This window comes from Dipodomys spectabilis, unplaced genomic scaffold (genome assembly GCF_019054845.1).
Source record: "Dipodomys spectabilis isolate Male_0828 unplaced genomic scaffold, ASM1905484v1 ptg000477l, whole genome shotgun sequence".
NCBI classification, from domain to species: Eukaryota; Metazoa; Chordata; class Mammalia; order Rodentia; family Heteromyidae; genus Dipodomys; species Dipodomys spectabilis.
In genome coordinates, this window is record NW_024871154.1 from 297,179 (window position 1) to 357,660 (window position 60,482).

Genomic DNA, 60,482 nt, shown 5'->3' on the forward strand with positions numbered 1-60,482 from the left:
TCTATTGGATTCAAATGAGCAAGTTGTATAGTAGTATAACTTATTCTAATAAGACTGTTGGGGGAGGGGATTGCCCCCCAGCAGAAACCTGGAAGAGTAATTACAACTGTGAGGATTGTAATGAAGGTGATGGCATAGAGTATCATGAGGAACAGAACTGAGGCTCTCACTTGAATCGTGGGCCTCCAGTAGGAGGAGCAGGTGACAGGCAGGACTGAATTCTAAAAGTTAGCAGGGATATGAAGGGGAAAGAAACTCAATATGGAGATCAACAGCCAGGAGTCTGCCTGGAACCTGCCCAGGATCTCCCATCAGGAGCAGGAGCCAGCTAAGGCCCTGGCTGATTACTATCTCACAGCTCTAGAAATGACAGGGACAGTGTGGCCTAGAGACAGGCAGACACAGAGATTCCAGGAGGGCTGGCCATCTTTGTCCCACAGACAACTACCTGATGTTCAGGAAAGAACCCACTTAAGTGGGTAAAGATTCATTCCCTCCCTGAAGGGGCACCGGGCCTGACAACTGTCAATCATTTTGAGACTTGAGTTCTGCAGCACCCTGGCCCTAGTGATCATCTGCTAGGGAAGAGAGAATGTCTGGGACCATCACTATTACTCATCCCAGAAGGGGTGTGGCTGCTCAGATCTGGACACAAACTCAGAGGCCTGAACACGCCCTCTCCTAGGTCCACAGAGCCCCCTGCAGCCTCAGTTCAGTCCCACGGTAGCCCATTCTCCCTTCTCCGCCACTGAGCGATGACTCAGGTAGGGTAGGGCAAAAGTGCCTCCTGGTGGTGGCCCTGTTGGTAGCCCTCATGCCATACAACTCAGTCAAATATTGTATGGTAGATCCAGTCTGGGGAATAGAGAAGTCACCACTTGAGAGGCCAAACTTGGAGCCTTTAATGGACTGCTAGTGGGCCTCAGGGAGACTCCTGTCACAAAGGCTACCTGAGGGTCCTCACTGAGACACTTCCAAGCTTCCTGAATGGGGAGAGGAGTGTCTACACAAAGCCAGAACTTTCATGCACCAAGTTTCACCCCAACCTCTCACAGAGCACCCCAGCTAGGACAGGACTGGAATAGCCAAAAGAGGCTTGGGGAGGGTGAAGGACTCAGCATGGAGCTCTGTCTCTTCAGAAAGTGCCCTGAGCCCCTGTCCTTCCTCCCTGACATGACTTCCCTGCTCCAGTGGCCCCTCCCAGGCACTTCTGCCCCTCCAAGGGACCTTCCTTTCCCAGTCACTTCCTGGTCCCAGGCCCACAGCCCACCAATTGCTGTCTCTCCCCAGCAAGGGCTCCCCAGAGTGCAGAAAGATTGTTGGTAGGGATTAAGGTTGAGGACAATGGCTTTGGGAATGAGACTGTGAGCAGAGGTGGAGACCCAGGTCACTGAATCTGATGGCAATAACAGGCTGCCCTGGCCGGCCACTGGTAGCTCATACTTGTAATCCTAGCTACTCATGAGGCTGAGATCTGAAGATCATAGGTGGATAAACCCAAGAGACTTTTGTCTCCACTTAACCAGCAAAAAAGCCAGAAGTAGAGGTAGAGCTCAAGTGGTAGAGTGCCAACCTTAAGTGAAAAACTAAGGGACAGTGCCTAGGTTCTGTGTTCAAGCTCAATAATGAGAGAAGAAGAAGAAGGAGAAGAAGGAAGAGGAAGGAGAAAGAAGATTCTTGTTGCCAGTCATCTCAGCATACACGAACACATGATGAAGGTTTGTGGAGGTGAACAGCTGTATTGTGGACAACCTGAAAAACTCATCCTTCCTGGAGGAGGGGCCACTCAACAAGAGGGACCCTTGGGGACACTTTACTTCCCCCTCTGGAGGCCTTTGGAACCTGAATAATGCTTTCCCTACCACAGTTTGACAGGGCAGAGAGGCGAGTTGCTGGTTAGGATGGACTCAGCCTTCCTGCCTGCCCTGCCCAGTCTCTGCTGCTAGGGGACTTCCAGCATGCTTTCCCAGCAGGGGCAAGTCCAAGCCTGAGAGCTGCCCTGGCCAGTGTCCTGTTCTAGCATAAACTCATCTTCAGGCTGAACAGAAGCAATTTGCAGAAGGCAGCTTGCAACAGCATGTGGGGTTTCCCTGCTACTCCTCTTCCCACACACCCACACGCCCAGACACAGAGCACCCAGGCTTCTCGGACAGCCAGAAATGGGGTTTCCCTCCCCTCCTGTTCAGCCTGTCTCTTCCTCCCTCTGCACAGATAGCATCATGATGACCCAGCAATTAGGGCATGGTAACAACTCAGAGGAGTGCGGCAGTGGCGGTGGCAGGGCGTGCAAAGCCAGCAGATCTCAGGGATTACGCTTAGGCTGACTGAAGACAGCAAGACAAACTGGCAGCAGCCAGACCTCCAGCCCAGAATTGCCAGGGCAACTCCTCCCCCTCACCCCACCCTCCACCCCTTAGTAAGTGGCTGTCCTGCATCGTCTGGCAAAATCATGTCTCAGAACTATAAAGTGCTGATGGTGACACAGTTATGCATGACTGCTCCCAATCACCCTCCACCCGCCAAGCCTACTCAGAGACCAAGGAAACCCAGATTTGGGAGAGCCTGGGAATGCCTAATGGAGAAATTGGTGTCTCAGCCATGGAAGCAGGAGGGGGATGAGGGATAGGATGAGATCAGGCAGGGTTGCTCAAAAGTGAAGGAAGAATGGAGAAAAGAAAGGTAAGAGCACAGAACAACTACCAGGCTCCACACACTGCACATCCCTGAGCACATCACATCGAATAACTCCACGTCACATGTAAGGAAACCGAGGCTCAGAGAGGTTCAGTGGTTCCCCAGAGATCACTGGTATGCCACGGGGCAGGGTAGTATTTGTCTACTGAAGTTATTTAGAATGGTCAGGCTGTGGTGAGAATTAGAAGCAGATAGGGGTGAGGGGGACATCTCAAGTGGTAGGACACTTGCCCAGCAAGCATAAAGTCCTGACTTCAAACAAAACTCAGTATTGCCCCCAAATAATATGGTTGAATGGTCAAAGGACACTGAGCACAGTAACTCACACCTGGAATTCTAGCTCTTTGGGAGGTCAAGATGGAAAGTATCATGGTTTTAGCCTAGGCCAGGCAAAAAGTTGGCAAGACCCAATTTCAATCAGTAAGATGAGCATGGTGAGTCACACGCATTATCCCAGTTACCTAGAAGGCAGATCATGGGCTGAGGTCTGTCTCAGGGAAAAATAGGAGCTGCTAGGTGAAAAATAACTAAAGCAAAAAAGAGTTGGGGCATGACACTGTGGTATAGTGCTTGCCTAGTCAGCCTTGGGTTCAAGCCCCAGTACTGCTCCCTCCCCCAAATCAGAGTACTAGTTGATTGTGTGTCGGTCTTTAAAGCTTTCTCCAGCCATGCCTCCTTATTGCCTGGATCCATAAGGAGCAGAACACTCTCCCTACCTGACCTTCAGTGTGGCACTGTCCAAGGTCATCCTGCAGGAGGTGGTCAATTGTGATCAAACGCAGGTCTCGCTGTACCAAGTCTTCTGTCCTCAATGGTGCCTTCTCTGCCACCTCTCCCCTCCCCTTTCACCCCCAGCAGGGATTCTCTGGTGCCCCTCTTGGTCTCCAGGAGCCCTTTGTCTGCCCTCATAGAAGTGGGGTACATTTCTCCAAACAGACAGACCTGATTGTTTCCCCTGCAAGCTCTTGAGTTTTCGCACCTGCGGTGTCAGACAGGCAGTGTATGGGGCTGGGAGCTTCTAGAGGAGCTAAAAAGATGACCTGTGAACAAAGGGTGGAAGAGTTGAGAGACCTAGCCAAGAAACAATTTGAGGCAAATGTGGCAGGCATTGAAAACAGCAAGTGGGAAGTGTCTGCCTGCTTGGTGGACAAGTAGAAGGCCGGGGCCACTCACTGGAGGGAAGTGGGGAGGCACACAGAAGGGAGGATCTTCAGCACAGAAATGACATGATCTAATAAAGCTGGATTGTTGTTGTTGTTGTTGTTGTGCCAGTATTAGAGCTTGAACTCAGGGCTAGGGTGTTTAGCATTTTCATTCAAGGCTAGCACCTTACTACATGAGCCACAGCTCTACTTCTGGCTTTTTTGGTGGTTAATTGGAAATAAGAGTCTCATGGACTTAGCTCTGCTCAGGGTGGCTTCAAACCACAATCCTCAGATCTCGGCACCCAGTTCGAATAGGTTTTCTTTTGTTTTATTTTTAGCAATTTCCCCCCTTTTTTTTTTTTTAAAGAATTCCCTATCTGTAGTATTGGAAGAATCTGGTGACTCAGTGGACTGAATGAGGAAGGATAGGTTTAATTCAGTACGGTACCAGTGGGGATGGCAGAAAGTAACTGGGTCAAGATAGGTAGGTAGTTTTTGAAGGTAGGTTTGCTAATAAATGAGAGATATGGACAATGTGGAGGTGGGGGTGGGGATGACTCCAAGATTTTTGACCTGAACTATTGTAAGAGTACAGTACTGTAAGTACTGTAAGAATAAGGTTAGCATGTGGACAATATTAGTTAGGAACAATTAAGGGAACATTTTGGAATGTGTTAGGTTTTTATGCCTATTTGATACCCAGTGGCAATACTGATTAAATATCAAGGCCAGGCATGTACCCATGCCAGGTTTGAAATCTAGCTAATTAGAAGACACACTGTGAGTATAGACTAGGTACTCGATAATGATGGAGTGAATGAATTTCCTTTGCGTGTCTCAAATCAGAAGTGTGTCTACACTAGTCCAGATGACTTTTGCTATAGATTCGACTCTTATGTAAACAACCAAACCAGCTCATGGAGGCTATATAAAATACTGCAAAGTCCTTTCAGCTTATATCTACAATAAGCTACAGTCTCTCCATGGCATTTTTTAAAACTTGGAACTTAGAAGATCCCATCTCTCCTCTGCACACCTCCTTATCTTTTCAACCTGCACAGATGCATTGCTTGTGAACCTCTGTCTGGAACTGTCACCATCCTAACTTTCTAGTGGTTAGCCACATTTGCAATGAATTGAAGAGGAAAAAAAAAGAAAAGCTTTGGATTTATAGGCAAAGCAAATTAATGTCCCCATAGTGGGAATTGTGGTGGACTTATGGGGGAAATATAGGACTATAATATCGATGTGTTTATGTGTTTTTAATGTTTATAGGTTTGATGGTACAGTCCTCATCCTGATGAGAATAGGTGTGTCTAGTTAGCTCATTGTGAAGGAGGTTATAGGCATGAAGAGTTTCTGCTAACTACCCAAGCTCATAAATGCCTTCAAATGGATTTTTTTCATTTTTATGGGGCTAATCCTCAGGTCCACACACACATAAAAGGGGTGAGAAGGATCCACTAGTCTCAAAGGGACTCCCAGCTCTAGCTTGCTCTACTGTGCAACTGCTCCTCAGCTCTCACCCAGAAAAGCTACCATGTCTTGTCGCTCCTACAGAGTTCGCTCTGGCCACCGGGTGGGCAACTTCAGCTCTTACTCAGCGATGACCCCCCAGAACCTGAACCACTTCCGGACGAGCTCTGTCTCCTGCAGCAGTGGGTCTGGCTTCCGGGGCCTTGGCAGCTTTGGTAGTCGAAGCGTTATCAGCTTTGGATCGTGCTCACCTAGAATGGCAGCTGTAGGGCCTCGTCCCATTCGCTGTGGAGCCGGTTTTGGAGCTGGCAGTGGGATGGCCTTTGGCTTTGGGGATGGACATGGTATTGGTCTGGGCATTAGAGCCAGCAATAATGTGGGTCTGGGGTTTGGAGCTGGCAGTGGCCTTGGCTATGGTTTCGGTGGCCCTGGCTTTGGCTACAGACTTGGAGGAGTTGGAGGCCCAGCGGCTCCATCTATCACAGCTGTGACTGTGAACCAGAGTCTGCTGACACCTCTCAACCTGGAGATTGATCCGAATGTCCAGAGGGTGAAGAAGGATGAGAAGGAGCAAATCAAGACCCTCAACAACAAGTTTGCCTCCTTCATCGACAAGGTACCGATGCCAGCTGAACCTCTGGATTGGGGATGCTGAGAAGTAAATGGGATTTTCCCCCTGGATAAGAGTAGATCTAGGTTTGGGACATAGCTTCTGAGCTAAATTCTGCAGGCTTTTAGCAGAAGCACTGAGGGATGATTCCCCAGATGCTCTGCTGCAGAGCAAGAACAAGCCAGGGGAGATGCTGCATGGTGAGATAGATTGACACTGGTCATGTCTTCCAGAGGAAAGATGGACATCCAGACAAATCTGAAGGCATTTGGGCCAACTGAAACCCATGAGTTGTTCACTTAGAAATGTCTCCCACACAAGCCTATGCTTCTCCTTTGAGATCATTATGCCCTTTATGAGAGTCTCGGAGTTTCTGAGGCTGGTGGCCTGGTCTGTTCAGGCTTAGGAAAGTAAAGAATGCAGTTGAGTAATTTTCATATAAAAAGCAAAGGATTCAGACAGATGCTGTGGCTCACAGCTGTCATCATAGCTCCACAGGAAGCTGAACACAAGAGCATCCTGGCCCAAGGACAGTCTGAAAAGAAATGTCCATAGATTCCCTTCTCAACTGGGCACAGCAGCACATATCCAAGCTTCATGGGAGCTAAGATTGGGAAGGATCCAAGTACCAGTCCAACTGAAGCAGAAAAGTCAGTGAGACTCTATCTTTACAGAGGGAAGCCAGATATAGCAGTACATAACTGTGATCCCAGTGAAAGAGAAAACCTAAAAGTAGGCAGATCATGGTTTAGCCATGCACTTACTTAGGAAGTAAGACTTTAGTTAAAAAAATAAAATAACCAAATGGGGCTAAGGGGTGTTGCTTAACAGAAAGCTCAAAGACCTGAGTTTGAGCTCAAGTACTGCCTAAAAAATAATTTATACCCTAATTCCCATGGGCTACTAAGATATGGCCCAAATTGGGAATAGCCTCTGATGGTCACTGATCTTCAGAATGCTACAGGAGAATATGGGCACAGTCACTTGTATTCTCGGTCTTCAGATGAACAGAGTGTTCAGATGAACAGAGGGGTGGTTCATCCCCCCAGGCCACATCCATAGGCATATGGGAGGTAGGCTGTGTCTATAGCTGGTGAGGAACGCCGGTGAGCTAGCTTGGTTCTCTCAAACATAAAGTTGGAGCAAAGGAGCTGTAGATTCTCTTCCACTGTACCTATCACCACTGATGGAATATCTGAGATGGTAGGTATGGCTGGATTATGATTCCAGAATCCTACCTCCTAGTACCATAGCTCACCCCAAATGTTCTTCCCTCTATTCCTTATTCTCTGTTAGAGGTGGCTGCCACTCATCCTCAGATATAGAAATATGAGGGCACAAGCAGCATCCATCTTCCCAACTACCCTATGACCTGGTTTATACCTTGTTTGGGGGTAGGGGATGGAAATGGTACTGACAGGTATCTTAACAGTAGCAAAGCCTGGATGATCACAGGGAGGTCACAGACCTAACTTAGAGTCCACAGAGGGGACACATGGTGGAGGAAGTGACACTTCAAATGCCATTGCTTTGTTCCTACTTATTTAGGTGCGGTTCCTGGAGCAACAGAACAAGCTCTTAGAGACCAAGTGGAGCTTCCTCCAAGAGCAAAAATGTGCCCGGAGCAACCTGGATCCTCTCTTTGAGAACTACATCACCTCACTCCGGAGGCAGCTGGAAGCACTAGTCAGTGACCAGGCACGGCTGCAGGCAGAGAGGAACCACATGCAGGATGTCCTGGAGGGCTTCAAGAAGAAGTGAGTGGCATCTGGGCTGTACGCATCAAGGACAGTCATGGGCTTGTCCTCAGAGCAGCAGCCCCAGGCAAAGGAGAGAAGCTAGAAGGATTGGGATCACATGTTGGTTATAAACCCCAGCCTGGGAACACCTGGAGAGGGTGGGGGGTAGGAACGTGTGAAGGGGGAGGAAGAGGAAGACCTGGAATTGGGCAGTGTATCCCTAATACTGTTGATGAGTGAATTGACCCCAGAAACAGGAGCCCTTCTCTGGTCCTGAAAACAATGCCCACATTCAGCACTGAGTTAGGTCCTACCTCCCGTTGGGGTCAAACACAATGACCCTAAGTTGTTTCTTGACAGAGAAGCATAGCAATGGTCATGTTTTCAGATTCCAAAGCCAAGCTGAGAATGTGGAGGAACTCGAGGACCACAGACTCAGGGAAGGTTTTCAAGATGGGACTGAGACAAAGATTAGCATGTGGGTGGTAACAGAGACCCACACGCAGAAAACCAAGTGTCTTCTCAGAGGTTCTCTGGGGACTTGGAGAAGACTGGCTATAACTCAGAGTGAGGACTCACCCTCCTCATCATTACCATTCCAGGTATGAAGAGGAGGTAGGATGCCGAGCCAGTGCTGAGAACGAGTTTGTGGCCCTGAAGAAGGTAAGGGAGACCAAAGGTCCAGACAAACATCTCCTCTAGGCATGCACAAGTTCTCTACTTATCCCCATCACCCACCCCCCCCCCCAATAAAAAAAACAACTTCCTGACTCTGGGGGGCCTAGAAATACTCAGAATGGTAGAACCATCACATTAGGTCCCCTCTGAAGTTCTGATTCAGCTTTGATTATTTAAGATTTGGTTCTGCAAGAGCAGAGGTCAGAAAAACATGATCTTTTCTGTCTTGAATTATCTAGTTTCTTTCCTTTTAAAGAAGGACAGGAAAATGTCCAGCAGCCACTAGGGGAGTTTCCATGTTGTACCAGGCTTCATTTCCACCCAATGGCTTCCTACCTGTCTCCAGATCCTGCCTAGGTAGGAAAGGTAACAGCATACAACTAATGAGCATCTGATATCTCTCTCTCTCTCCCTCTCCCTCCCCCCCCCCCCACTCTCTCGTGCAGGACGTGGATACTGCTTTCGTGAATAAATCTAATCTAGAAGCCAACGCAGATACTCTCAGTCAGGAAATCGAGTTCCTGAAGGTCCTGTACTTGGAGGTAAGACTCAGCTTCTCTAGGCAGGCAAGGAAATAAGCACTTAGTCTGCACTCCCTGAGGGCTTAGTCAGGCTGGGGTGATTTTAAACACTGGCATCACATGTCTTGCTCCCACTCAAACCTATATGCTGTCTATGTGGATGTATCTACATCTGGAGAAGGTCAGGGAAGCTGGCTTCTCTGACTCAGGCCTTGTATCTATGGTTCAAATCTTCCTCAGTCCTTAGATTGAAGGACTAAGGCCTAGTCCTTAGGCCTTCCTACTTCGGGATAAGGAACACTGGAAGTTTGGCTTTCTGTATCTGAGAAGAATTGTGTTTGATCTCATTGGCCAGACTAACTGGCTCTCTTTTGCTTTGTCGGTGATCTGTTTCATCTGGAGTAGACCTCGCTGGAGCATGGTTTTTAAGGCCAAAAACGCCTACCAGAGCCTTCACTTTACCCCTATTCTGGTTCCATGAAGGACTTGGGATATAGGAATCCCGAGATTATCGTATTCTAAAATATTGTCAGCTCTCTGTGGACTGTAAATAGCACAGCCACTTTCCAGATAAGCCAAAAAGAAGCTAAAGCTTCCCACAGTCCCCATTCCTCCCCACTAAGCCCCAAGGTCTCTATGGTTTGATGCTCACCTATGCCAGGTAGAGTGGTAGAGAGATGTCTCTAAGGTTATGACCAAGGGTTTCAGACTTTTCTGTTTTTCTTTCCCTCTGTTTGAATGGTCTTTCCTTGTCATAACCTCTCTGCCCCTGGCCTCTCAATCTGGAGACCCATTGGCAGAGTCCCAGCCACTGATGGCACTCTTAGCCATCTGCCTACTGGTTCTCCATCACAGGAAATCCAGCTGCTCCAGTCACACATCTCAGAAACCTCAGTCATTGTGAAGATGGACAACAGCCGGGACTTGAACCTAGATGGGATCATTGCTGATGTCAAGGCCCAATATGAGGAGGTGGCCAGGCGTAGCCGTGCTGATGCTGAGACCTGGTACCAGACCAAGGTGGGCAAGAAGAAGCCTTGGGGGAAGACTAGGGAGGGCTGAGGTTCCCCAATCCAATAGGGCCTGTGGCCTTGAACCACAGGTCTTGGAGTCCTCAAAATCCCCCTTTTCTCCCCTCCCGGCTCCCCCAGTATGAGGAGATGCGGGTGACGGCCGGTCAGCACTGTGACAACCTCCGCCACACACGGGACGAGATCAACGAACTGACCCGGCTGATCCAGAGACTGAAGGCAGAGTTGGAGCACACCAAGGCTCAGGTGGGCAAAGGAAGTAAGAGGAAGCCACAGAGGGAGGAGGCAAGGCAGGGCCCCTAGTTAGGGGGAGCTCTGAGTTTGATGATGGAGGATTTGCTCAGGAAGGATTCCTGTGAGGAAAAAAAAAAATACAGAATGGAGGGAGAATTTTCCATGCAGAAGGAAAGGCTCAGGGCTGACTCAGAGAACAGAGGAGGCAGAAAGAGCAGGTGACTATACTCCATGGGTCTCAGGACAGCAGAGATCAGGAAGGGTAAAATTAGAAAGGATGAAAACTAAGAATAGTGTTCCCCTGCAGTAAACTATGGGGTTCCTACCCCTGAGAAAACAGCCACAGGAGGCTCCATCTCTGGCATGGCACTGATTTCCCTCCCTTCCTCCACCAGGAAGGGTAGCGTTTCTAACCCCACATGGGAGCCTCCCCCCTACCAAAATGCATGAAGACCCCCCCCCCACTCTCCCTGCAGTGTGCCAAGCTGGAAGCAGCAGTAGCTGAGGCAGAGCAGCAGGGTGAAGCAGCCCTCAATGATGCCAAGTGCAAGCTGGCAAATCTGGAGGGCGCCCTGCAGCAGGCCAAGCAGGACATGGCAAGGCAGCTGCGGGAGTACCAGGAGCTCATGAACGCCAAGCTGGGCCTAGACATCGAGATCGCCACCTACCGGCAGCTTCTGGAAGGGGAGGAGATCCGGTAAGTGCACTTCAAGGCAGTAGGAGGAGGCGAGATCAGATTTAGGTATCTAGAATGATGAACCGAGTCAGGGGAGGGAACTGGGTGAAGAAATGCTGATAGGAGCAGTCTCTACAGATGACAGTACATTTCCTGCAAACATTAGTTGGTTGCCCTTGACAGAAGATTAGAAAGTGGCTCCAGCCGGCTACCCCTTGGCTCATTCCTATAATCCTAGCTATTCAGGAGACTGAAATCTGAGGATGATAGTTCAAAGCCGTCCAGATGGGTGCTCTCAAATCCAAGTTTGTATACAAGCTGGAACCAGGTCATAAGGAATTTTACTTGATTCGTGAGATTGTGAAAACTAAAAATAACATACCTCAAATATTTTAATTCCACAGTGTCAGCGGAGGCTCTAGAAATGTGCTATTTTCCTTTCCTTTCTCCCTTTTTATTGTGTTGGTACTGGGTCTTGAACTCAGGGTCTCATGTTCTCACCTGGCTTTTTAACTCAAGACTGGTGTTCTACCACTTGAGCCTTACCTCTACTTCTGTCATTTTGCTGGTTATTTGGAGATAAGAGTCTCACAGAATTTTCTGTCTAGGGCTGGCTTTGAACTGCAACCCTCAGATCTCAACCTCCTAAGTAGCTAAGATTGCAGGAGGGAGCCACCAACACCCAGTGAACATGACATTTTCAATGCTCCTCAGATGTATGTACAGCCAGGATGAGACCCAATGGTCCACTGGTCCACCCAGGCCAGACGCCCATCTTTCAGACTTCAGGGAAGGACAGTGCATGTGAACTGATTTGGTTCTTTTTCTCTCTCTCACCAGGATCTGTGAAGGTGTTGGACCAGTAAATATATGTAAGTTACTTATGTCTTTTACTTTTCACATTTCTTTGACCTTCAAATTTTCTTTAAACTTAGGATGTTTGACATTGGGATCAGAAGACTCTCAAGGTGGCTGCACTGTCTAAGTCATTCAAGGGAGTGGGGTACAGGTGCCCCTGGCCTGGAAACATGTCCTCCCTGAGCTCTGGGATTCCCATGTCCTCCCTGAGCATGGATCACCTAAGAAGGGCTTGCAAGGCATCCCAGGTGGGAGAATGTTGTAGAAGAGAGTCAGTTCTTTTTGCTTTGAGTGGCCTGTCTTCAGAGACATAGAGATTTGGGAAGGTATGTGCTACAGAGCGAGTACTTCTCCAGGTAAAGTGGAAGTTCCTGGTCTTGCAGTTTCTGAGAGCAAGGAGTGCAGTAGGCAGGTGGGCCTGGACTTAGCACTGGTTAGCTAAACTGAAGTCTTGCATCTTGGGTCTGTGCAAGTTCCCCACTGGACTATAGAGCAGTCTCCACTGGAGCAAGAGAGAGGTAACAAAGGACTTATGTAAATTATTTTCTTGTGTATTCTGGTACAGGGGAAAGATGTTAGAGAGAAGCTCTGTGTGTGTGTGTATGGATGTGCACACACACGTACCTGCATGTACGTGTGTAGGGCCTGGGTGTTGTTCCTTAGCTTTTTCACTCAAGGCTAGCACTCTACCACTTGAGTCACACCTCTACTTCTGAATTTTTGGTGGTTAAGAATCTCACAGACTTTTCTGATCCTCAGATCTCAGCCTCCTGAATAGCTAGGATTATAGACATGAGCTACCAGCCATGGCTGCTCTGTGACTTTATATAATGCACAAAAGCTGTGCATTCTAGGGCCCGCTACCCACCTCCTACAACCCAACAGACCTGGACCATATGTAAATGACCATATATGGATGTGTGCCGATGTGGTTGATCTTTGAGCCACTGAGTGGACACTGACTTCCAGAGTTAACTGCTCTGCTGTATCTTCTCCACAGCTGTGAGCAGCTCCCGGGGTGGCATGGTGTGTGGCCCTGAGCCCTTCGCCAGCTCCACCTTCTCCTGTGGAGGAAGCAGCAGCAGCATCCGGGCCACTGGAGGGGTCCTTACTTCCTGTGGCTCCAGCCTAGGCGGGGGCCGGAGCACTCTGGCTAGTGGGGAGCTGCTAAGTGCAGGCAGCAGAGGGGGCTCGGTGCTGGTGGGTGATGCCTGCATCCCCAGTGTCCCCTGCCCGCTGCCCACGGAAGGTGGCTTCAGCAGCTGTAGTGGTGGCCGGGGCAATCGTAGCTCCAGTGTCCGCTTCTCATCTACTACCACCTCTCGCCGGGCCAGATACTGAGAGCCGAGGCCCGAATGACCACGAAGCCAAGAAGAACCAGCTGAGCATCCCATTTCTGTCTGCTGAGGAGCACGGAGCCTGGGCTTAAGGAGTCTCTAGCCACATTTTCTGCCAGGATGCCAAGCCAGGGCTCTTGAAAGATCTTTTCATCCCAGCTCTACCTTTTCCTGCCTTCCAATTGTGTTTCATTGGATCCTTCTCATTCCCCAGCCACAACCTACAGAAATGCAGATTCAGTAAAGTTGCAAAAAGAAATGCAACCTAGGGGCAAAATAGGCCATGCAAAGCCCCCCAAAAGCATGAATGTGGACACCATGGTCCCCCATAGCTTGGGCCCACATCCCAGCAAGCATCCTCAGCCCTCTCCTTCCCTTGCTCCTTCTTCCTCCCTTCCCAGGCAGAGATCCCTTCTTTCCTTCTCTTCTTGTCCCAGGTAGACCCACAGTCCTGGTGGTCTAGGAATTCCTTGTGACGGTTCTTCTCCCAGTGGCCTGTCCTAGCTACTTGTTTTTGCTGGTTGTTGGCTTGTGAGTCCCAGAGGCTTGGTGGGGTGTGGGCGGGGAGGTGTGATAACCACCAGCTGTGGCCACAGCTGTATTTGTGTCTGCAAGCTGCTCCAGAAAGCTGGGGGTGGGTGGGTGCCTGTTTGTACTGTTCTTTGTGTTGCTGGGTTTTCAATAAACTTACTAAGCTACCTTCACAAAGACTCTCCAGCCTCTCCTTCTGAGCCACACCCACCAGCCCACCCTCCTAGGATGATGCCCAGGAGAGAAATTATTATCTTAAAGAGAAGACACTGGAGAAAGAGAGTGCAGGCTCTCTTAAGGAGGGGTCACAGTGGCAGAAGGTAGAGGAGATTGAGACCAGAGGCTCTGAACACAAGTGCAAGCAACCTGCTTCTCTGCTTCTCTCTACGCATTGCCTAGCAATGCCCCAGCTGAGCCCTCCCACTGCTCCTGGGTCCCGCCTCCTCTTGCCCGATCATTTAGAATCATTACAGGAACCTCTTGGTTTTTCTGCCCCTGTTCTTGCTCCCCTGCCAACTGGGTTATCAATAATACCGCTAGGGAGGTTTTTTTCCTCCCGTAAAAAGTTGCTTATGGCTCTCCTTGCTTTGAGTCCTCAGTGGTTCCTTTAGGTTTGTTTTGCTCAAAGCGGATACACTCTAACTTAAGCCACATTTCCTATCTCTGGTCCTTTGCTGGTTAATTAGAGATAAGAATCCTGAGAACTTTTCTGCTAGCTTCAAATCACTATCTTGGATCGCAGCTTCCTGAGAAGCTAGGATTACAGGTGTGAGCTTTTCTTTAAAGAGCAGAAGCATATTTTGTATCTTTACATACTCTGTGTGGCCCAGCTAACATGAGGACCTACAGCGTACTTTACTCATGTCTTGGGCCTACCCAGCCCTAGACTCATTAGCCTCCTGCCCTCTGCTTTGAGGGACTTCTGACATTCCACCTTATTTCCCATGCTTAACACACACACACACACACACACACACACACACACACACACACACATCCCATGGGGCAGCAACATCCCCATGTGACTTTGATGCCTTTTTCAGTCAGACTTTCACCTTTCTGGCATCAGTGATCAATATATAGCCTCAGCCCCAAATTCACCTTTCACTGTCTGCTCTGTGAAAATGGATCTTATCCCCCTACACATATTCTCTCTCTCTCTCTCCCTCCCTCCCTCCCTCTCTCTCTCTCTCTCTCTCTCTCCCTCTCTCTCTCTCTCTCTCTCTCTGCCTCCTCTCTCTTTCAGGAGTTCTCCTAATGCTGAGCTATGTCAGTGGACATTTTTTGAGGTATGTTTGCTGGTTCTGGGGTTTGGACTCAGTACCTGAGAGCTATCTCTGAATTTTTTTTGTTGCTCAAAGCTGGTGTTCTACCACTTAAACTACAGCTGCACTTTTGGCTTGTTGGTGGTTCACTAGACAAAAGAGTCTCACAAACTTTCCTGCCTGGGCTAGCTTCAAACCTTGATCCTCAGATCTCAGCCTCCTGAGTAACTAGGATTACAGGCTTGAGCTACTGGCACTCACCTCAGCAGGCATTTTCATGAGTATTAGAGAGACATTGTAGGAGTTAAGGGACTTTTCTTCCTCATGGTTTCCCTGCAGGCAGCATGTGCTTTCTCCAATGCCTGGTTCCTGCAGCACAAATGGTTTCTATAACAATAGACACATATAGCACACAACAGTAGCAGCACTAGCTGCCAGCAAATCTAGCAATCAGTGCTCCCACAAGCTGGAAGCACCCTACAGCTGGCAGCACCTCGCAGCCAGTTTTCTCCACTTGCCACACCCTCTTGGATAGTTCCAAAGCCTAGTGCCTCCTACCAAATAACTATGAAAAACCTCCAATACCCAAGCAGGTGGAGTTTTGGTGCACCTTGGTTAAAGATTTCCAAGTTCCACTGGCTTGCCCCACTGTGAACAGCAGCCACACTTTCTAGCGAGGCCTCCATCCCAGCCTGGCTGTTCTTTGGGCTCTCCACAATAGCCCTGGAGATTGAAGTTGGTTCTTACAATCAACATTTCTATATTCTTTAGTGTGCCCTTTACTTCTCACTAGCTCATCCCCTACAACTCCAACCCCCCAAACTATTGATCTCACACTTTCCCCGTTTAAGTTACTGTGTGGTGCTGACTCCTGATTGGCCCCTGACTGATGGACCCATACCACTTTGAAGGCCTTGCTTCCAATAGATAAAGCAATTCTTTTGAGGTTGAAAAAATGAGCCAGGTATTTATTCCCTCTTTGCTCCCATGGCTTTGAACTGAGGGTAGATGCCAGCTGTGGACTGAAAAGCTTCAGCTTGAAACTCTTATAGAAAACTCACTTTTCTACTCATAGAGAGGCACTGCAGAAAGAGATTCCTGTGGGTCAGAAAACATGGAGAGGGGGTGAGTCTCTGGTGCTGCTTTCTCTCATGGCTTTTCTCTGGAGGCAGGTTCAGCGGCAGCACATGACCGAAACTCTTGATCTCTCTGGCATGAGGAACCAGGAAAAGAGGTTTCTGTGTAGGTTGGGATGCAGACTGGCAGAGGAGAGGTGGAAAGGGTGTATGACTCCATCGAGACAGGCTCGCCTTGAATGTCAATCACATACACGAGACCCAAAGTCCTGTTCCAAGGATGGTGAAAACTAAAGGCAGATCTGAACCTTGACACACAAAGCCCGAAGTGGTGTAGATACGAGACAGGCACACAGCAGCCAGCATGGACTGGGGAAAATGGAACACAATTTGACATCACAGCTCTCAGAAGAAGAGGCAGAGCCCAGTGAGGCTGATTCTGGATTCAAACCATTCTTGGCCCTTCCCTCCTCCATGAAAAAAATTCCCAGGGGATTATAGCAGGAGCCTGAAACCACACATCATCTTCAAAACATTAAGGATACAAGCTAAAATTCTCTTGACATCCAAGGGATCAGGAAAACATGGGCAATTTCCAAGGAGAAAGGAAGACAACAGATGTCAATGCCAAAATGAAAGATGTTAGAAATATCACATAAACATTTAAAAACCACCTGGTACAGTGGCTCACACCTGTAATCTCAGCTACTCATGAGGAAGAGATCAGGAAAATCATAATTAAAGGCTAGCCTGGCAAAACATTAGCAAGACCCCATATCAACCAGCAGGCTCACTGTGGTGGTGTTTCCTATCTGTCATTCCAGCTATGCAGGAGGCTACAGAGGATCATCAATCTAAGCCTGCCATGGGCAAAACTATGAGAACTGACTCTAGCTGTTACTAGAGGAAAAAAGGGCTGAGAGTGTGGCTTGTGTACCAGAATGACAGCCTAGCAAGCGCAAGGCTCTGAGTTCAAACCAGAACTGAAGGAAAAGGTATCTCAGATCTTTACCAAAAATGTCATCCTTGAGACAAAGAGAAGTACATTTGAAATGAGTTAAAAAGAAAAAAAAGAGTGGAATTTTTTCTAATTATCAAAACTATTTTTTAACGTATTTATGTATTAATGTACTACATGATTTTTTTTTTCTTTTGTATGTTCTTCCCCCATGGTATAACACCTGTTTTTACTGTATCCACTGCCCTGCATCTTTTTTTTGGGGGGGGGGTCTGGTCGTGGGGCCTGAACTCTGGGCCTGGGCGCTGTCCCTCAGCTCTTCAGCTCAAGGCTAGGGCTCTACCACTTGAGCCACAGCGCCACTTCCGGCTTTTTTCTTTTTGCTTATGTGGTGCTGAGGAATCGAACTCAGGGCCTCATGCATGCAAGGCAAGCGCTCTACCACTGAGCCACCTTCCCAGCCCTGCCCTGCATCTTGTATATACATTTTTCTAATTTGGGGAGGGGAAGGGAAATAACAAAATTCTAAATAAGGATACAGGTTGATCCATTGTAACAATGAGATATACAAGACACTATGTTGAAAATGAACTTTACAACTTGTGGGGGGAGGGAGGGGGTGTTGCGAAGGTGGGAGGGAAGGGATGGTAGGGGAAAAACAAAGGAGGAGGTAACAATGCTCGATAGTAAATGTACTCATTACCTTACTCATGTAACTGTAACCCCTCTGTACAGTATCTTTACAATAAAAACATAAAAAACTATCAAAAATAAAACAACATAGACATTTTAGAACTGAAAAAATACAATATTTGAAATGATGAAAGTCACTAATGGGTTCCGGATCCCCAAGAACTGGATCAAGGAAAGTCACTATCTTGAAGTCTACACTTAACCACTTGTGAGAATAAAGGGAGAGGAAAGTTGGACAGATATTTTTCTTTTCTTTTTTATTGTCTAAGACCTGGACTTGAACCCTGACCCTTACACTTGCTGGCTGACACTCCTGAGCCACACTTTAAACCCCATGGACAGATATATTTAAGGTAGAGAAAAATACAAGTTGCAAGAAAACAGTAGAAACCTGTCTTTTGTGTCAGTACTGGGACTTGAACTCAGAGTCTCTTGCTGTCACTTAGCTTTTTCAGTCAAAGCTGACACTCCTACCATTTGAATCACACACTTCCCGCTTCTGGCTTTTTGGTGGTAAATTCAAGAGAATCTCATGGACTCTTCTACTCAGGCTGGATTTGAACTGCGATCCTCAGATCTTAGCCTCCTAATTATCTAGGATTACGGGTGTGAACCACCAGTGCTGGGCTTGAGCCTCATCTTCAAAGTGCTGGGGTGGAGGAGTAGAGATAGAATTGCAAAAAAAAAATTTTTTTAATGCTGGAGATTCAAGCAGGGCCTTAAGCATGCTAGTTGAATTCTCTCACACTGAGTTATGAAAGCAATCCTATAAAACAGGATTCTACAGCCAGCAAAAATACCTTTCAAAGGCAAAGGTAAAAAGAAAATAAAGCGGGTGGCTCATACTCCTAGCTACTCAAGAGGCTGAGATTTGAAGATTGTGGTTTGAAGCCAGCCTAGGCAGACAAAACCATGAGACTCTTATCTCTAATTGATTAGCAAAAGGCTGGAAGTGAAGTTGTGTGGCTTATGTGGTAGAGTACTAGCCTTAAGTGACAATGCTAAGGGACAGTGCCCAGGCTCTGAGTTCAAGTCCCAGTATCAGCAAAAAAAGAGAAGAAGAAAGAGGAGGAGGAGGAGGAGGAGGAGGAGGAGGAGGAGGAAGAGGAAGAGGAAGAAGAAGAAGAAGAAGAAGAAGAAGAAGAAGAAGAAGAAGAAGAAGAAGAAGAAGAAGAAGAAGAAGAAGAAGAAGAAGAAGAAGAAGAAGAAGAAGAAGAAGAAGAAGAGGAAGAAGAGAGAGGGGGGGTTCTCTAAAGGAGGAAATGTGAAGAAATTTGCCTCCCACACACCTGCCCAGAAGGAAGGCTTCTGAAGGAAGCAGGCCACACCCAACATGAAGGAAGATCTAACCAAAGAGGAAAGGCCGGGTAAATGTAAAGGACCATGTGATCCTCTTATATCCTTTAAAAATCTATGACTGTTCAAACAAAAAACAGTAACCTCAAAAGGCGGGGTTGCCATGCATACGCACATTATCCATGACAACTATAAGTGATACCCAGCAGTTCTCTGAGAACACTGGGAAAGATTAGATGAGGTACACTGTATTGCAATAGACACAATGAATGGAATATTTTCAATTATTCAAGTAAGTGCAGAGGACAAGAAAGGAAAAATGAGTGAATCCAAAATCAGAAAGATGGAGAAGGTAATCGGTGGGTTATGAGTGACTGTCTATACTGTTGGTGACCAGGCATTGTACAAGGAGGAAAGCATTCCTTCTTTAGTTCCCACCGGACAGATGACCAACTCAGAGGCCTGGATGCATTGACTAGTAAACCTCTTGTCTCATCCCTAGAATTGAAAAGTATTTCCTACCTCACAGAGTCATTAGGGAGATGACACACAATGACCTATCATACAGAGTGCTGAGCATGCAGCATGGCACACAGTAGGTGTTCACGAAATAATTGCTACTGTTTTGATAGTGGAGGTCATGTTGGTAGCGCCTGTGTTTTTCCCCACCTTTTTTTTTGTGTCAGTACTAAACCTTGAATTCAGGGCCTTGAGCTTTTTCACTCATAGCTGGCACTCTACAACTTGAGCTATACCCCCAGAACAGTTTTTTGCTGGTTAATTGGAGATAGAGCCTCACAGACTTTCCTGCCCAGGCTGGCTTTAAACCACAATACTGGACAGCTCTGCCTGCACTTAAGTAGCTAGGATGACAAGTCTGAGCCTCTAGTGCCTGGCTCTGAATTTTTATTACTAATGGGGGATGGCTGTGGCCGGTAACCCAATCTAGGCCTCCAAAGCCCTTGAGTTCTAAGCCATTCATCCACCCACAAGGTGAAATTTGCAGACCAACAGGTTCCTCCTTGATCTTCCCTGCTCTTGACTCAGAGCCTGTGGCCTTTGCTCTGCCAGCTGTGGGCCTTTGCTGCCCTCTGCTGGCCCACATCATCAGAGGAGACAAGCAGGAAAATTTCAAAGCCGACTAACATCAGGAGTGGACCACCAGGTACATGAAGGGAAGGGGGTGGGGCTTAGAGTCTTTTAAACTCCTCCCCCCATCCCCAACCCTCAGAATTGCATGCAGGACACACAAATATGATATCACTAGGAACTTTAAAGAAAAAAAATCTATCCCGATGCTCACCAGTCCAACACAGCACAGCCTTCTTTGGACCAATGTTTATTTTTGCTCATCTTCCCTGCCCCCCTTCCATGATCCTCAGAAAGCTACAGACTTGAAGCAGAAAAGAGACACACCAATGCAATGAGGGCTGTAAATCTTATGGCTTTCAAACTGAGCTCCTAAGGCTCAAGGGCCAAGACTTTCCACACTTGACATTTTCTGACAAACCTCAACTACCTAAAGAAGCTGAGATATTCGTTCATATCTACCTACTTACATTCAGTCAACAAACACCCACTGGACAGCAACTATATTCCCAACACCATTGTAAACATGCTGTTCAACATCAATGGGAAAACAGATAAAATAACTGCTTCTATGGTGCTTATTTTAGGGTTAGAGGAGAGACAGACAACAATGGATAGTGTATATGAAGAAAAAAGAAAAGAAGAAGGAAGGAAAGAAGGAAGGAAGGAAGGGAGGGAAGGAAGGGGGGAGGGAGGGATGGGGCAGGAAAGAAGGAAAGAGAAAGGAAGGAAGGCAGGCGAGCTGTGGCTCAAGTGGTAAAGTACCAGCCTTGAGCAGAAAAGGCTATGGCCTTGAACTCAAGTCCCAGGACTGGCATACTCATACACACACAAAAAATAAAACCTACTAATATAGTCTGATTCTGAAATGAAACACTCTGTAGATAAGGCATTTTCTCTGACCAGAGCAACTACAAACACAGCAAAGCCACCAAGGAATTCCACCTGCAGGAGGACATATGGACAAAGCTGAAGAAGAGTGTTCAGCCCCTTTGAGTTCTCGGAGAGGAAGCCCCAAGGATAAAGGGAGCCAGGAAGCAGCTTGGCCATCTGGGTTAGGGACCCCCCTGAGATGTCCTGAAGAGGGCAGTTGTTAACCAGGTTTTCCCTGCATCTCAGACCCTCATTACTCCCAGAGCCAATCTCTGAATCATGCTCCAGTCTAGAAAATGCCAGAAAAGGGTCACAGGGCTTAGAACCCCCAGTCTAGGTCCAAGTTCCAGCATGGGCAGGGAGAGTTGAAGGATCAGACTCAGGTGAATCAGTTTGAAGGGGGGAGGGGAGGAAGCAGCCATGCCACTGTGGCTATTTGGGATGGGCTTTGTCTGTGAGAAACTGGTCAGGATGTATAAGGTCCGGCCAGTCAGGAAGAAGAGTAAAAGCCTAGGCATTTGCTGGCTCTAAAGTCAGGCAAGTCAGGACTGGGGATGGGATTTATACCCTCCTATCTTTGAACAAATCCAAAAAGTCTTTCTGAACACTGCGGGATTCTAAGCATTATAAAGAAAAGAAGCGCCAGGTCCTGGTAGCTCATGCCAGCAATCCTAGCTACTCAAGAGGATGGCAGTTCAAAGCAAGGCCAAGCAGGGAAGTCTATGAGACTCTTATCTCCAATTAACCACCAGAAAACTGGAAGTGGAGCTGTGGCTCAAAGTAGTAGAGTGCTAACCTTGAGCGAAAAAGCTCAAGGACAGCCTCTAGGTCCTAAGTTCAAGCCCCATGACTGACCAACAAAAGACAAGAAAAGAAGAAAGAGGTAGGAAGGCTCTGGTGTGGGGGAAGAGCAAGCCCAAAGCATCCCACCTTGAGTAGAGCAGTGGAGGAGGAAGGGCCAGCTATGCAAAGAGCTGAGGTATGACTGCAGGAACCTCCCAGAACCCCAACGTTTGCACTCTGTGGGGTGCAGGGAGTTCAAAGGGCATCACAGAAGTTGCCAGGAGCTCTAGAATGGGCAAAAGCCTCTCTTCTTTCAAAGATCTCTTAAGTCCTCCTGAAAGAAATAGCTTCTTAGGAAGATTTAAAATTCAACATGGTCGTGGTATCTGTATTATTACTATTTCATTTTGTGCAGGTACTTGAACTCAGAGCCAGGTGATATCCTTTAGTTTTTATTCGCTCAACAATGGTACTCTACCAGTTGGGTCACGCCTCCACGTCTGGCTTTTTTGGGAGATAGGAGTCTCACAGACTTTTCTGTGCGGGCTATCTTTGAACCAGGATCCTCTGATCTCAGCCTCCTGAGTACCTAGGATTGATTATAAGTGTGATGCCAGGCAGTCACAGGTGTTTGAATGGGCATCCTAGCACTCAGTGGGGCCTCCAAAGGTGGGGTCCGGCAGAGGACCCACCCTTATGTGGAGGAAGGGAGATGGTGATGAATGGCAGCACCAGGGATGAGTGGGTGTGGGAGGGGATAATTGGAGTTACCTGGGAAGCCCCAAGAAGACATTTTACGAGACATAGAGGAGGAGAAATTACAGCCTCCCTGACTAACTCACAGCAGCTTCCTGGAGGAGGTGGCTATTCTGGAACATTCCAGGCAAAGGTGTGATCTGGGAGAAGGCTTGGAGGGAGAGGGAGAGGTGAGGTGCGGGAAATCCAAAGCACACAGGTGGGTCGTGAATGTGATCATGACCAGTGAGAGGAGATCAAGCTCCCACTCGAACCCCTAAAAGATCCCTACCCTCAAGGCAAAGAATCCCCCTATCCCTCCATCCCTCAATCCTGCCCAGCAAGGGGCTTGGGTATAGGTAGACACGGGCACAGGGCTGGGGGGTCACTTCCATTTCTAGTGTTACAACTTCACAGCAAAGGCTCGAGTATTTCCAGGACCACTGTCCCAGATTGACCTGGCCTGTGAGTCTCCTGGACCCTAAGCAGTAGCAGCTACAGCACACCAAGGGCCCCCATACCAAGCCGGGACTAGAATTACCCACTGTGCTCCCGCATCCACCCTCAGACTCCACCCAAGATTTTTATATGAGTGAAATCAGGCTGAGGAAAACATTAAACGCAACCTTGAAAGAGTAAAAACGTCATTAAGGCGCAGAGGAAGGAAGGTGGGCGGGGCTGGAATAAGCCCACTCTCCTGGGGAACTTGGTGGGCGGGCGGGGAATGACCGGAAGCAACGATCCCTTTCCTTATACAGAAGTTGATGATCCCCAAAGCTCAGCCTCTCACATTCTCCCAACAGTGAGGGAGAATCAAGTTTTGGAAAAATCCCACTTAGGGCCAAGAAAACAGGCTCAGAGGGGTTACAAGTGCTCCCCACAAACCTGCACAGCTAGGGAGTCTTTCTACGCCGATTCCATTGCCCAGGTAGCTAACCCAGATGCTTTGCCAGGGACCAACATGATGCGAATGTCTTCTAGGAACCACTGGTGAGCACCTGCCCTACCCAGCCAGCTGCCCAAGGGCTCTCTTTTCCTTCCTGAAGAACAAATGTGGGATGCGGTGGCAAAGCTCCATCAACCTCAGGCCAGGGGAAGACCTGAATGTAACTAGCCATGAAAGACCCAGGACAGAATGTAGGGCACCTTACTGAGAGTTTAGAGAATGGCAATGGCAGCATTTGATTCTAGAAGGTTCCCTGAAGGAAGAATCCCCTCTGAGAGAAGTTCAGTAGCTCTTCTTCAAGTTTCTGACACCCCCTGAGTGCCAGGCTAGCCTCCCTGAGAGCAGAAAGCATATCCTCAGTCACTATTAGAGCAGCCAACATTATCCTAATAAGTGGCCTGAGGACACACTGGAAAGTAGAAGTGTTTGGAGGACAAGGACCCTCCCCCAAGTCCCCCGGGGGTCTCAGAGAAGAGTTGGCTATCACTCCATTTCCACTTGTGCAGGGCAGACTCTGAACTCTGTGGGTTACAGTTCTGGCTGGAGGGTCTTAGACAGAAGGGAGGTATCCAAGATCTATTTGTTTTTGTTTTTCTTTTTCTTTTTGTCAGTCGTGGGGCTTGAACTCAGGGCCTGGGCACAGTCCCTGAGCTTTTGTGCTCAAGGTTAATACTCTATCATTTTGAGCCACAGATCCACTTCTAGTTTTCTAGTGGTTAATTAGAGATAAGAGTTTCATGGACTTTTCTTCCCGGGCTGACTTTGAACCATCATCCTCAGATCTGAGTAGCTGGGATTACAGGCACGAGCCACCCGCGCCCAGCTACAATCGATTTCTTTTTAAAAAGAAAAGGGAAGGTGCCCAGAATGAGTTTACAGCCACCAGGTTATCCCAAAATAACCTGGATAATTTCTCCTAGGTCCTGTCCACAAGGAAGAAAGTGACCAAAGCAGTCTTCCTAATATCCATCTACAGGTGCTCATTATGTGGCCACTGAGACTTGAGTGCTTTTCACTTTTGCTGAGTGAGGAGTTAAGCGTTCTGGAACAGATGTGCCGGAATCCAGAAGATTCCATGAGATTCATTGGCTCTGGCCCTTTGTGCTGGAGAGAGAGCATGATCCAAATGACCTTCTTGGGCTCTAAGCCATATTCCGGGGGGACTGCTTGGCTAGCTGTGGGCGCTGCCGAACTATGGGCTCTTGAGAAACTGATGGGATTGCCTGTGTGGAGCCACAGAGTGGCAACCTCTTTTAGTCAACCTCAGACCCCTAGAACTTCTCCCTGGAAGGGATGCCCTACCACCCGTAACCCTCAAGACCCAGCCACCCCCGGACGGTTGTGGAGTTCAAATCTGTCTCCAAGTGTGGGTTGAGACCATCTCACAGAGAGCGAGAGCGAGACAGAGACAGAGACAGAGAGAGACAGAGAGAGAGACTGCAAGAAAATTAATTGCTTAATGTGTGTAAACGAGCTTTGAAGATGAAAAGTGCAAACGTATAGTGTCCCTAATAACATCTTCAATACTTTACGGAGCTCCAGTCGCCTCTGACCTCACCTTTAAGATGAGTCCTTGGGGAGTTGCTGGCAACCTCCCCAAGCCCATAAACAACATAAAATGGCTTTTCACTCCTTTTATGCAGCCAACAAGCCCAGCTCTCTCCAGCAATAAAAAGGCCCAGGGAGGATCAGAGAGACCAGAAAGATCCTAAGCTTCTCACTGCAACCCACAGTCACCTCCAACCACCTCTACAGCCGTTCAGACTCCGCTCCGGGCCTCCTCGCCATGTCCTCCCTCTCCTACAGGATCAGCTCAGGATGTGGGGTCACCAGGAACTTCAGCTCCTGTTCTGCTGTAGCCCCCAAAACTGGCAACCGCTGCTGTATCAGTGCTGCTCCCTACCGTGGGGTCTCCTGCTACCGGGGGCTCACTGGCTTCAGTAGCCGCAGCCTGTGTAACCCGGGATCCTGCGGGCCCCGCATGGCAGTGGGGGGCTTCCGCTCTGGCTCCTATGGACGCAGCTTTGGCTACCGCTCAGGGGGTGTCTGCGGGCCCAGCCCCCCATGCATCACCACCGTGTCTGTCAATGAGAGCCTCCTGACTCCCCTCAACCTGGAGATCGACCCTAATGCGCAGTGCGTGAAGCATGAGGAGAAGGAGCAGATCAAGTGTCTCAACAGCAAGTTTGCGGCCTTCATCGACAAGGTCAGTGCAGCCTGGGATGGTCCAGAGAGGGCCTTGTTCTGCTTTCCCTCAGGAAGGTCCCTGATCTATTGGAGAGGCAAGTTTGGGACAGCAAAGGGAAAACAATGCAGACTTTGTTATCTAAGCAGATGGATTTGTTATCATCTTTCTTCTCCCCTCTTCCCCCAGTTCTGGGGCTTGAACTCTGGGCCTGGGCACTATCCCTGAGCTTCTTTTGCTCAAGGCTTGTGTTCTACCATTTGACCCACAGCACCACTTCTAGCTTTTTTGAGTAGTTTATTGGAGATGAAGACTTTCCTGCCTGGCTGGGCTGGCTTGGAACCACTATCCTCAGATCTCAGCCTCCTGAGTAGCTAAGATTACAGGAGGGAGACACTGGCACCCAGCTCATCATTTGTAATCACTGGCAAAGTTTACTGAAGTCCAGGTGTGGTGTGGAAATGGCATCTGTGGTCTTCAGTGTGCGTACGTACTCTTGAAGTCAAGACAAAATAGCAGGGGCAGAGCTGGCCCTGAAAACTCGGTCTGGGCAGTGGGCATAGAATGAATGGAGAATAATGAGAATAGAAGGCACTGTGGCTCATGGCCCAGGCAGCACCAGAAAGGATCCAGGGCTGCTGTGGGCACACAGCCTGCCTAAGACCTTGTTGTGCCACTCAGCCATGTGAGACCCCAGGCAGGTTGTGGTCTGGAGAGCAGGACCTGTATTTTCAGCCTGAGTGAGGACGAATGAATTCAAGCACCAGGATTGCTGGTAAACAGTACTCAGCTGTTGTTATTGTTAGTTTCCAAAGACAGGATTAGAAGAAGAGGAGTAACAGCAGACCACACCAGTCTGATCATAGATGGAAGTGTAGAATATAGATAGGGAGAGGCCCTGGCTGGCAGGAGGGGACCCACAAATGTGGGCAGTGTAAAAAGTCCTCACAGCTAGGAGACTGGTTTCCAAAGGAGGAGAGAGAGTCTGCCCTAGAAGGGAGGGAGCAGCCAGAATAGGACCAGGCTTGGGGTTCTGGAATCCTAGTTCTAGAACAGTTAATGACTTCCCCTTAGCATATTTCCTTTGGTGATCTTAGTTAATGACCCAATCAATGGGAGAGGTGATGAATGGAGCGGAGTTTTGATGAGCTTCTAAGACTCACTATGGTGGGCAGGTGAGGCAGTGGGCAGGACTCAAGAAACATTGAATCCTTACTACGTCACTTGCGATGAGCTAGTCTTTTCATACAGGAGTCTCAATGTCCTCATGTGGAATATACTGGTAGTAAAATTATGATAATGGCCAGGCAGCAGTGGCTCTTGCCTGTAATCCTAGCTACTTGATGAGTTCAAAGCCAGCTTGGACATGGGTAGGAAAGTTCATGAAACTCTTATCTCCAATTAACCACCAAAAGGCTGGAAGTAGAGCTGTAGCTCAAGTGGTAGAGCACCAGCCTTGAGTGAAAAAGCTAAGGGACAGTGCCCAGGCATTGAGTTCAAACCCTGGTACCAGCACACACACACAAAACAACAATAAGGGGGAGGGGGGGGTGAAGGATTGGGATTAGGGGGGGAGGGGGGAGGCTGGGAAGGGATGTGAAGGGTAAACAAAGGAGGAGGCTGCAATGCTTGGTAAGAAATGTACGCATTATCCTGCCCATGTAACTGTAACTCCTCTGTACAGTATGTTCACAAATAAAATTAAATTAAATTTAAAAAAAAAACAACAACAATAAAAAGCTAAACTAAGGATAGATGTCTATATGTGTGTGCATCCTAGCCCAGGCCCTGCCAGGACATGCGTAGTAAATATTGAAGAAATGTTTGTTGCATAAATGAATAATTGAGGGACAACTACTAATTAGATGAATTAGTTAGATTGGCTTGCTGTGCTTTACTATGTGTCTGAGACTGTTAACAAGCACTTTGCATGTATGAACTGGTTCAATCTTGACATCAGTTGTATCACAAATCATCTCTGTTTGGGAAGGCAGAAAATATGGCATCAAGAGGTTAAATAACTTGCCCAATTAAACTGACAGAACCAAGACTTGGTGGCTTTGAGCTAAGTCAGGTTTGCTTTCTCTCCTACTATCTCTACCTCTCTGCGGGGGATGCTAGAATGGGGCATCTTGAGACCCAAACTCTCAACCCCATCATTATGCAAGAGCAAAGAGAGCTCTGAGGGTACTGGCACCCTTATGGCTCCCTCTTGAGCCTCTCTCCTTTACCCTAATGGCAGGTGCGCTTCCTGGAGCAGCAGAACAAGCTGCTGGAGACCAAATGGCAGTTCTACCAGAACCAGCGCTGCTGCGAGAGCAACCTGGAGCCACTCTTTGGTGGCTACATCGAGACGCTGAGGAGGGAGGCTGAGTGTGTGGAGGCTGACAGTGGGAGGCTGGCCTCAGAGCTTAACCATGTGCAGGAGGTGCTGGAGGGCTACAAGAAAAAGTAAGTGCATTTGCAACCCTCAGGGGCAACTCAGAGTGCAGTCTGGAAGCTTCTGTCCATAGCTTCTGTGTATAGCAGCTTCTTTAAGATTCCTTTAACAGGTCTCCCTGGGCCCCAGAGGGGCTGTCCAGTGGGACCTAGGTTTCCTCAGACACCTGTGTTCCTTCCCCTCTACCGTCTGGCAGATCTATGAGTCTTGAATTTACCTCCCAGGGAAATGAGGAAAGGAAACACTGGGGAGACCTACAGCTCTGTGCATCCACTTTCGACTGCTTTGCTGTGCTTTTCCTACTAATGATACACTGTCTTTGGACCAAAATGCACAGATGATGTTAGACTTGGAGTTGGAATGTGCTCCTCTTAGAGTCAGGACTCAGGTGCAGCAAAGCCAGATTGGGACAAGGACTAGCCCCAGAACAATGCACAGAAAGATTATAGAGAAGACAAGGTACCATCAGAAGAGGGTCAATACCCTTGTGACCCCTGGAAAAACTGACTGAGAGCTGGAGTGGAATTCAAGGTCGAGCCTCTCAGCTCCAGCCCTTCTCTTCCCCATACCCAGGTATGAAGAGGAGGTGGCTCTGAGAGCCACAGCAGAGAATGAGTTTGTGGTTCTAAAGAAGGTAAGAGGCCGGTTGCAGAGCTAAGAGGTGAGGGAAAATGGACTCACCTGTGTTACGACCAGCATGGATATAGTCACTGGATCACTTTTCTTTGGTCCCTCCCACAAACTAGCCCCTCCCACAGCAAGCCCCTCCCACATGCATGCCCCTCCCACACATGTGCCTGTCATACATTCAAGCCCCTCCCACAAACAGTCCCTCCTGTTTGCATGCCCCTCCCACATGCAAGCCCCTCCCACACACCAAACTCTCCCTTTTAACTGCCAGGATGTGGACTGTGCTTACCTGCGGAAATCAGACCTGGAGGCCAATGTGGAGGCTCTGGTGGAGGAGTCAGGATTCCTGAAGCGCCTCTATGAAGAGGTGAGAGGTGCCTGCCAACCCAGCCAGGACTGGTGGAGAGAAATGCAAAGAAAGGGGAACAGGTTGAAAGTGTCTGTGTGCACATGTGTTTGCCATTGTGCAGGGTGGCTGAAAAGATGGTGAGCCCCAGTGCAAGATCGTGCCACAGCATAGAACAGGTTGTGTGAGCTTGTGTATCATCCACCTGTGTTCACATGTGTGCCAAAGTAGGGGTATGTGCAAGGTTGGCCTCTGTGGGTCTGTAAGCACCTCTTTGCATGTTGGACTGTGCATGTGTGCACTGGTCTGAATGGAAGTCAGTCTATGTTCACCATGAAACGGTATATAGATGGGGAGCCAAACAGGAGCTGAGAGGTGACGGATGTATATTCCAAAGGGGATAAGCTACTCTTCTTTCCATTCAATCCAACCCCACTTATGCCCATGTGTCAAGTCAAAGGCTGTCCCCAGGTAAAATCTAGGACCCCTTTCAGCTTTTTCATTTTGTTTTGCATTTGTGTGTGTGTGTGTGTGTGTGTGTGTGTGTGTGTGTGTGTGTGTGTCAATACTAGGGCTTGAACTCAGGTGCTGGGTGCTGTCCCTGAGCTTTTGGGCTCAAAGCTAAGACTCTACCACTTAAGCCACAACTCTACTTCTGATCTTTTTGTGGTTAATTGGAGATTATCTTCTCTCCAACTTTTCCTGCCCAGGCTAGCTTTAAATTGTAGTTCTCCTATTTCAGCCTTCTGAGTAGCTAGGATTACTGGTGTGAGCCACTGTTGCCTGGACAGCTTTATTGTTTTATGCTGTGCCTGTGTGTGAATGAAGGTAGTAGTGGCAAGAGCTACAAGACATTTCTGACCAGTCATCTTCCCTCCCCTAGGGAGTGAATACCGTCCCCAGGGGTGGGAAATATGACTGAGATCAGACACTAGATCCAAATGCATTGGCTATTGGCCCCACAGGAGATCCGTGTCCTCCAAGCCCACATCTCAGACACTTCAGTGATCGTCAAGATGGACAATAGCCGGGACCTTAACATGGACTGTGTAGTTGCTGAGATCAAGGCTCAATATGATGATGTAGCCAGTCGCAGCCGTGCGGAAGCCGAGTCTTGGTACCGCACCAAGGTGAGTGCCTCCTAGACAGGGAACAATGTAAGATGTCTATTCCAAATGGGCCTTTCTTACTTTGAGGATGCTTTTTTTTTTAAGGGAGGGGCAACAGCTCTGAGGCTAGAGCAGTATGGAAAGGCTGCCATGTGAGTTTGCATGAGCTTAGCATTGTACAGTTACTGCACACTACTGGTGAGATGCTGCATGGCTAGAGTATTCTATCCTGAGCCTCTGGTTCCACCTCCCCCACCCCCTGCAGTGTGAGGAGATGAAGGCCACAGTGATCCGACATGGGGAGACCCTGCGCCGCACCAAGGAGGAGTTGAATGAGCTGAACCGCATCATCCAGAGGCTGACGGCTGAGATTGAGAATGCCAAGAGCCAGGTAAGGTACTGGGACGACTCCCAGAGGCAGCACAGGTGGTCTGAAAAACCAGACCCTCCGGCCCAGATGTGCAAAATCCTGACTCTAATCTAGCCTCATACTGGGCCTATGAGGAAACAGGGACCAGATAGAGGGCAGCCTCCCCCTGCCAAACTACGTATCACTTGAGCTGGGATGAGCTGGACCACCGACTTCCAAAAGAAGACTCTAGAACCTTTCTAGGCCACCTGCAAAAGCACTAGGAAGGAGAGATCAGGAAGAGCCCATCCACCTTCTTGTCCAGGTTCATAGCCCTACTTACCTGTGATGGGCTCAGCCTTGTCTCCAGAAGACTCCTCCCCTGCCTGATCTCTATCCATTTAGCCCTGAGCTAAGTCCTGCTCTCTCTGCGTGTCTCTGTCTCTCTATCTCTCTGTCTCCTTTTCTGTCTAGCTCTGTCTCTTTTGGCTCTCTTTCTCTCTCCCCGCTCACTTTTTCTTCACATCTCCCCATAGCGTGCCAAGCTAGAAGCTGCTGTGGCCGAGGCAGAGCAGCAGGGTGAGGCGGCCCTCACTGATGCCCGCTGCAAGCTGGCCGAGCTGGAGGGTGCCCTGCAGAAGGCCAAGCAGGACATGGCCTGCCTGCTGAAGGAGTACCAGGAGGTGATGAACTCCAAGCTGGGCCTGGACATCGAGATCGCCACCTACAGGCGCCTGCTGGAGGGCGAGGAGCACAGGTGAGACAAAGAAGGACTCTGCATGTACCTAATCCTGGGAGGCAATCAGGATAGGCCCAAAGATGGAGACCCTGTTCCTTCTAGAGTGAACTATCTTGAGCCCAAGTGTGGCCTACAATTCTGCAGGCTAGGGCAGGTTAGCCTTCGATATTAATGCCATTCTACTAAATGCTTCTGGGCTAAATAATCATTTTGTGTTCCCTATGGTAGGGATCATTTTTCTCCTCTACAGGAGATGAGTTCCGAGTCAATGCCTTTCCTGTGGCTACACAGGACAATATAGAAGTGGGGCCTGCCCCTAAGTCATATGCCTCTAAGCTCATTCTTATTGCCTATCTTCCCTTGAGTCTGGCTTGTGTGCAATAATGAAGAAGTACTCCATATACACAGAGCTCTTCATCCACTTGAAATATGAGGTTGCAGTGAGCTCTCCAACTGCCCAGCACTCCAACTGGAGGCTATGTATAGAGATAAGGTTCTCACCACTGCTAAAACAACAACAACCACAACTGAAAACAAAAACAAAAAACAGGAGGGTTCATTCATCCTCATGGATAGAGAACCACTAAAGAAAGGAAATGCGATTCAAGGCCGAGTCCGGGGAGTCCCTCCGACTTCTATACACAGGACACAGGTTAACCCTGGTTGGCCTCAATTTACCATCTGTCTCAAGGACTCAAGCTCATTGCTAGAACTAATGGAACTCTCTTTTCCTCTAGGCTGTGCGAAGGCGTGGGCTCTGTGAATGTCTGTAAGTATTTGCTTGAAATACTCTGAGGAAAATGGCTTTGGGGATGACAAAGCTGGACACCCCCCCCACCTGATCCTTAGGATTCAGTGTTCCCCTAATTGAGAGTTTTTCCTCCTCTGCAGCCTTCTCACTAGAGCACTAGAGAAGGTAGAGAAAATAGAGTTGAGCACCCCTTCTGGTAGACACAGGGAGGTGCAGGCTGGGGGAAGGAGTCTCAGATAGGCTGAGGCTAGAGGAACTGGGCCTGCACTACTGACCCCTGGACTCCTTGAGGAGGAGGCATCCCCTACGATGCTACTCACTTGGATCGGTCTTGGCTGGGCAAGACCCCACCAGCAAGCCCGTCACCCAGTCCTGTCTGCTCTTCCCACAGGTGTCAGCAGTTCGCGCGGTGGAGTCAGCTGTGGGGGACTCACTTACGGTACCACCCCAGGGCGCCAGATCACCTCTGGCCCCTCAGCCACAGGGGGCAGCATTACAGTGATGGCCCCCGACTCCTGCTCCCCATGCCAACCCCGCTCCTCCAGCTTCAGCTGTGGGAGCAGCCGGTCAGTCCGCTTTGCATAACGTTGGGGCCTTCTGCCAAAAGCCACCTGGCTGGCCCCTCCTGGGTCTGCCCTGGCACTGAGTGATGTGTGAATGGAAAATGTATGCTTGCTTCCAGAACCTTCCAGATGTTCTCAAGCAGGAAGGACCCTAAGAGGGTGCTCTCTCCCCTCCCCCTCCTCATTTTAGGGAGCTAGTTTTCCTAGTTCTCTCCTGGTTTCCTTAGAGGGTCATTCCCAGCCCTTTCTTAACTCCAGAGACCCGCAAGTCAATTTATATCATTCTCTGAACAGTCACCCAGGGTGGCTTGCACAGTATGGGAGCTAGGCCTTCCTGAGTCAAAGGATGATCCTAACCACCAAGCCCGGTCTTCCCACAACCAAGAACCTGAGAGGAAGGCCCTCCGCAGTAGCACAAGAGCCAGCACCTGCCAGTTTCTCCTTTGTTGTGTTTAACCCATCTTTCTGGTTGCCTGACTTCCTCTGGGCTAACTGCTCCATCCATCCTCCCCCAAACACCCAATGTCTGGGATATGCTTTTGCCTACAACCCCTGGTTAGGGGACTTTGGACAGGTCTTACTGTCCAGTGCACCTTTACACATTTCAAAGACTCCATATTTGTTCCAGATCTCCTCCCTGTGATCTCCAGGAGGGGTCTGTCCACTGCAGGACTGGTGGAGGGATGGAGAAGGTTAAGCCATTTCCTGGGTCCTCCTCTGGTTAATGACTGTGGGTGCCTTGCCTTCTGGGTTGTACCAATCTATGTTTCAATAAATGCTGTTGCCATGCAAAGGTATGTGATCTTGTGAACTACCATGTCTTCTGGTCCCTCCCTGTGACAACTGACCAGTGCTGGAATAGTCCAACTACACAGGGCTGCCCAGGCCACCCGTGTGACTCTGCCTCTTTCTATTTTCACAGCTTTATTTACTTGTTCCTTCTCCATCCCTACAGGCCTGGGCACAGCTCCAATCCATATTCCTCACCCCCAAATCTGCAATAACATCTTCCCAAGTCGACTTCCCAATGCACCCAGCAGCCTGAACCCATTAGTGCCACATGAATTCCTCCTGGGTTCAAATCACTTCCCAGGACGTGTGTGTGCTATTCCCCTGTGTGTGTGTGTGTGTGTGTGTGTGTGTGTGTGTGTGTGTGTGTGTGTATTGGTACTAGGTCTTGAACTAGACTAGGCACTACCCCTTAGTTTTATTGCTTAAGGCTAGCATTCTACTACTTGAGTCACAGTTCCACTTCCAGTTTTTGGCTGGTTAATTGGAGATAAGAGTCTCATGGATTTTCCTGCCTAGCCTCCTGAGTAGCTAATATTCCAGGCATAAGCCACTAACACCTAAGGGTATATAAGCTTCTTACACCAGCACCAATGCCTCCATCATCCCCTTCCTACTCCTCAGTCTATTCAGCCATTCCACTCAATGTGCATCTCCCAGACCTGGACTTCACTCCAAGGAGCTAAGTCCACCCACTGAGGCTCCTGAGACCATGCTCTTTCCCAACCCACAGTGATACATTGCGACACATTCCCTTCCCATTTGCCTTTGCTCAGTGCTCTCTGTTCTCCCTACCAACTGCACCCCCTCCCCTGACACTCAACACATCGCATCCCTATCCTACAGCATCTAGTACCCTGAAGATCTCCAGTTCTGTCTCCTTGGCTCTGGGCCAGTGACATCAATGAATGTGTCTGGAGACTAGACCATGAGCAGGAAGAGCCAGTGTTACAGACTGCTGGCTCTTTGGGACTCAGCTCCTTTTCTCCATTAGGTGAACAAATTAGTTTTCACTATTATCAAGCAACTGTCTGTCCACTAGCTCCTCTGTGACTCCAACCCCCTGCCAATTCCTAGCCTCTTCCTCTGGGAGAAGTTAAGGCTTTGCCTATTCTGCTTATTCCTCAATTCAGGCCTGGCTGGAAGTTGCTGGCTGCTTCTGTGTGCTCAGCTGCTCCATTTAAGGTTTCCCAGGTGACCCTGGGCAGGATCCCTCAAGTCTCCTGCCTGCTTCTCCTTTTTCCTGGCACTCTGGGCTTTAAAATCATGATGCTGTTTCACAAGAGGCCAGTGTACTTTGGGACATATCATTCACTCACAGGAAAGGTTAAATCTAAGGATAAAAGTCAGGAGGTAGGAATGTGATCCTCAATTCTGAGGACTCATGGATTTTGGGGAGAACTTGAACAAGAAGTGGCCTCTGTGCTTTGAACATTGCTGTGAGGTGAGGAGGTTGAGTTCTTTCTGCCCTGCTACCTCCTTTGGTTCTGAGATGCTGGACAGAGTCTGTACTAGGGGAAAAACAATGTGATGGTCACATGTATCTGGACCAAGGAATACTATGCAGTAAAGTCAAACAGCCAGGACTTGGTAGGTACTAATAAGTTTTTTAATATGTTGCCATGCTTTGTGTGCAAAGACAGACCAGTCAACAGATTCATATGAAGATAAGAACTCCCTCCCCAATTCTCCATATGGTCTGGAACAAAGATCTAGAGCAAGCTCTTCCAGGTCAAAGGACTTTGAGACTCCCATAGCTTTTCTTATGAAAACTCTAGACTTTGAGGGAGGCAATAAGGACAATTCAAGTCATTAATCATTGAAGTTTTATTAGAAAAAGTCTTTAAGAAGTGAAGTGATCTGAAGTTGAGAAATGAAGGAAAGGCAGAAGAGCAAGTGTCCCAAATAATAAAGGTGACTGCTCCATTTTTCCTGTGACACCATTAACCAAACTGACATCTTTATGAGAGAAAATCAAACCTCTGTAGTCAATTCTCTTTGAAATATTCAGTGTTATACCAAAGGGATTAGAAAATATACAATATAATTTTTCCAAAACAACATATAAATCAGGCTTGATTGTTTTTTCCTTTCCCCACTGAAGCTACTGGTTCTCCTCCACCAAGCCTCAAGTTCCCCCTGCCAGTCATTACAAATACTTTCAAGAGGGCTCCTTCTCCAGGCCTCATGTCATTCACTCTTCTCTGCTAGACTCTTTAGGAGTTCAGGAAATGCAACTTTGCCTTATTACCAAGCATAGTAAGAAATTAATCACACAGAAATCACAGATGATTCACAAGAAAAATCACCAAAACATGGATGTGACCCGTGGGTATTTCCCCTGATCTGCATTGTTCACATCTGGCAACATTGTAGGGCAACTGTACTAAGTGTTGTGGTCATCAGACATTATGGTAACTAAAACTTTTAGTTTTGCTCCCCTCGGATGTTGGAGCCTGCCCAGAGGAACCCATGGAGGAAGAGTTCAGTTCACGCTGCCTGCCTTCTACTACTTTTCTCACTCCCAAACCTCACCCTTTGTTCTCCCAGAAATCTCTACTTATTTTTCACTCTGTTCAAAACCAAGGTAACTGCTATGTGCCCTACACTATTACCTTAAGATATTGATGGTAAAAGGTGAACATTTGGGGAATGGACGGAGTAGCAGCAGATTACAAAGCATGAGTTCATGTACTAAAAACAAACTGGTAAAAAGAAAAATTACCCCTCCCTCACCACCTCCACCATCAGCACTACCAGTACCATCACTACCACCAGCACCACCATCAGCACTACCATCATCACAAACATCCCATCACCAACATTCTAGTATCCTCACACCATTCCTACCACCCTCACCTCAACGTTACAACCACCACCACTATCACTATCGCCATCAAAACTGCCACGGTTACCACAGCCATCACAACTTCTACTACTCCCACAACCACCATTGCTACTACCACCACTACCACTGTCACCACAGTGACATCACAACCATTACTATCACTATTATCATCATCACCACCATCCTCATTACTATTATCATTACCATGACCACCATCATCACCATCATCATGATCACTACCATCACCATCACTACCATTATTATGTGGTCACCATCACCACCGCCATTACACCACCACCATGATCATCACTACCACCACCATCATTGTCACCATCACTATAACAACAAACGCCACTGTCACCATCACCACTATCACCATCACCACCACTACCATCGCCATCATTACCTCTGTCACCATCACCATCACCGTTACCACCATCTTCTTCTAGTTCACATTCCCCCACTGAAAGGCAATGAGTGCTCTGTGGGTATCCTATCCCTCCTAAGAGAGTCTCTGCTGTCTCTTTTAAACTGACTTCACTCTTACTCCAACTCAGTGGGATCCAGACCATGCTGTGCCTAGAAGAGAGCCGCCGGGCTGAGAGCATCTTAGTGTCGGGCCAAAGTAGGATACCTACTGAGACCTCATCTCAAACCAAAAAAAAAATCATAAAAATGAAAGAATATGTAATTGGCTTAAATCCTCATCTTTAAGAATCTCACTAATCAGACAGGAAATATTAACCACCAGAGACCATTGGGAAAAAATTTAATGTCGCCAATGCTCAGACTTTTCATCTGCTCTAAAAGAAGCCCTAAGAAATCCTTTGAGAAGTGTTATCTGCATAGTGAGACAACCTGTATTTAAGGTACACTCTTCCCTTCACCCTCCCATAACTTGGTACCTCCTTCCATCCAAGAGCCTTAAGACCTACATCTTTCTGTAGCTGTAATTCGCAGAGATGAGGGAATTATGATTCAAGGGTAGTTTACGCACAAAAACATGATCACAATCCTATCTCCAATAATAAGCTAGGCGTGGTGGTACACATCTGTGGTCCCAGGTATTTTGGTAGCATAGGTAGGAAGATCATGGTTTGTGCTAGCCCAGGCAAAAACAATAGGATCCTACCCAGCAGACAACCGAAGCAAAAAGGTCTGAGGATGTGGTTCAAGTGGTAGAGTATTGGTCTAGCTAGTGTGAAGTTGAAACCCTAGTACCTTAAATGCTGTTTAAGTTTCAACTATCTGGTTCTATGTGTTCCAGTCTCTCTGTATGGCTCTCATGGACATTAATACATTTATATGATTTTGTAATGTTTAAGTGTCTATTGTCAACCCATCTAGGCAGACTCCATCTGAGCCTGGGTTATGTTGGGTCTTCGTCCGTCTTTGGACGGATGGGGTCCGAGGAGAGGTAAGTGCGAAGTGAAGTGCGGCTGCTCGCCCGTTCCCCAGCCTCCCTTAGCCCAGTAGCCCAGGAGACAATCAGACGCAGCCAGGAGTCAAACCAAGCAGGAACTCGTTTATTAACAGGGAGCATCCCCTTTTTAAAGCAAAAGACTGCATGGGAGGAGAGGAAATGGAACCAACCAATCACTGAAAGGCCACACCTTATCATGCACCTAAGCTTCCATGAGATGTTTACATACTGAACCTAAACAAATCCAGCTCTGCCCACTCAACGTCCTCTCAGGGCCATCTTTGCTATCCCCCACATGGGTAGGGGAGAGGTGTGAACTTTTCTGAAATAGACCAACCAAAGAAGGAGACACAGAAGGCCTCAGGACTGAATTGCCCCCAGAGAGCTGTCTTGAGATGAAATATATATTCTGTGGCAAAATATCTTCTATTCAATCCAGGTCTCTTTCTAGATTTTTGTGTGTGTGTGTGTCAGTACTGGAATTTGAACACAGGGTCAGGGTACTGTCCCTTAGCTTTTTCACGCATGGCTAGCTGCCCATCACTTAAGCCACAGCTCCACTTTCAATGTTTTGCTGGTTAATTGGAGATGAGAGTCTCACAGACTTTCTTGGCCAGGCTGGCTTTGAACTACAATCCTGAGATCTTAGCCTCCCAAGTAGCTAGGATTACAGGCATGAGACACCACCACGTGACCCTTTCTAAATATTTTTAATGGTTCCTAATTAAGTAAGGTATGAGAAGTCAAGTCTTTCCTGAACAAGAGGAGAAAGAAAATTGTCCACCAGAAACTGCTCTTTCCATCTCCTCACATTGCTGCCAGGTGCGCTTCCCCAGGTAGGACTTGCTAGACTGACTACTGTTGGCTCAGAAATGGTCCAGGGACAGAATTCACAAATCAACATCCTCTATCTGGCTATCAGGGACACATCCTCCAATCAGAGTTATGAGACTGAAGTCTGGGTCCCCACTCAGAAGGCCTGTGTAGAACTCTAGGAAAGCAGAGACTACAGGGAGATGTTTCTGCCGATGCTATGTCACTGTCCCTCTCTTATTCCTGAAGAGTCAACTAGTAAAGCATAGCTAGAGAGGAAACCCTCTGTCCAGGGCATCTGATAAACCAGCATGTTGAACCTGGAGGACAATCAGAGAATGTTGTAGAAAGGTATATAAACACTGTCACCCTAGACCTGAGCTTGGAGCCTCAATCAGCTGTGTGACCTGCTCTAGGTTACTTAGGGAGGTCATTTCTGTGATCCTTGATTTCCTTGCCTATAAAATAGGATAATCATGAAGTGTCAGACACTTTGTAGATACTTCATGAATGCAAGATCCCTTCTCTTCCACTTCTTTGCCTGTGTCCCCATACCACCCTGTGTGTGTGTGTGTGTGTGTGTGTGTGTGTGTGTGTGTGCACATGCGCACACACATGCAAAGAAGGAATGAAGTGGCTAACTAAGCCATTTCTCTGAGAACCAGGGAGAAACACTTTCCACAGTCAAAATAACCTGACCCTCCTTGTCTGCTTGGATCAATGGTCTTCCAAATTTAGTTCCTACAGGATTCTCCTGGACTTGTTCCTAGAACTATATATTGATTTATATCCTAGACAAAGCCCAGGATCTGTGTGTTTGAGAAGCACCCCATGGGTCCACAGCATGAGAATCACCAAAATAATCAGCGCTCTGCATAGAAGAGAATAATAGAAGCAGGCACTCAGTGTTTGGGAAAAAGACTTTGCCATGATATTTAATCAGCACAGCAAGAGAAAGCAGGAGCCATCCGGGCATCACATGCAAATGCAATACAATTCCAATGGTCCACTGGTTGACCAGTTGATTCTCCTCAGCCAGTCTTCCCATCTTCATGAGAAAGGGGACTCCAGGAAAATTCGATCTCTCAGATCAAGTGAAGACCCAGTCCCGGTGCCCTCCCTGAGTCTTCATTTCTGAGGCAGCATCTCCAGTCCCCTTCATCCAAAGGCAGAGCCCAAAGATGCTCCCACAGCCTGCACATCCCTTTTCCTAGCTCCCTGCCCAAACTATGGCATGCACTCAAAAAGAATGAGTTATAATTCCAAGAAGGAAGCGACAGTTAATTCATCCCTTGAAAAAGAAAAATACCAAACTGACCTTTTAGTCACAAGAAGAAAGATTTTTCCCCTTCTGGTCCCACTTCTGGCCCCCTGCCATCCCCAAGAGACCCTACTGTGCAGAATCTCACCCCGACTATGCAAACCTCCCAGATCTTGCACTAAAGGAGGTCCCCATGACAGAGGGGGAGCACAGAACACCACCATTGATGGCTACACCGCCCAGGCCACGTGAGACGGTGGAACCAAGGTCCCTGCAGACCACACCACCCTGGGAACGGCTCACACCTGTGAACAGAGACACCAGGTCAGAAGTCTCTTCATACCAGGCCCAGAACCTTTTAGAAACAATGATTAACTCTCTTCATGTCCTGAGGAACCAACAACGCAAGTGTGTTGGAAGGCTGGGCGCCAGAGACTCACGTCTATATTCCTAACTACTTAAAAGGCTGAGAGCTGAGGATACCAGTTTGAAGTGAGCCTGGACAGAAAAGTCCATGAGACTCATATCTCCCCAAGAAAAAGCCATAAGCAAATCTGTGGCTCACGTAGTAGAGCATCAGCTTAGAGCTGAAAAGCTAAAGGACAGCACCCAGGCAGTAAGTTCAAGCCCAAGTACTGGTACCAAAAAAAAACCAAAACAAAACAACACAACAACAAAACACTCTATAGGAAAACCTAAGCCCACAGCCATCTGATTCTAGAAGAAATGTAGTAACAAATTTGATCCCTCACTCTATTCAAACCTGACTGGTTTTGAGATGTTTGTACACTAGTTTAGCAAAAACTGATGTCTCACACTAGAGGAATCATTTAGAAATATAGTTGCTAGAAAGGTAAAGGCTGAGGCTGTGGAAACCGTGGAAACCTAGAGACCAGGGTTACTGGCTACATACAGAGACCCTGAGAATCACAATATAAATCTAGCACTTCTTTGTATTAAGACTAGGAGCCTCATGAGGTACATACTGTGTGTATGAAACCAATAGAACAGCTTAGGCTATTAGGGGGTCAGCATTTGACCCATTCACTTTATAAGCTTCTTGATAAATTGATGTAAGCTTTTAGGTGAACTCATGTGAGGGCCAATTTCTGATATATATATATGTATATATATACATATATATATGTGTATATATATATTCCTAGTGCCCATCCTGGGGCTTGAACTCAAGACCTTGGTGCTGTTCCTTAGCTTTTGCACTCAAGACTGGTGCTCGACTACTTGAGCCATAGATCCACTTCTGGCATTTTGCTGCTTAATTGAAAGTAAGAGTCTCATAGACTTTCTTACCTGGTACAGTTTCAAACCATGCAGCATGGTTGTAACTTCCCGAGTAGCTAGGATTACAGCACCCAGAGAAGGAGCAAATAATTTGTAGCATTAATCTGTCCATTTCCCAGAGACCAGCTCTGTCCTTCACCTATGGTCCCATAGACTGACACTCAATTCCCAGATAGATGCAATCTTATTTTAAGATTAGAGAGAGACAGAGACAGAGATATACAGAGAGAGAGAGGGAGAGAGAGACAGAGACAGAGAGACAGAGAGCCTTGCACCAAAACTTACAGATATTGACTGCTCCCACACCTTCACACAACCTGTAAGGAAGAAGAGTGGGTGAGCCATCAGAGTCAATTTCCTCTGCTTCTGCAGACAACTCATGTCATTTTAGCTTATCTGCAAAATGGATGAACTGATACCACTTCAAATCTTCTCTACTCAGAGGATTCTAGTCTATGGAGGGACTATTCTAGCTCTGTGGTGTGGGCATTAGGGGATCTCAGAGCTGTTGTCCTCACCGGCTTTCCTCTCCCTCCAGTAGTTTGCGGTAAGTGATGATCTCCACATCCAGGCCCAGCTTGGAGTTCATCACCTCCTGGTACTCCTTCAGCAGGCAGGCCATGTCCTGCTTGCCCTTCTGCAGGGCCTCCTCCAGCCCTGCCAGCTTGCAGCGGGCATCCATGAGGGCTGCCTCTCCTTGCTTCTCTGCCTCCACTATGGCTGTCTCTAGCTTGCAGCGCTGGTGGAAGGAGAGAAAGGAAAGGAGTTTGTACATCATTGATCGTTGACAAGTCTCTTTCACAGATGTGATGTGGGCTCTTGATGGATCTCCAATGGCTTTGATTATCCTTATTTACTTCCATTTAAAATGGTCACTTTTTTTCGGGCCAGGCATGGTGGCATAGCCTTGGAATCTCAGATAGTCGGAAGATTGGAGGATGGTAATTTGAGGCCACCCAGACTAGGCAAAGAGAGGATAGGAATGCAATTTCCTACTTGAAAAATAACTAAAGCAAAATAAAAGAAGAGGGGAGGGGAGGCTAAGGATGTGACTCAGTGGTAGAACAGTCTAGCAAGCACAAAGTTCTTGACTCCGTTCCTGTACTACTTGGAAAAACAAGCTCATTTTGCCTGTATTTCTATATGACAGAGGCCGCTGTACAGGGTCTCATTCATTGGTTCATTGCAACACATTCCAACATACTAGCTGGCAGTTGCCCCTCCCTCTCACTGAGGGCAGCATACCCACAGTGCAAAGGACCCCGAGCCAAGTCACATTGGGGACTACTCTGAATCTTCTCAGCTTCACTTCTACAAATACCCCTATGTTTCATTACTCTGCTATTAACAGTAGCAAGGCTGTCCTGGGGTGCATCTTGTATGCTAGTTGAGAACAGACGTGCAAAAATAAAATAATGGAAACTGAGGCAGGAATGTGTGTGAACTCAGTGTGGTGGTGTCTCAAATAGGGTGAGAGAATGCATTACACACTCTGTTTACGATGTGCAGGAAAATTAGAGTCCTCTGCCCTGTATAGACAAAAATAAAGCTTAAAAAGACTGAAGTTCTAAGTGTGAGGACATTCATTTGAGATAATAGACATGTTTATTACTTCAAAACTTCTCAAATATGGGGCTGGGAAGGTGGCTCAGTGGTAGAGCACTTGCCTTGCATGCATGAGGCCCTGGATTCGATTCCCCAGCACCACATAAGCAAAAAGAAAAAACCTGGAAGTGGCACTGTGGCTCAGGTGGTAGAGCACTAGCCTTGAGCTGAAGAGCTGAGGGACAGCGCCTAGGCCCAGAGTTCAGGCCCCATGACCGGACGCTCCCCCCCCCAAAAAAAACTTCTCAAATATAATCCTTTAAGGGAAAGACTATTAAGATTTGTCCACACTGAGGTAGAAGATGTCTGCTCAGTAATGGAGAACAGACAATTTGAACAGACAATGACAGATTGAGAGAAGATAATTAATTGCAGCATGTATATAATCGGTGAAGGGTTCTGATCTACATACAACACAAGAGGTAAGGCTCCAAGTTCACCAAGGAAAGAAGATGAGATCATCTTTCACCTGTGGCACAGGCCTGTAATCCCAGCTAATTGTGAGACTGAGATCTAAGATCAAGGTTTGAAGCCAGCCTAGACAAGAAAGTCCATGAGACTCTTATTTCCAATTAACCACTCCAAATCCAGAAATGGAACTGTGACTCAAGTGGTAGCTAAGGGATAGCACTAGGCCCTGAGTTCAAGCTCCAGTACTGGCACAGATGGAAAGAAGGAAAGAAAGAAAGAAGAAAAGAAAGGAAAGAAGGAAAGAAAGGAAGAAAGAAAGAAGGAAAGAAAGAAAGGAAGAAAGAAAGGAAGAAAGAAAGAGAGAGAGAAAGAGAGAGAGGGAAAGAAGGAAGGAAAGATGAGAAGGAGGGAGACAGAGAATAAGAAGGAAATAAAGCAAGAGAGGTGGAGGGAGGGAGGGAAGGAGGAAAGAAGGGAGGGAAGAAACACAAAAGACAGGGTCTCAATAGGAAATGAGGCAGATGACACAAATAGACCATGCTCAGAAAGGGAAATGCAAGTGATTAGTAAGCACATAAAGAGATAGTTTTCATCACTAGTTAACCAGAGCAACAAAAAAATTCAGCTTAACAACTAGATGACACTTGACACCTATCAAATCCACGAGATCCAGATCATAGAAGGGCAAGCCCCCTGCACAGGTAAGGCATAAGCCTCTCCAACGATAGAGGCAGTCCCTGAAGAATGGAGCAAAGCAGCGGCAGAGCAGAAGCAGAGATGCCTTGGGCAGCCCGACCTGCTGCTTGGCACTTTCCACCTCTGCTGTCAGCCTCTGAATCATGCGGTTCAGTTCGTTGAGCTCTTCCTTGCTTCTGCGCAGGTTCTCACCCTGCTGGTCCACGGTGGCCTTCATCTCTTCACACTACAGTTGGAGGGTAAACAAACAGACACGGTGGTGGCTTGAGATCATGGTATTTGGGGCAGGTACTTCAACTGATTTTACTGAAAAGCGCTGGCTCCTTTGGGCCTTATGAATGAACTAAAGGCAGGAGACACACTTGGCTTCTCAGTCTCCCTTCTGCCCCTGTCTTTCTTCTGAGCCATTCACCTTGCAGTCACCTTGGAATCTAGGAGGGACGGAACTGATTGCCAATATGTTTATAAGTAGGGATGGGGAAACTGCCTCTGAGAAAGGGAGCAGCCGGGTCTCCTTAGGACAGACCACCTGACAGGCAACAATGACTTGTTCATCCTGACCAGATGGTCCCCTCAAAGGACAAACAGCTATAACAGTTTCTCCAGAGCTCCTTCCCAAACCAGGACTGAGATAATGGGCAGCCAGGCCACATCTGACCTTCACCAGGACGGCTTATGCATACCTCTCAACCCTGCCCTAATTCTTTTTCTTATTCTTTCTCTCTCTTTCCTTCTTTTCCTCCTTGCTTTTTTTCTTTTGTCTATCTTCTTCTTTATCTTTTTTTTTTGTTGTTGTGTGTATGCCAGTACTAGGGCTTGAGTTCAGGGCCTGGGTGCTGTCCTTGAGCTTTTGTGCTCAAGCCTAGAGCTCTACCACTTGAACTACAGTTCCGCTTCTAGCTTTTTTGTGGTTAATTGGAGATAAGAATCTCATAGACTTTCCTGCCTTTGCTGGCTTTGAACTGTAATCCTCAGATCTCAGACTCCTAAGTAGCTGGGATTATAGGCAAAACCACAGGTAACTGGCTATTCTTTTTTATATAGAAACCCGAAGCTCATGTCTGTACCCCAAAGAGAGCTGAAGGTGGCCTGCAATGCTCACTTTGCCTTTTCTGGCAGCTGCCCATGCCTCAAGTCTCCTGTCTCTGCCCTTCACCAATACTTTTCCTTTTATTTTGCATGCTAGGGTGAGTGGCAAGACTTGATGTGCAGTAACCCTGGAGGTTGGAACCGGAGCCTAAAAGTCCTGTTTTAGTAGGACGTCCTGGTAGAGTCTGACTAGCCAGCCCATAGTTTTGCTGGGGCCCCAAGCCCCACCCCTGCTCTAGTAAGGCCCTCAGTTGCCGTTCTGGGGAGCTTGATGGGCCATATCAGCCCTGTCATGTACCTTGGTCTGATACCAGGACTCAGCCTCAGCCCGGCTGCGGCTGGCAATGTCATCATACTGAGCCTTGATCTCAGCCACCACCATGTCCATGTTCAGCTCCCGGCTGTTGTCCATCTTCACCACAACTGAAGTTTCTGAAATCTGGGACTGAAGGTAGCAGATTTCCTGTGGGAGACACAACCTATAGCCTGTACTGCAAACCCTGCCTCTGATCCTGTCTCTTCAAAGGATTCTAAACCTTAGCGGTAAAAGGAAGGATTTAGGCCATGGCTCCAGGTCTGGGGAGTAGGGGTCAATTTGTATGTGGATTTCCCCATCTATAGATGAACTCCTGGTCAGGGCTGGGCTGGAGCTGACCACAACCAGAGTTGAGGTCTTGAATTGCTACAATTTGGTTTTCACAGTTCTTGAATCAATCACCTGTCTAAGTGGGCAGAGAATGAATCACAGTCTTTCAAATTCTCTACAACAAAGGACATCACCCACTTCCATTTTGAAAGGAGGTCTGATTATGAGGGAAAGAAATCCCATCTGGTCACAGAAGGCAAGAAAGTAGGGGAACACAAACTTTAGCCAGGATCCAAGAACCAGGACCAGATACAGCCCTACAGAGATGTCTTCTCATCCTTCTCCCTTCTCTTACCTGCTCGTAGAGGGACTGTAGGAAGACAGTCTCCTCCCTCAGCGACTCCACATTGGCTTCTAGGTCGGCCTTGCGTAAATAGGCACTGTCGATGTCCTAGTAGAGATAGGGCAAAGAGGGTGGGCACACTTGCCCAGACTACGCATTGAGCCTCTGCATGCTGCATGCCTTGAGGCTATTTCTAACCACCTCTCTGCCTCTGGCCTGGCCTTATCCTTCCATACCACACTTAAAATCTAACCTGGATGTGTAACCTATTGCTAAATGACAACTCCATTTCCAGAGTTGGAGATAAGACTCTCACAACCTTTTCTCCCTGGCTGGCTTCAAACCACAGTCCTCAAATCTCAGCCTTCTGAGTAGCTAGGATTCCAGGTGTGACCCACCAGTGCCTGTCACATAACAGATTTCAAAAGTGAACATTTCAGTTAACCAGGTTGTTGACAGTCCAACTATGAGAATGGCTTCCATTAGACCAGTCTCAGTTGCTATACAGAGGCCAAGATGGCTTCCACAACCAAATCATTCCATTGTCAATGGCCAGGGGGCTGAATGCCTTCCCACCAACCAACCACTGGACTCATGGGAACATGACACAATACCCAGTCTCCAGTATCCACAACATCATTCTCCATATGTGGGAGGAGACACTCACCTTCTTCAGCAGCACAAACTCATTTTCGGCTGTGGCCCTGAGGGCCAACTCCTCTTCATACCTACAGAGAGAGCACAGGGGAGGGCTGGCCAGCCTGAGCTCAGGGCTGCAGCCCTCGCTGGTCTTCCGCTTATTCTCTGTGTATCTTGGATAAGAGGTATGGCCTCCATGGAAGTTATATTCCCCAGCCACAAAGTACCCATCTAAAGACCTGGGCACTAATGACTTACATCTGTAATCCTAGGTACTCAGGAGGTTGAGATCTGAAGATCCCAGTTTGAAGCCAGCCTGGCCAGAAAAGAGACTCTTATCTCCAATTAACCACCAAAAAGCCAGAAGTGGAAGTGTGGCTCAAGTGGTAGAGCTCTTGTCTTGAGCGGATAAAAAGCTAAGGGACAATGCTTAGGCCTCAGGTCAAGCCCCAGTACTGAGGGAAAAAAATTCAACATTTCACTGTGAACTGAGTTTGGATTACAATCACAGTAGCACCAGAGTCAAGTCATTTAATCTCTCCGTCTCTATCTCTTTCTGATTCTCTGTCTCTGTCTCTCTGTCTTGTCTGTCTCTCTGTCTGTCTCTCTCTCTCAACACATCAATCATGGGATTTGAACTTTGGGCCTGCCTGGGTGCTGTCCCTGAACTTGGTAGCTCAAGACTAGCACCCTATCACTTTGAGCCACAGTACCACTTCTGGTTTTCTGATGATTAATTGGTGATAGGAGTCTCATGGACTTTCCTGCAGGGGCTGGCTTTGAACCATGATCCTCAGATCAGCCTCTTGAGTATCCAGGATTACAGGTATGAGCCACTGGCGCCTGGCTTCTCTGTCTCTTATACAGGAAATATTTGTAGGATGAGTGAAAAGCAGACATATGTTCCCTGGAGTCTTTCACTTCTAAAATGGTGCTAATCATGAAACTCTCTGAAGCCATCCAGTATAAAGTCCTGATATTCCCACCCCAGATTCCAGGACTTGAATCCACAGAAGCAGCCCCTAGATCAACATTTCCCCACTCTTCTCCCACTGGCCTGATCTTCCCTGGGGCGACACCACCTCAGCCCCTACCCCCACTCCAGCTGACAAGGAAAAGTAAAGTTCCCAGAGTAGGTTTCCACAACATCTTAATTACAGGGAAATGTGAACTGCAATAAATACTTATAATTACCAGCTCTCATATGCCTAAGGACTAGACAGACCTCTGCCCACTGAAAAGCATGTGTGTACATTACTTTGCCCCATGGGCTCATTTGAATGTTGATCTTCCAAGATCAGATTCAAGGTTACAGTGACTGCAATCGATTAATGTCATCAGCCATATCATTCTCCAGATATCTCCAGGGTCTTTCCCTATCCATCCATGCTGGCACAGCTGGGCTGATATACAAGAACTCATGACCAACTTTCTTCATACAAGCCCTCAGAATGTATGCCCTCAAATTGCTCCACTCTCTATAACTATGACAGCCCTGTCATGCTCACTTCTTCTTGTAGCCGTCCATTGCTTCCTGCACATGACTGAGCTCTGCAGCCAGCCTCCCTCTGTCAGTCTCCACACACTCAGCCTCCCTCCTCAGCATCTCGATGTGACTACTGAACAGCGGCTCCAGGTTGCTCTCACAGCACTTGCGGTTCTGGTAGAACTGCCATTTGGTCTCCAGCAACTTGTGCTGCTGCTCCAGGAAGCGCACCTGCCATTCAGAATGGAGGAAAGGACTCAGTGGGGAGCCTGTGGGGGAGATGCTGTTCTCTTCAGAGCTTTCTCTGCTCTTGGGGTTGACCTCTGCCCTGCAGCACACTGTGACCATCCCAAGGAAACCAAATCATTGGTAACGTTGGAAAGGGTAGGTGATAATCGATCCCCATCTTCCTGAAAGAGCCTACAAGTTGCCATCATTAGTTCATTCTACACAGAAGGAACTGCTGTGATAAATTAAGTAATGACTCAAATCGCTGGGACCTATGAACATGTCATGTTACATAGCCAAAGGAATCTTGCCTCTGGAATGAAGACCATGGATCTGAAGCTTGGGAGATCTTTCTGGATTATTCAGGTGAGCCAAAGTAGTCATGGGGGCTCTTTGGAGTAGAAGGAGGAGGAGGAGGAGGAAGAGGAAGAGGAAGAATAGTAAGAGAGATTTGGACATAACCCAATATTACTGACTCTGAAAGTGGGGGAGAGAAAAGACCACTAGCCAAGGACTGTGAATGGACTCCAGAAGCTGAAAGCCACCTCTGGCAGCCAGCCGGCAAGGGGCCAGAGTCCCCAGTCCTACAACCACATGGAACGCAATCCTGCCCAAAGCCTGAATACCTTGGGGAACAGCCCTGCAAACCGTGATGTAAAGCTTGTGAGAAAGCCTATTTATACCATTTAAATGTCTGTGGGCATTTGTATAATAGCAATTTAAAAATGCACCTGCTGATGAGCTGGGGTGCAGCTCAGCAACACTATAGAAGGAAGAAGGGAGGGAAGAGAGGAAGGGAGAAGGAAGGAAGGAAAGAAAGAAGGAAGGAAGGGAAGGAGGGAGGGAGGGAGGGAGGGAGGGAGGGAGGAAGAAGGAAGGAAAAAGAAAGAAAAGAAAAAAGGCACTCACAATAATTTGCACTTATTCTGATCCTGGGACACTGAGCCTGGGAAGAGAGTTGCCCTAGCCAGGAATTAAGAGACCCTGACTACCTAACTCCGCCAGCAGCCAGCTCATTGTGCCTCATTCTTTCTGAGCTTCACTCACTATGAACTAAGTAAGGCACAGAATACACCAATTTGTGTATGGAGTCTACAGGCCTATTCTACCTGCACACAACTTTTGGTTCTTTGTTTTGTGCCTTCTACTTGAGCTACATCCTTAGTTTTACAGATACCTAATTAGGTGCTGACTCTCTGGCGATGTTAGGCCAGTGGTTGGTGGTGAATAGCAGCCTCCATCCCCCACCCTCTACTCCCCCTTCCCCCAGGCAGCACCATGCTTAGTAAGGCTTCATTTGTTGACCTGCCACTCACCCACACACTTCCATTTGCTGCTACCAGCCCCCAAACAGGTGATTGCTGTTCCAGTCTGGTACCAGTCTGGTACAAAGAATTCACAGCTATTCACACCATACTTACGAGAAAGGATTAACCAAAAGGCATCTGCCTGGGGGTTGAGACTGCAGCAGGCAGCCCTCTGGTTGGCTGCTCTGAAAGACTACACATTATCTCTAATGAACTCCTATCTCTAATCTACACTTATCTCTAATTAACCAGCAAAAACTGGAAAGTGGAGCTACCGCTCAAGTGGTAGGGCACTAGCCTTGAGCAAAAGAAGGTCAGGGACAGCACTCAGGCCCTGAAAGGAAAATAAGGAAGAATAGATGTACAGCAACTTTGCCTATAGGGTGCTCATTTTGAGGACTTTGAGGACTGTGCCTGTCTGAGAGCAGAGTCTCCTTCCCCCCATGCACACCATCACCCTGGTGTACACCTTCTTACACAGTCCCTGAGCATTGGCACACTGACTCTGGTAGCCCTGGACGATGGGCCTTTCCAGCCTTGGCTTTCAGTGGCTGTTTCATACACACACACACACCTTGAGCCTGTGAGTTCTCGGAGGGCCAAAGAAAACCAGAGGGGTCTGCACATGGAACTCCAATGTCAGGCAAGTGCCATCCAGCAGCTTCTTATCTGGCTGCCTTTAATCCAAGGATGTGTGGGTGCAGGGAACTTGGAGCAGAGGTCCTGAGGAGTCAAAGCCTTGCTATGAGGCCCCCGTCTCCAGCCCCTCTTGGTCCTCAAGGGTCCTCTACTATGTTGGAGATGGCAGCATGTCTTCTGAAACCCCTGTGTGCCCACCTACGCCCTTGTATTGTGCACAAGCTGGAATCCAGAAGATGGACCACAGGCTTGCTGTTTGGCTTGCTGATAGGTGAACATCAGCAATACCTCCCCTCCCCCGCCCATATCTGTCTGGCATCCTCATCTTCATCATTGCCCTTGTCTATCACAGCAACCTTTGAAAAGCAAGGCCTAAAATGCAGCCACATCTCTAGGTCATGGACTAGTTGGTGGCAGGAGAAATGGAGCCCAGCTCTGATCACCAGATTCCAAGTCCCTGGGAGCCAATGAGGACCAGACACCCACCTTGTCAATGAAGGCCGCAAACTTGTTGTTAAGACACTTGATCTGCTCCTTCTCCTCGTGCTTCACACACTGCGCATTGGGGTCGATCTCCAGGTTGAGGGGTGTCAGAAGGCTCTCGTTGATGCTCACGGTGGTGATGTAGGATGGGCTGGGCCCGCCAATGCCTCCTGCACGGTAGCCAAAGCTGCTGCGTCCACTACGGAGGGGTGGTTTGCAACTCACTGCCATCCTGGGGGACCCCACTGCACACAGGCTCCTGCTGCTGAAGTCCCGGAGGTATCTGTAGTCCGGTCCCCTGGGACTGCCCCCTTGGGAGGCCATGACACTGACACAGCTGTGACCCCCAGGCTTGGGCACCACAGCAGAGTAGGAGCTGAAGTTCCTGGGCCTACAGCTGGATCTGAGGCGGTAGGAGCAGTTGGCCATGCCTCTAGCTGTGTAGCATAGATCTCAAGCACAAAACGAAGATGGAGGAGTGACAGGGTCTCTCACTGAGAGACCTTTTATCAGCCAGAGTACAGTTCTCTCAGCCACATAAAAGGCAAGAGAAAGTTATTAAGGCCATTTATGAGCGTGGGAATCCCGCTAGGCAGTCTAACAGGAGACCTGAAACTTGCCTCTTTTACTGGGCCTATCAAGGGGACCCCACAGCCCAATAAAACTGTCCCCACAATGTGTCAACCTCACAGACGTAGACATCTCTATCAAGCTCATGAGGGGATCATTATCGCACAAAAGTGGGCCAAGGCTGGGCCAGCATGTTCCTGGGAATGGAAGGTCCTGCGTCCCACGGAGGTTCTACACAGCCACCCTTCCAGGGCAGCTCATGAGGAAGGAGCTTCCCAAACCTTTCCTGATATCTGGGGACGACCCTCACTGCATTCCATCCTGAAGCGTGAAGGTTGGACAGTTTGTGTCTCTATCCTCCCAGATAGGAGCACACATCAAGTCCCCAGGAAGTACAGGGAGATGGCAAAGACCAGGTGTTCCATACCATCCCCAAATACTCGCAGACCCCAGGGCAGTGGTTGCCTTGGGAACAAGCAAGGGCTGAGGTCTGAGCAAAGTAAGAGCCGTCCTGTGTGCTCTCATCAGTGGGGTCATGTGCAGTCCCATAAACGTGGGTCATGCTCAGTCATATGAATAGGGGTCATGTTCAGTCATGTGGATGGGGTCTGCCCTTGAGGAACCCAGGTTCCACGGAGGAGACCGGACAGATGAGAAAGAAACACAGATGTGTGCTCTGGGCTCTCAGGAGAGTCACTCTCAGCTGGCTGAAGGCCACAGAGAAGGGCAGAACTTTGCCAAATCCCAGTAGATAGATGGTAAGACTTGTCCAGAGTACAGAGACAACAGAAGCACACACACTGAGCAGAGTCTCTATGCACACCTGGTTCCTGGACCTAAGATTGCTTGCTTTGCCCCCACCCCATCTTACCGACATCCTTTTTGTAGTACCCAAGACAGCACGGAAATATAGAGCCATGTGGTGTCTTGTGTGTGTGTATGTGTGTGTGTGTGTGTGTGTGTGTGTGTGTGTGTGTTTACCGGTCCTAGGGCTTGAACTCAGGGCCTGGGCACTGTCCCTAAATTTTTCTGCTCAAGGCTAGTGTTCTACCACTTTGAGCGATAGCTCAATTTCTGGCTTTTTAGTAGTTCATTTGAGATAAGAGTCTAATGGACTTTCCTGCCAAGGCTGGCTTTGAACCACCATATTCAGACCTCAGCCTCCTGAGTAGCTAGAATTACAAGTGTAAGTCAATGATGCCCAGTGAGCTGTGTCTTTTGACAGTGCAGTGTCAAACCACCCAAGTCCCTACTCCCAGGTAAAGTTCTCAAGCATGGGGCAAAAATAAAAATAATCTAAAAGCCAAGCATCAATGGTTTATGCTTGTAAATCTAGCTACTCAGGAGGCTGAGATCTGAGGATCACAGTTAGAAACTAGTCCAGACAGGCAAGCCCCGGGAGACTCTCATCTACAATTAACACCACCCACCCACCGAAAAAAAAAAAAGCCAAAAATGGAGGTATGATTCACATGGTAAACACTAGCTTTGAGCACAGAAGCTCAGAGACAGTGCCCAGGTCCTGATTTTAAGCCCAGGATCTGCACAAAATAAAACTCTGAGGGTACAACAGGAACTACTCACAGTTCTAGTCTAGCTGTTTCTGCAATCTCAGGAAGCACCCACACATAGTGTCCTGAGCAGTGGCCATACTGCCCTCTGCTGCCCAGACTAGAGGAAAGGAAGAAGGCTCAGTATGAGCCCCCTCAAGGCATCCAGAGATCACTGATGGTTCAGAGAGCACCCGGGTGTGTGTGTGTGTGTGTGTGTGTGTGTGTGTGTGTGTGTGTGTGTGTGTGTGTGTGTGTGTCTGTGTGTGTGTGTGTGTCTGTGTGTCTGTGTGTGTGTGTGTGTGTGTGTGTTGGGGGAGGGTGTCATAGACACTCCAGGCCCTATGGCTTCTCCTGTGAGGAGTCATGGAAGAGCTGGGGAGTGGCAGGGTGCAGAATGGAGGCCATCAATGGTGGGGAAAATGTTGTGGCATATAACTAAAGTGGTAGAGGATGACTAGCAGGCTGAAGTGACAAGGACTCAGCTTTGGGCTCCAGCTAAGTGCCAGTTCCAGGATGCCCAACCTGGCCAAGCACCTTTGCTTTGGAGAGATCTTTCAGGACCATTGCAGCCTGGCTGGGGATGGGGGAGAGGTTGGGACCATGATGCCCTCCAGTCCTTGGTCATAATTCAGAAGGCTTGTGAAGAAGGAGTTGTTGAAAGAGACACACGTGAAGGAAAACTTACAAACTTATAACTGCCTCTTCTCTGCCTTCTCCCAGGAGCTCTCCAGCTCTGTCATACCTACAGGAGGTCACAAACCCAAACCTGGCTCTCTGTGGGGCTGAGAAGCTGTGTAAAAAATCACTGTGGTGCCATGGGGGCTTTAGAAAAGACTGCCCAAAGTAAGAATAGGCCTGAGGACCAATGGAATAGAAGACCCAGAAATGAACCCACAGACCTATAGCACCTAGTATTTGATAAGGGAGCCAAAATCACGGGATGGAAGAAAGACAGCCTCTTCAAGAAATGGTGTTGGTAGAACTGGCTATGCATTGTGCAGAAAACAAGGTAGATGCTTATCTATCACTCTGCACTAGAATCAATTTCAAATGGATCAAAGACCTCAATGTAAGGCCGCATACCCTGAAAATATTACAGGAGAACAGGGGAAACACTAGGGCTCCATGGCACAGGACAAAACTTCCTAAGTAAAGATCCAGAAATACAACAAATCAAAGATTGGATAAATAGAATTGCACCAAACTGAAGAGTTTCTGCATAGCAAAGGACATAGCTAGCAAGATCAATGGAAAGCCCACAGAATGGGAGAAGATCTTTATTACGTATACATCAAACATGGGCCTCATATCTAAAATATACTTAAAGCTCAAAAATTAAACCCCTCAAAAACAACTCCTCAAAGAAACAACAACCCAACTAATAAATTGGCTAAAAAACTTAAAGACTTCTCAGAAGAAGTAAGAATGGCCAATAGACACATGAGGAGATATTCAACATCTCTAGCCATAAAAGAAATGCAAATCACAACAACATTGAGATTCCCCCTCATCCAGTTAGGATGCTCATATCTAGAAAAGTAACAATAACAGAGCCGGCAGGGATGTGGCCAAAAGGGAACACTATTACACTGTAAACTTGTTCAGCCACTCTGGAAAGCAGTATGGAGTTTCCTCAAAAAGCTAAACATAGAGCTCCCTTATGATCCAGCAATCCTACACTTGGGCCTTTACCCAAATGATCACAAACAAGACCACACTAAAGCTACCAGAACAACTACATTCGTTGCAGCATTATTTACCATAGCTAAGCTATGGAACAACCCAGATGCCCCTCAGTGGATGAATGGATCAAGAAAATGTGCTATATATACACGATAGAATTCTATGCTTCCATCAGAAAGAATGACATTGTCCCATTCATAAGGAAATGGAAAGAACTGGAAAATATTATATTAGATGAAGTAAGCCAGACCCAAAGAAACATAGATTGCATGGTTTCTCTCATTAGTAATAATTAGAATGTGTCTATAAATCTACAAGTAAGACCAATGGATAGTAAAAAAAAAAAAAAAAAAAAACAAAAACAAGAATTATACTTGGAAATGATAAACAGGATTGTAAACATTCACACAGTAAGACCAAAGGAGAATATTTTTAGGAGAGGCTCACAAGGGCTCAATAGCTATGTGCATATGATCATATCCAAATGAACTCCAAGAAATGGAAGCGAGAGTTTTTTTTATTGTACTGTTTGAGGTTCTTTTTTCATTTTTTCTTTTGTTTATTCTCTTTTGTCACTGAATTATATGGCTGTTCCCTTTGTCTTGTTTGTAAGTTTATCTGATTTGGGGAGGGGAAGGGAAAACACAGAAACAGTGGGACAGAGTGAACTATTTCAGAAGTGATACTCCCTAGATACTATGTTGGAAATGAACTATACAACTTGCGGGGAGGGGAATCAGGAGGGGAAAAAAACTTGGAGAAAATGTGGGAGAGGGTGACACTGTTCATAAGGAAATAAACTCATTACCTGACTTATGTAACAGGAATCCCTTTATACATCACCTACACAATTAAAAAAAAAAAAAGACTGCTCAACTGCCTCCATGTCCCACTAGAGGGCGCTCTCCCTGACATCAGAAGGCAGCCAGTGCCAACATCTGGGAAAGCGTTTCTCCTACAAGAAGCCCTCCCAGGTTGATCAGCATGCCCTGTGATTTCTTTAGCTTCCTGAGCAGAGTTTGACCCCTAGTCTTCTTTCCCCCAGCCCCTACTACTATCTGTTAACACCGTTATCTCCCCTAAAAGTTCATTTCTGCATCTCTGTTTCCACCACCTGTCCCAAGCTGGCCCCCAGGGAGGCTCTCTAGCTGGTCTCCCAGGGCCCTTCTACCACTCAAGCCATACCTCCACTTCCCACTTTTTGATGGTTAATTAGAGATTTAAAAAATCTCAAAAGGGCTGGGAAGTTGGCTCAGTGGTAGAGTGCTTGCCTCGCATGCATGAGGCCCTGGGTTCGATTCCTCAGCACCACATAAACAGAAAAACCCAGAAGTGGTGTGGTGGCTCAAGTGGTAGGGCGCTAGCCTTGAGCTGAAGAGCTGAGGGACAGCGCCCAGGCCCAGAGTTCAGCCCCACGACTGAACTGAATAAAAATCTCAAGGACTTTTCTGCCTTTGAACTGAGATCCTAGGATCTCAGCCTCCTGAGTTAGCTAGAAATAAAGGTGTGAGCCACTGGTACTCAGCTGCTGTGGTTATTTTTGTGGCAGAGTCTTGCTTTTTTATCCCTCTACCCCACACTTGAACTTCAGTCCTCCTATTTACCCTTCCAGCGATAGCTAGAATGAGAAGTGTGCACCATCAACCACACCCAGCTTTTTCTGCTGAGATGGAATCTCACAAACTGGTTTTTTTTGGGGGGGGAGGGGGAGAGAAAAAGAAGACCGTAAGGGTAGCTGAGAACCACAGTCCTCCCAAGTACTAGGATCACGGATATAAGCCATAGCACTCAGCTCTTTCATATACATTTTACATTGGTTTTTCTCAAGTTCCTCAAAAGGAATCAAGCTGGATTTTTATTGGATTTACACTGATTTACAAATTAATGTAGAGAGGTTTTTAAATCTTTAAGACATTAGGCCAAAGTATTCCTAAACATTGTATAAAGCCATTTAACCAGAGCTCCTTGTATACTTTTTCAATAACAGAGTTTTACATAGGTCTCCTTAAAAATCCTATGCATAGTTGTAAACTTATCTTGTAAATATGTCATGCTTTTTTAAAAAATCATTCTTGGGAATGATATCCTGTTTTCCATTGATTTCTGTTTGGCAATCACTGGTCATTGAAAAGTGTTTTAATTTTTATGAAGTGATCTTGTATCTCTAGCAGCATTTTTCCACTTGTGCTGCCCTGTCTGCAGTTTATTATAGTTGTGTTGTATTTTCTAGGTCACTAATCCTGTAATGTGAAAATCATGCTAGTCTTAGCTCCCTTCTTCCAATGCCAACACAAAGATGCCTTTTCTGAGCCAGGAATCCCAGTGTATTATAGACAGGATGGCCTGGACTACAGGCCTTGCTTGGGATCCTCATTTGGAGTAGGTCTGGGGTTCTACCTTCAGGAGTGACTTCCTCCAGGACGTCTACTGGCTTGTGACCCTTTCTGTGCATGTCTGCCATGCACTGCTTGGTATCCTCTCCCCTTTCTGCCCTTCTGATATTCTCTGCCTGTCCTCCATAGCACAGCTCAGGCCGGCTTTCCTCCAAGCCTCACCTCCAGCAGGATGCTGCTTCTCAGCCCATGACAGCACACATTGGCCTGCGTTGGGGAACTGCTGTAATCTCCACTTAAGTGGGGCATGTGTGCTCACTGAGGACGAAGGGCGTGTAGTAACCCCCCCTTCCATTCTCTGCTGTAATAAGCACTTGTTGGATAGGTGACAGTGACACTTGTCCTCAACCGGAGCCCACCAGCCTTCCTGGTTGTGACATCAAGGCCAGAAGGCAAACCTGGAAGGTGTTGAGGTTTGGAGAAGAGAGGTAAGTGGAGGTCCAGGAGCTGGTCCTTTCCAGGCAGGGCCCCAGCTCTCTCTGGTCAGTACTTTCTGGGTATTCACATACACACCAGCTATTCATTCATCATCATGGGGATCCAGGGCGACACTGTCATATCCCTGACTTTGCAGATGAGGAAGCATTTGCAAGGCTTTCTGCTTCACTGCAGAAGTCCCCCACAGGAAAGCAACTCTTACAGCCAGCTAGGCACTTAGCAATTTAGGGATTTTTTTTTTGTTTTATTGTATTGTGTTGTTTTTGTAGTGGTCCTAGGACTTGAACTCAGGTTATAGGTGCTGCCCCTGAGCTTTGGTGTTCAAGGCTAGTGCTCTAGCCCTTAAGCCATAACTCCATTGGTGGTTAATTGGAGATAAGAATCTCATGGACTTTCCTGCCCAGACAGGCTTCAAATCTCAATCCTCAGATCTCAGCCTCCAGAGTAACTAGGACTACAGGTGTGAGCTGCTGGCACCTGGCTAACAATTTTGTTTTAAGGAAACTAGTGGAAATCACACAAAGATATATTCACTAATGTCCATCCCAGGCTAACTAATCAAATTTCCTTTCACAAAAGGTAAAAATAAAAAATGCAAATGCTGGGGCATGCCTTGCATGCCTGAGGACCTGGGTTTGATTCCTCAGCACCACATAAGCAAAAAGAAAAAAGCCAGAAGTGGCGCTGTGGCTCAAGTGGTAGAGCGCTAGCCTTGAGCTGAAGAGCTGAGGGATAGTGTCCAGGCCCAGAGTTCAGGCCTCACGACCAGACCCCCCCCCCAAAAAAAAAATGCAAATACTCCTGGATATTCAGGAAAGAAACTCTTCTTGGTCTCTGAGCTAGCCAGCCAGCCAGATACCCACAGGGGGAAAAACACAGTTTGGAATACAGCCAAGTAATAGTTGCAGGCCAAAGAGATAGGCAAGAACCAAAAGGCCAGGCTAGCAACAAACAGTCATTCCCAGGCGGTGAGGACAAGTCAACCACTGGCCAACCCAGGCTAGTCTCCAGAGAAGCAGGTCCAGAGCCCAGGCCTTGATGAGTGAACCAGCCTTTATCCAAGCCTTGATCAGGCCCAGAACCAATCATAGTCAGGAGCCAGGGTGAGTAGGCCAGCCAAGGTGTGGGGGGGGGGGGGGGGCTGTCACTGCCCTTTGTCAACTTCCTGTCTACAGGCCTGCAACGTGCTTTGTTCTGGCTCACTTACACATGGGAACTGTAATTTAGGTTTTTTTGAGGTGGCCAATGACTGTCTTGTAAAGCCATCACTGTTTTCTGCTGACCCCGGCACAGTCACTTGGAGTCTCATTGGCCAGTGACATTGTCCCTTTGCAAAGTCCTCCAGACCAGGGGCAACCAAGACCCAGTCATGGCATAGGCATGGAGTGAGGGCGGGGTGGCCCCTCCCACTGCTTCCTCCTCCCGATGCCAACACAGTCATTGAGTTGTGTTTTGTGGTTTTTGTGGTTTTGTTTTTTGGGGGTAGGGAAGTCCTGGGGCTTGAACTCAGACCCTAGGTGCTGTTCCTGATCATATGTGCTCAAGACTAACACTCTACCATTTGAGCCACAGCTCTGCTTCTGGCATTTTGGTAGTTAACTGGAGATGAGAATCCCTTGGGCTGTCTTGCCCGGGCTGGCTTTGAACCTTGATTCTCAGATCTTAGCCTCCTGAGTAGCGAGGATTACAGGCATGTGCCCCTAGCTCCCAGCAAGTCACTGAGGTTTTTATAGGCAGAGAAATTGAGAAGTAGCTGGTGCTTGATCTCAAAGCTAAGAATTCAAACCCTGTCTTTCTTTCTTCTCCCCTTCCTGCCCCTGGCCCCTGCCCCCTTGCGGTGCTAGGAATGGAACCCAGGGCTTTGAGCATGCTAGCTAAGTGCTCTACCCCTGAGCATCTCTAACCCAAACCTTGTCATTTGTGCCATATCCGTTCCAGTCCAGACATGAGTGGGCACTGCCATGGCTTCCCCAGCTCAAGGAGATGTGCATGGCTCTTTTTGAGTTCAAGTTCACAGAATTGAGATAGTCAACTCCAAACCCCACTGGAAGTCCCTACTCCATAGCTGGTACCCCAGGCCCAAGACTAAAGGGCCCATTGGAGGCAGTAGGGGTTCCTTTCCTCCACTTATGGGGCAGATGGGGTCCAACTCCCTGACATTTCCATAGCATCACAAAAGATGCCTTCTCTCTCTTGTCCCCAAACCTCTACTCTGAGAGGGAGTGGGGAGGGCTACAGGGAAAGGCAAAGAGGGTTATTTTTAGCTCACCTTGGGCCAGTGTTTGGCTCCATCAAAGGAGTTGTTTTCAAAGGTGGGCCAAAAGACAGGCACTCGGGAGATTTATGGGCCCACATTCTCAGGCTAGAGGAAAGCTTGTGTCTGTCGGTCCATCAAAGCTACCACCTGCTCTAGTCCAAAGGAATGAATGCCAGATTAAAGGAGGTTGGTGTTAGGGACAGCCACATAAGATCCCAGCCCTCTTTCACCAACAGAAGGACCGCAGGACCCCCAATCCAGCACTTTCTTCAGTCCACCTCCCTCACCAAGCCTTGCTGAGAGCCTAAAGAGGCCCCCTAGACCCCTAGTGCTTCAGCCGGGACATCATGGGAGCTTTCCCTTCCTCCACGGCTTCTCTCCTTCCCCATTAGCTAAATGATGTTGCTTCAAGTCCATGTCACCCCCTTGTTCCCCAAACACCTGGCTCCACGCTTCTATCTCAGAGCAGAGCACCATGGCTACAGCAGCCTGAGAGAGCTCCACCAGGGTGCTCTGGCGAACTGAGGAATGGGGATTCTGTGTCTGAATCAAGCTGGACTGGATGCTCAGGTCCCCTCGATCCTGTACCAGCATCCCCCCCACTTCTGTCCTTCTCAAACCCAGCTCTCCACTCTCCTCAAGCTGCTGCTCCCCCTGGTCCAAGCCTGGAACTCCCGTTCACCATGACATCCCAGACTCAGAACAGCCCTGGTGGTCCTGTCTTGAGCTTTCTGAACTCAATTTCTCCCATGTCCCCACTGGTGTCCCAGCTAGAAAAATCCCAAATGCATGGATCATGTCCAATTCTCCCAGATCCTCAACCCCCTTCTCCCAGCCCTGAGCAAGAACATGGCAGGAACAGGCTGATCTTGTCCTTGAAGATGATTCTTATTTCCCTGTGTTGGAGACACAGAGAAACCTAGATCAGGGGGCTCTTTGGGAAGGACAGCCCTTCGGCTCCAACCCAGGTCAGGCCACAGGTGGAAGATCCATGGGCCAGCTAAGCCCCCTCCGGAAAGGAGTTGGGAGAGAGGCCTTGCCCCTTGGTGCACCTGGAACATGCTTCTGGCCCAGCCCCTCTCCCTTCTCTTTGGTGGGCAGGGGACCAGGAGAGGCCTGGAGGAAGCTTGTAAAGGGCTTTGAAGATGAAACAGGCCTGTGGCCCAGCATTGTTGACACAGCCACAGAAGAGGCAAGCGGGTTGGAGCTTAAGAGGCCGAGGTGATGCCAAGCTAATAAAACACAGCTATTGTCTCCTTGCCACCCCTTTTAATGCCAGTTTTC

General features: G+C 48.0%; 3 protein-coding genes across 4 annotated transcripts; 2 read left to right on the plus strand and 1 right to left on the minus strand.

The window, feature by feature from the left end:
- The first annotated feature begins 5,379 nt into the window (after positions 1 to 5,379).
- On the plus strand, positions 5,380 to 13,003 carry Krt84 (keratin 84). Its single transcript, XM_042668743.1, has 9 exons — positions 5,380 to 5,931; positions 7,474 to 7,682; positions 8,267 to 8,327; positions 8,789 to 8,884; positions 9,719 to 9,883; positions 10,015 to 10,140; positions 10,605 to 10,825; positions 11,645 to 11,676; positions 12,663 to 13,003. The coding sequence occupies exons 1-9, from the start codon at positions 5,380 to 5,382 to the stop codon at positions 13,001 to 13,003; spliced, it is 1,803 nt and encodes a 600-aa protein (XP_042524677.1).
- A 12,027-nt stretch (positions 13,004 to 25,030) lies between these two features.
- Positions 25,031 to 32,378, plus strand: Krt85 (keratin 85). Of its 2 annotated transcripts, none has more exons than XM_042668764.1 (9): positions 25,031 to 25,450; positions 27,672 to 27,880; positions 28,443 to 28,503; positions 28,771 to 28,866; positions 29,811 to 29,975; positions 30,220 to 30,345; positions 30,840 to 31,060; positions 31,780 to 31,815; positions 32,192 to 32,378. In XM_042668764.1, the coding sequence occupies exons 1-9, from the start codon at positions 25,031 to 25,033 to the stop codon at positions 32,376 to 32,378; spliced, it is 1,521 nt and encodes a 506-aa protein (XP_042524698.1). The 2 variants fall into 2 exon arrangements, with proteins under 2 accessions (XP_042524698.1, XP_042524697.1); XM_042668763.1 differs by having other exon boundaries at positions 31,780 to 31,811; positions 32,185 to 32,378.
- Positions 32,379 to 39,643: 7,265 nt separating this feature from the next.
- LOC122098390 (keratin, type II cuticular Hb5-like) lies at positions 39,644 to 50,733 on the minus strand. The gene is made up of 9 exons (XM_042668795.1): positions 50,308 to 50,733; positions 47,670 to 47,878; positions 46,190 to 46,250; positions 45,535 to 45,630; positions 44,892 to 45,056; positions 43,605 to 43,730; positions 41,311 to 41,531; positions 41,078 to 41,109; positions 39,644 to 39,795 (listed from the first exon to the last, which is right to left on the minus strand). Exons 1-9 carry the CDS (start codon positions 50,731 to 50,733, stop codon positions 39,644 to 39,646), a joined length of 1,488 nt encoding a protein of 495 aa, XP_042524729.1.
- Between the last annotated feature and the right edge of the window lie 9,749 nt (positions 50,734 to 60,482).

Excerpts from the sequence above, each read along its gene's own strand:
- Krt84 (XM_042668743.1), top strand. The coding sequence starts at position 5,380 with ATGTCTTGTCGCTCCTACAGAGTTCGCTCTGGCCACCGGGTGGGCAAC. Across the intron at positions 7,683-8,266 it reads CTGGAGGGCTTCAAGAAGAA|GTATGAAGAGGAGGTAGGAT; the intron begins GTGAGTGGCATC and ends TTACCATTCCAG. Across the intron at positions 9,884-10,014 it reads AGACCTGGTACCAGACCAAG|TATGAGGAGATGCGGGTGAC; the intron begins GTGGGCAAGAAG and ends CGGCTCCCCCAG.
- LOC122098390 (XM_042668795.1), bottom strand. The coding sequence starts at position 50,733 with ATGGCCAACTGCTCCTACCGCCTCAGATCCAGCTGTAGGCCCAGGAAC. Across the intron at positions 45,631-46,189 it reads AGTTTGTGCTGCTGAAGAAG|GACATCGACAGTGCCTATTT; the intron begins GTGAGTGTCTCC and ends TATCTCTACTAG. Across the intron at positions 43,731-44,891 it reads AGTCCTGGTATCAGACCAAG|TGTGAAGAGATGAAGGCCAC; the intron begins GTACATGACAGG and ends CTCCAACTGTAG.
- Krt85 (XM_042668763.1), top strand. The coding sequence starts at position 25,031 with ATGTCCTCCCTCTCCTACAGGATCAGCTCAGGATGTGGGGTCACCAGG. Across the intron at positions 25,451-27,671 it reads TTGCGGCCTTCATCGACAAG|GTGCGCTTCCTGGAGCAGCA; the intron begins GTCAGTGCAGCC and ends CCCTAATGGCAG. Across the intron at positions 28,504-28,770 it reads AGTTTGTGGTTCTAAAGAAG|GATGTGGACTGTGCTTACCT; the intron begins GTAAGAGGCCGG and ends TTTAACTGCCAG.